The sequence below is a fragment of the Castanea sativa genome, chromosome 3 (genome assembly GCF_040712315.1).
Source record: "Castanea sativa cultivar Marrone di Chiusa Pesio chromosome 3, ASM4071231v1".
Taxonomy (NCBI): Eukaryota; Viridiplantae; Streptophyta; class Magnoliopsida; order Fagales; family Fagaceae; genus Castanea; species Castanea sativa.
In genome coordinates this window covers 55,448,502-55,520,435 of record NC_134015.1, presented here as the reverse complement: position 1 = coordinate 55,520,435, position 71,934 = coordinate 55,448,502, and the positions used below count along the sequence as shown (strand labels likewise).

Below are 71,934 nucleotides of genomic sequence, written 5' to 3'. Positions count from 1 at the left end.
GGTTAAGATTAAAATAAAAAGAACATAAAAGGCATAAGAAGGAAGAAACGTAAGGTCTGTACAGATAAAGAAGAAGAAGAAGTAGCAGCAGAAGCTGAAGAAAAGATCAACCAAATGGTAGCGACAATGGCAGTGTTAATGACGAAAGTGACCCAAGCAAGAGCAAGTCAGTAAGTTGTTCAGAAAGGAGAGAGATTAATAATATTAGATCTTTTTTTTTTTTCCTGCTGTTTCGGTCCGGTATGAAGTTTTCAATCGAAATTTGATTTTTTGCCCGGTATGGCAGGAATGATCCGGTATTCAAACCAGTACGAAACAAACACATTTTTGTACCGTTTCAGGCGCCGGTACAAAATATTCCAGGCATATCGGCCGGTACGATACGAGATTGACTCCACTGGTCTGTACCATTTGTCACCTCTGGTATTCATCATCAAATACCCAGGATGCATAAGCTAATTAGTTATTTGATGATTTGTTTGTACTACCATGCGTATTACATATTAAGTAAACTTAATTAATTTACTCGGCTAATTAATTGGTTAATTTACCTAAGGGGTCAATACATTCTTAGCCTGTCAATCTTAAATGAAGAGGAGCACAATTTTCACTCGAAAAAGGAGCAAGGTTTTTGAACTTGGATAAAGTTGGGCCATTGCAAACTAAATTCACCACTGCCTAAGACTATTTGCAACCCCATAACTTTAACTATGAACCAAAATCACAATCAATAACTAACACCCAAACCCCTTAAGGCTAGGCGTGGAGGCACATATAGTCTTTTGAAACCCTCTTATAGTACAGTATAAAAATAAATTCAGCCCCTATCAAAAAAATTTAGAGAGCCTTCATGCTGTCAATGGAAAAGATAGGTCTAGCATAATTGCATAGGCCGCCTAATACATGTGGCAAGATTACCGTTAACTTAGTTTAAATCATATCATACTAAAAGAGATGATAACGAAGCGGCTCACCAACTTGCATGACATGCCAAAAACTTGGAGTTTCCAAACTATTGGATAGAAGATAGTCTCAGGTTTTAAAGTTCTAATTAGCTATGGACGTTCATCATCTTCACAGTTCATGCTAATTTTTTTACTATTGTTTTGCTCTGTTTTTGTTGTACTCTGTTTTTGGATAATGAAATCTTATGAGCTTCCTTAAAAAATGAATACCATAGAGATCAGTCCACTGTTAGTTTTTATGTTTTTTCCCTTTAAAATCTAACAATGATTGCATTTAGCTATTTACAATTTCAATATTTAATTAGTTTCTCAAGTGGACTCCATCCAAACAAAACACACACTTTTACCAAAACCTGATAAATCCCTAGTCTCCAAGTGCCTTTCTTTTTATTTCTTCTGAGAATACAAATTGCTTTCAATTGTAAAATGCAATGTGCATTGCTCGAATTTCTGTGTGTTTCTTTTTAATTCTTAGTCTTCAAATTTCATTTATTTATTTCTCTCATCATCATTTTTTTCAAAAAAATTGTATATTTTTCTCATATCATGAATTTGTTTTCCTGGTAGCATTATTTTTTTTCCCTCATTATCATCATAGTTATAGATATTTCAATAATAAAATATAATTATTAGTTATGAATTATGACTAACGTATAAATAGATATGATTCGGCCCCCCAAGTGAAAAATCCTAGCTACGCTCTAGATGTTGTTGGGAAAAATTCTATATAAGTGGGAATAAATTTCAGCAAGCACAGTGGAAGCACAACCACACAAGAACACAAAAATTTATGTGAAAATCCTTTCTCCTTGAAGGGAAAAACCACGGGACAAACTCCAAATAATTTCACTATATTAAATAAAGATTACAACACTTAGATTTACGACTTGAGCAAAGAAAAAACTCTCTTTTTCTTTTCACTCATTGCTTTCTTCCTCACCGTGTATCTCTCACAATTTTCTCTTGCTCTTTATATTTTTCTCTTCGCTTTTGCTTGCTCTCACTCACGCAATTCTCCAAGACTGCATTGTCCTCAGTCTCACTCACTGGGACTTCTCTTCTTGCTCACTGGCCATGGCCTCTCCTTTTATTTCTTCATCTTTTCCTTCTTTTCTTCCTTTCACACTCTTGACATCAAATCATAATAAATGCAATTCACTTGCCTTGACTTTGCTTCAGCCAATTTCTTTTTTCTTCAACTCTACCTTAGAGCATTCACATCTGTAATCTTCATGACTATTCTATTTTACAATCTCAAAAGTTACTTTATCAATTATACCATACCATTTTACAACACACACAACATCCCAATTTTTATTTTCTTATTCAACTCATTAAAATAATATATACTACCTAATAAAATAATATAATTCAATCTCTCTTTCAATAAAATAATATATACTACCCAATAAAAAAATGAAATTTAAGTTTACAATGGGTAAACAGTAACTTGTATATGTAGAAGTCCACTGTAACATTATTGTAAAACTTTTTATAGGTACAAGACCGGTAATTGGGCTATTTTGTGCTTTGACGCTAAAATTTCCCTACACATACCATTTACAATGCCCAATGTGAATGCTCTTAGGCTGAATAGCCTTAGAGCATTCCCATCAAGGATTCTAAAAAATTTAACTTTTAACACTTCAAAAACCTACTTTATCTATTATACCACCACTCTTTAATATACATAAAAAATCAAAGCTTCTATATTTTTACCACTTCATTTAAATAATATAAACTACTCATTAAAATAATAATAAAACAACTACACAAAAAACTATAGCTACCACCTCCTCCACCACCCCTAGTACCACTCCACTTGCCATAACCACCATTGTAGCAACCACAACCCACCACAACCACCACCACCACAAGTCACAGGCACCACCGTGGCAACCACAACCCCCTGCAGGAAGAAAAGAAAAAGAAAAAAAAATCATTGCTTGGTCATGACTAAGGACTCATTTGGATTGGTCATGACTAAGTTTTCATAACTCAAAACTCATAACTTAAACTCAAAACTCATAACTCATAACTCAATTCTCCTTATAACTCAAAAACTTTTGTTTGGTTACAAAACCGAGTTACATATCTCAGCTTTTAACTCCACTTTTTGCCAAAGTGGTGGAGCCCACCCCACTAACAATAAACAAAACTGCTTGGTTCCTACCCGCGTTCTGAAGTCTGCTCTTCTTCCCCTTCATATTCTCCCATCAGAAAACCCAGAAATACGGAGTTGCCCATAAAATTGATCCCCTTCAAGGCGAGCAATGCTGCATAATCTGCCAAGGAATCATGTCTTCTCCCCTCTCCAACAACATCAACACTCCCAGCTGTATTTCGAAACTAACAAGTGAGGAGAGATGGGCCTACAAGTTTGGTTTTTTTTACAACTTTGGTTTTTTTTACAACTTTGGTTTTTTTTACAACTTTGCTACCATAACTCTATTCCTAAATCTGAAAACACAAAAAATATAGGTCCATTTGGTACATGTGTTTAAACAACAGTTTTCAAGTTTAAAAGATTTTTTTGAAAATACATGTGGGTGAAAAAGCGTGAAAATACATGTAATGTTATTTAAAAACTGAAAATTATTATTTGAAAACATGTACCAAACACTCCTATATTTTCAGTTTTCATCCCTCAAACTCAATTTTTTTTAGTTTTGAGCTATGAAAATAAATGTTAAAAACCAGTCAAACACATTTTTATTTATGGGACCTATGCGTTTTGGAAACTCAAAATGCTCTTCATACATCAGCCCCTTCTTCTCTTTTTCTCCTCAACTGTGTCCAACATGCCTAAGCCAACCAACCCCAATTACTCATGCTGACTGACCTTGTACATGAGGAACAAAAGTTAAGAAACATGAAAGACTTCTATCACTTCTGTCAAAAAAAAAAAAAAAAAAAAAACACGAGAGACAAACTTATTAAATGAGCATGTCTATTACAAGTGCGCTGAACCGATGGTGCAGTGCACCAATAAATATATCTATCTATTCTCTCACAAGAGATGGACTCCACATATATGAGATACACCGAGAGGTAGATACATGATAGATTTTTACCTCTTCATAACCTCATTTAATTTCCTCCAAAAACAAAAGTCACCTGGCTGATGGCTTGACTGCGAGTGAATAAAAAAACCATATCCAATCTCTTTATAAACAGAACTGATCAAACAGGTAGAGGCATATAGAGCTCTGAATTTGCCATCCTCTTCCTGATACATCTTTCCATCTCTAAAATATGGCTGCTCCACAGCTTCCACCCAGGGGAAAGTGGACCACCAGAATATGTGGTTGCTTTGAAGACGGCCCCAATAATAAAGGAATCCTCAGTTGTTTTATTTTATTTTATTTTTAAAAAAAATCCCAAACTTTATAATATGATCTTGTTTGAACTTATAATTGAGCAACATGCATAAATTGCAAATTTCAATATTGAAGTGTTTCATATAACTCAATTTTTAGTTGATGGTAAAATTAACTGTAATTTTTTGGTTAAAATACTAACAGATGGGTGAAAATCTTTGCTTGTATTTTGTTTAGAATACAATGGGTGGCCTTTGGGGTAGTGGAATCTATTCAGAGTGTTGTTTTACAAGTTCAAATGCTTTCTTCATCTTTTTAACAAACTCTATTGTTTTTTTTTTCTCTCTCTCTCTCTCTCCAAAGGCTGGGTTACCTGCGTGTGTCTCTGCCTCACCTTTGCCCGCAATGCTGAGATGGTGGACTATGGACGAACACGTAAGCAAATTCTACTCATTGTTTTATGATATATATACACACACACACACATGGGATTATGCCATTATGGGAAAACTCTATCACACACATAACTTACAGACAAAAAAAACAAGAGAAAACGTAACTTGAAGTCACGAATTCAAAATTCAAAATTCAAAATCATGACTTGTGAGTGTGTATTATGTGTGAGAAATAAATGGTGCTTTTATGTGTGTGTGTGCACACATGTATACGCAATCTCATCAACAAAGAACATTTGTGATTTAAGTTAAAAAGTTTCAGTCTCATGGAGTCATGGTCATGGCGGTAATTCTATATGCTTATAAATTTTGTTTATTGTCTGCTATTTTTTTCATGCAGCTGCTTATACCTTAGGCCGAAACTATTTGGTGCTTCTCAGTTTCGTGCCGGTTTTGGGCGCAACTTTATACGGATGCACGTACCGAACCAAGCTGAGACACCACTTTGACTTGCCAGAACAGCCGTGTGGGCCCAGCGGGGATTGCTGTGTCCATCACCTATGCTGTTTTTGCGCTCTTTGCCAAGAGCACCGCGAGCTCAAAAACCGTCATATGAATCCAGTAGGAGGTAAAATAGTTCTTTAACTTTTCCACTTTTGTACGTTATGTGATTTATTTGTGTTTAATTTAAATTTAAATAATTAATCTAAGTAATCACTTAGTTAATATAATAGGTTAAACAATTTAGTTTAAGGGTACTTGCCAATTAAAAATCAGATGAATAGTTAGCAATAAAGTTTCATTTTATTGCTTTGACCAATTAAATCTATTGTAAGTAGCAGATAGGTATTTTACTAACGTTAAACCTTTGAAAAAAAGGTTTGGCAAAGTAAAAGATTTAATAAGGAATCTATTCAATTAATTTTAAAGGCTCCAAAGTATGGAAAATTTTGCTAATCAATATGCATTGATTTAGCAAACTCATAATAGGAAAGACATCAAAGAAATAAATAAATAATTACTCACCACATCAACAGTTTGTAAAAAAAAAAATTGTATTTGTAACATTACTCAACAAAAATATTTTAATCTTTAATTATAAAAATATTCCAACACAAGCTTTTAATAATAATCAAACATGATCTATTATTCATTATTTTTAATCTCTATTTTATGTTTTTGTTCTTGTGATGGGTGTCATATATAAAGGTTGGAGAGCCGCCTATGCTAGGATAATGAACCCCACTGAAAACAGAGCAGCTCCAATTCCTGAATCGGGCATGGCTCGTAATTAGGGCTTTCATGCATGGCTATTTGTTATTCATTCATGATTCATCCCACTTGTGTTAAGTTTGTTATTCGCATGTTCCTTTGATTTTTCTCTTACGTTCCTCAACACTTAGTACATTCTCTCTCTCTCTCTCCACAATTTCCTTTGGTGCAAAACATCTTCTGTTTGGTGTTTGGGTTTGTGGTTTTGTACACTGTAAAATAAATGGAATGATTGGTGGTGTGTTAATGTAATTGAGTTTTCTTTCTTTATTTCTTTCTTTTCTGGTTTTGTCCAATCCGATTTTTTAAACCATATATGCTTCTAACTTGAAGACATTTCATCTTATATGTGAGAATAAGTTTGGGGGCTGAATATATTCAGCTTTAATTCATTTACTAAATAAACGAGTGAATTGCAAAATACACTCTTAAGGTTTGCGATCGATTGAATTTTGCACTTCAAAATATTAGCCTTCACGCTTGAAGTTTCCCTCTGTTTGCAAAAGCAGCACATCCCTTTAGAGGGCGTTTGGATGCAGCTTAAAGTTACTGCGTCCACGTTTTGCTTTTTTTTTTTTTTTTTTTTCCCGCTGTTGCTGGGACAAGCGCGCAGTGGGCGCACTGTGCACGTACTGTGCGTGCACTGTGCATATACTTTTTTAGCAATTTTTTATTAAAAGTAGGTCCCGCAACACTATTTACTTATTTAAAAATTATTTTACTACAGTGTTTTTAGTTTTCAGTTTTTAGCAATAAGTTATATCCAAACAGACCCTTAGTAGACTTGTCTACATGGCTGTTAAGTGACACACTGCTTCCTGCGTTAGCTCAAACCCAACCCCACGAACCTGCTTTAGCCCTCAGCTCCATCGTTGACAGCTCCAGCTTGACAGTGACCAGATCGCGAGGTTGAGAGAGAGACCTTACCCTTATAACAAATGATTACAAAGAACCATACTCCAAACTTCTGCCCCGCAAAAATTCAAGTCCCACGAAAAGTCAAAATTTATTAACACTAAAAATATTTCCAATAATTTATGTAATATTGCCGCAAAGCTTGATACTAAATATTGAGGAAACAAAAAGTACGTACTACAAGATTACTAACAATAATAGGAATAAAAATTTATCAACCCTACAAAAAAAATATAAAAACGACACTTTGAAAAAGACAAGGAGATTAAATGAATGCCAGAAATTGTAGAAAAAAGAATTGTGCAGTCTGTACCATTTGCCACCTCTGGTATTCATCATCAAATATCCAGGATGCATAAGCTGATCAGAGGAGCTCGACCCAGAACATAACTAATTGAAACAAAGTCTTCCTTGTTGATTTTTCTCTTAGTTGCTCACAATTTTAGACTTACTTTTTTTTGTGATCTAAGAAAACCATCAGTGTATTTGCAAAAGAAAGGAACAAAAAGTTGGGAATTTAGAGAGGAAGAGTTCCTCTCTGAACGCGGCTTTTCACTTCGTACTTAACCCCCCAAATCATTAGAACACTCTTTGGGGTTTGATATCTCTCTCTCACCCTTGTGATTTGGTCACTGTTGAGCTAGAGCGGTCAACGATGGAGCTTAGTGCTGAAACAGGGTTGTGGGGTTGGGTTTGAGCTGAAGGAAGTCTAGGTTTGTCATCTGGGGCTTGAGTTTTGAGTTCTACTGCAACGCATCGTTCTACCATTTGTTTTTGGGTTTTGATTTCCGCCAACCGGCATCGTTTAGTAGGTTGTTTTAGGGTGGCTAAGGTCGTAAAAAATTTACACATCAAATGACTGCGTGTCACTTAATGGACACATTGGCAAGTCCACTATTAGAGGGACTACTTTTGCTAATGGATTGAAACTTTAGAATGTGAAATTCAATTTTTCAAACTCTTGGGTGTAAAATTTAAATAACTTAAAATTTTAAGGGTGTACTTTACAATTTACCCTAAATAAATTGTTGTTTAAGTTTAATGATATTAGAATTTGAGTTGAAAGTTATCAAAAACAATTTTATTCACAATTTGTTAAAATTAAAAAAAAAAAAAAAAAAAGTGTCTGAAGCTCTTTGAGCTCTGAGCTATTCTCTTAGATATGTGTTGCCTTCTAGTCCCTTACACACCTATATAGAAGAACCTTTAGAGTGGTTTCAAGATACTTGTTAGGAGTTTTGAATTGAAAACTTCATGTATCTCATGAGGTCTTGTGAACAACTAAACAGCTAGATTAACCCTTTGGGGCTGTTAAGATGACAAGTTATAATTGGAGTAACATTATTTTCATATAGACCTTTGTCGGGGACGTTTTTGCGATAAGGGCCAAAAATACAAAATTATCCAAAATCTCTCCTTGGGTTCTTTAGAAATGTTTATTTGTTGAGATTCAAGCCCAAAATTTCAAATGTACAATGAACAAAAGGCTAATGGTACTTTAACAAGAAAGAAATCAAAATGCTATAATTGAAATACAAGAAAATGCTGGAAAAGTACACAAATCCAAAACTTCGACCCACAGTTAGTGAGAAGAAGAAATTGAGGTTGTGAGGAAGAGAGAGAAGGTTCTCCCGTACCCATATTTTCACCCCCTAAGTTTCAGAATTGTGAGAATGTTAATTAACTAAATGAGCTTTTACTCTAAAGTTTTAGCTCTTAGGATAGAACGTGAATTGGCTGGTGTTTGAGTTGAAGGGATAGTTTTATATTGAGTTTAGGGTGTTGCTGATGACTAGTTTTTTGGTAGTAGAAGAGGTTTTTATCCCCATGACACTAATTTGGTGTCTTAGCTTGGATTTCTTTTGTTTAGGGAAGAGTTTAACATGTTTTTACATAATTTAGGAAATAAAAGGGATTTGCTCTAATTAGCTGCCTTTGGTCAGTCATTTCAGATTATTGGAATACTCACCTAAGTGAGGACTAGCAGTTGGAGTTGGCCAATGAGAGACAACTATGTTTTAATGGCAAAAATTGTTTATGAAAGAAATTTTGAGTCACAGACAATCAGGGAGTAATAGCTCTTTTAGGGTGGAAATTTTAGGTACAATACATCTTCCAAGAGTTTGAGGTGCTACTAGTGTCCCTTGCTTACTTGGTAGCACGCATGAGCTGGCTCATGCAAAAAGTCTAAAAGAAACAGACCTACATCTTCCAAACTACACTTTCTCAATTTTTCCAATATGTTACATGAGCTTAGGTCATGCTTAAAAAAATAAAATAAAATATTATACAAAAATTAAGCCCACAAGAAAATTGATCTTGTAAAAATGTGTCGTGAAAATGATACCAACAACTTCAAATTACTCCACTTTTATTATATATTAATCGCAAATATGTCACTACCTCAAAAGATATTCCCCTGGGTTCAAAAATATTTCACAAAGATATTTCAAAAGTGGGGCATATTGAGTGATTGGAGACATTGGACTCTAGGCCCATATTAAGTGAAGGGAGCAACATTTTCCTTAGGTTTAGAGCTGAGACCCAAAGAGATTTCAATCAAATGCCATTTGGGTTCGGTTTTGACTAAGGACGGCCCAACTTAGGCCTAGTTTTGGTAATGACATGTTTTTTACTGACTTTTCTTAAAGCCCAACACTGCAACGTTGCCATAGTTTTGCTTTCCTCTTTTACTTTAGGACAATTAGACAATTTTATGGACTCAAATTTGTGTACATTTAACAAATCTTCCTGGTCATATATTAGAATGGGTATGGTTAATCGATGTTTTTAAGATATTTGTTAATGGACTATTTAAAATATATATATATATAATATTTTTATGAAAATTAAAAAAAAAACATGTCAAAAAAATTAGTTACTTTTTTCTTTTCCAATAAAAAGTTTTTAAAAATATTATATAAACCAATGGCTTTAAAAGAATTTTGGCTAAAATATAATTTACTTTCTTTAACTTTTGGGCTTGTTTGGTAAGAGTAAAAGTGTGTTTGGTACCATTTTATTAGGACAAGTTTTATAAGAACTAAAAACACAAAAGTTTCGTTTAGGACCATGTTTCAATTTTGAGGATAAAATTTTTTTATGACAAAAGTAAAAGTTATTAAAGGAAAAGTGAAATCTCTCTCTTTCTTCATACAAGAACCAACGGCAACATCTTTGTCTCTTCTTCCCATCTCCATGTTGCTAACCCCACCCGATTATCTACCAACCTAACAATCCACAATTTGCAAGTAACAATAAACATACCCACACAGTGTATAGATTACTTACTCCATGGAGATATGCATAACACTTATCTACAACAAAACCCATGATGAAATTAACCTCAAATTCGAAAATATTCAATTAACTATCACTTACCTGAAACCTCCAAAATCCCAAGACTAAATATCAAAGAAAAATACCCACAAACCTAACCTTCGACTAAGATTAAAATTTAAAAAATAGGAGAGAGAGAGAGAGAGAGAGAGAGAAATTATTTCCGTTAGGTGCAGTTATGATAGATTTGGGTGGAATCTATGTTTTTCAAAATACTTACCACAATGTCATCAAAAACTGTTTTCAAAATACATATTTTAATTTTTTTTAATACTGTATTTTGAAAATTGTATTTACAATTAGGTTACCTAACACATGATTTAAAACTGAGAACTACCATTTTTATGGTTTTAAAAATTGAAATGTTGTTTTTAAATTATGTTACCAACAACTAGGAGTGTGCATGGGTCGGGTTGAGGAGTTTTTTCAACCCAACCCACCATAGTGGGTTAAAAAAATCCAACCTAACCCATCACAGGAGTTCAACCCAATCCACGTGGATTGGGTTGGACCCATGGGTTGGACAATTTTTTTAATTACTATTATTATTATTATTAAATTAAGCATTAGAATAATCTTTTCACAAATAAAAGCAAATTTATGACTAAATAATCATGAGCATAACACCAAACCAATACAAAGTAAACAAAGAGAACTTAGGATTTGAATTTTACTTAGGAAGAAAGGCAAAAAAGTAAATAACAAAGTTGTATAATATATTTTTAAATATATATTAAATGTAGATGAGTTGGGTCAGGTTATGTGGATTTTTGAATCTTATAACCCGAACCCAACTTGAAAAAAAAAAAATATTCACAATCCAACTCAAACTAACCCACCAACCCCTAAAAACCAATTCAATCCAAAAGGCTAGATTAAATCGGATCAATTTTGACAAGTTAGCTGCGTACCCCTGAAATAGCAACCCCCTCGCTATTATTTTGGTTTTCAAAATTTCTAGGAAGACCCAATTTTTTAATCCATTCTTTACGGAGTTTGACTCAAGTAAACTCAGGCTAGTGTACCAAATAGGTTGAACTAGACCAGACTTAAGTGACTAGGTTTAGTGAGGCCTTGTGGTACTTTCATTGATGATGCCACAAATTTTAGTTGCTAATAACCTATAAATTAAAACAGGAAAGACAATGATAATGATGATTATCCTTAGCATGGGCACACCCATTAATTAGATTGTTTAAGCTTACAAATCAAACATAATCAAATTTGTTGGATAATGTGTAATCCAAAATTTTTGGAAACATTCAAGTTTTTTCGTGAATCTCAAAATCAATTATTTTTCTAAATTCAATCCAAATAAATGTGCATTATATAATCTCTTTTATAAGAAGAACTAGAGTTTAAATTATCCTCTCTCAAATTTCATTTTGCCTAACAATTGAAGTATAGAAATTAAATACTTTATTAAGGAAAGAAATCAACTAATAGAATATATTTCATTATACATAACATTCTAAAATGAGAGGTGCTACGTCCACAACATTTTTACAACATTTTCACAACAAATCATAGGTGGTTAGTTATTATTGGTTCAAATTTGAACTTAACACTAAGATTACTTTTTTGCCCCAACAATAACAACCAGTAACAACCTGCCACTTAAGATTTGTTGTAAAAATGTTGTGGACATATCATTTCTCTTCTAAAATACATCTCTTAATTTTGAAGTGTATCTCTTAATTTTGATAGATTTATTTGGGAAAAATTATGTATATTCAAAATGATGTATATTATTTTCATTTCAATTTTCATAATATTGTTCTCCAAATGAAATAACTCTTCTTATCTTTCTGTTGACATTTTTAATAAATGTCCAATTTATTATTTCGTTATTGCATCTTTTTGTGGGGAGTAAAAAGACCGTGATGGGTATATGGGCCTTTGGGCCATGCTAAGGAAGGCCGACCTGCTCCTGGGTTTAGAACTTGTTAGTACTATGGGTCGGCCCATACGCCGAGGATCCGAGGGTACAGCCGAGGATGATTTTTCCCCTCGGACGGACATCGGAGATTCCGGGACTTCATTGGAAAGGTTAGGGAATGACACGGTGAAGACCAATGGTAAAAGAGAGTGAACCCTTGAATGTCCTAGAAGCATCGATGCTAGAGAAATACCAAAGATAAAGGCTACCACCTCCACATTAAAGACCCTGCACCTACCACCCTGGCCGCATTAATGGGGAAGTGACACCTGAACAGTGGAAGGGAAACTTCTGGTTACTATTCAAAGGCACTGAGAAAAGAAATATCTAGGCTAAGGGGGAGTTGAGGCGACACGTGTACAAAGTATCAAAAAGAAGAGTATTTAAGGAGCAACCTAGAACTGAAAAGGGGGGAGACTTTTTTGTAATCCAAAAGGAAAAGAAAAAGAAAAAAAAAAGATAATATAAGAACAACCCTCGGCTTACATCCGAGGAGGCTGATTTACAATATTCCTTGTTGTTTCCAAGTGCTTGCAATCTTTTGGGCTTGTCATTTAATCCTCAAACACTTCTAACCTGGATTTCAAGCCCACACTCTACAAATTCATATTGATTAAGGCTCATTGGGCCTGAGCCCGTAACTGTTCTTGGGGCCAGGTGCAATTGTGCACTTACAATTGGCGCCGTCTGTGGGGATCTAGTCTAGAAGAGGTAGGGATATTATGGCAGGCTTAGGCTCTCACCATGCAGAGTCACAGGGATCACAACCGGAAGATCATTTCGAACGTCTTGAACGTCGAAGGGATCGTGAAGGGAGTGTCCATACAAAATACCCAGGCGCTAGCCATACTCATGGCGGGGGTAGCACCACCCACGAGGAGGGTTCTAAATCCATGCAGAAGGAAATCAATCGTTTGAAGAGAAAGTTGCGCCGTGCTAAACGTAAGTTTTCACCGTCCTTGTCTAATTCTTCCTCGGAGAAGGATAGGGGAGGTGGCTGGCGCCTCAAGGTCGCGCTCCCCCACTAGTGCAACGTCCTCCCGGCTGAGGAGGACGACCAAACCCGCAGACGTAAGAAGCTTCGTTCTAGGGGCTTAGGCAACGATACTATGAGTAGGCGTTGCACCAACTCTCTAAATCTCCGTTTTTTTGAGGATTGAGAGGGGAGGCTTCCCAGAGGTTCACCCAGCCCACCTTTACCATCTATAATGGCCGGACTGATCCGTGGAGCACGTGAGTCACTTCAACCGAGGATGGCAGTGCACTCTCACAATGAGACTCGATGTGTAAAGTTTTTCCCTCCAGTTGGGACCCTGTGGCTATGAGATGGTTTAACGGTCTCAAATCGGGGTCCGTAGGCTCATTCGGGGAGCTAACTAGGGCATTCGCTTCGCGGTTTATTACGTGTAGCAGAGTCCCTCGGCCATTGGACTCGCTGCTATCCATGGCCATGAAGGAAGGGGAGACACTGAAAGCATACTCCGACCGATACTGGGAGATGTTTAATGAAATAGATGGCGACTTTGATGAGGTGGCGCTTAATACCTTTAAGGTGGGTCTTCCTACTGACCACGACCTAAGAAAGTCTTTGACGAAAAAGCCCGTCCGCAGCGTACGCCGCCTTATGGATCGTATTGATGAGTACAAAAGGGTAGAGGAAGACCAGCAGCAGGGGAAGGGAAAGGAGAAGGCTATCCCGCAGGAGAGAAGGGATTTTAGGTCGGATAGATATCACAACAACAAGCCGAGGAGGGATTATCTTGACAATCCGCCTAGCACCTCAGCCGTAAATACCGTGTTCCGAGAACCGCGTGCATTACTAGAAAAAGTTCGTAAAGAGCCCTTCTTCGGATGGCCCGGCAAGATGGCAGGGGACCCCCGAAAAGAAATCAAAACCTCTTTTGTCCGCACCATCAGGATGGTGGGCCACACTACCGAGAATCCTGTGGAACTGTGGAACCATCCGGAGCAGCTCGTCGATGAGGGAAAGTTAAAGCAAGACTTGTGCGGCCCACCGCGCGGTGGGCACCAAGTTGGCTCAAACAACCAGGAGGAATAGTTCATCTCGGCCAAGATTGGGAATAATTAATGTTATCTTCGCTGCACTTGGTAGGACCGGCTCGAGGTCCCACTGGGTGATGGCGGTTTCCCATCCTCAGGCCGAGGACGTGGGTAGCAGGTCGAAGAGATCAAGGGGCACTTTACCCGTCTTAGGTTTCTCCGAGGGAGGATAAGGTAGGACTATTCAGCCTGATGACGATGCTCTGGTTACCCTCGGGATAGGGAACTATGATGTGAGGAGGGTGATGATAGATCGTACGGTGCCTAGTATCATGTACCCTGATCTATTTAAAGGGCTAAGGTTGGAGTTGGAAGATCTAACTCCTTACGACTCCCCACTTATAAGCTTTGAAGGGAGAGCCGTCGTGCCGAAGGGACGATCCGTTTACCCGTTCAATCTGCATAGAACGGCTGAGGTGGATTTCATTGTGGTTGACGCGTACTCTCCATATCACAGCCCATCCTCGCCAGGCCATGCGGCATGCTTTGGGAGCCGTCTCCTCTACCTTGCATGTTAAGGTTAAATTCCCTCGGGGAGCATGTTGGAGGAAATCCTCGGGAGCCAGGAGTGGCCAGGCAATGCATATCGGCCGCAGTACTTCGTTCAGGCGAAATTGAGTCATCAACTTTGCCCATCCAAGAGTCATAGCAATTAACTCGGGAGGCATCTGGAGCGATGACAGAGATTAGGCCGTTTTGTGAGGAGTTAGAGAAGTTTGTAATAGCAGATGATCCAGAGAGGTTCTTCCAGGTTGGCATATGTTTGCCACACCAAGAGAAGATGGAGTTGTTGGGATTTCTGAAGAATAATATTGATGTCTTTGCGTGGGACCCCTATGAGGCTCCAGGCGTAGACCCGAGCTTCATTTGTCATCGTTTAAACGTCAATCCTGCCATTGTTCCGAGGAGGCAGCCACCTCGGCGATCTTCCAGAGAACATTCTGAGGCTGTGAAGGAAGAGGTTCTTAAACTCAAAAGGGCGGGGGCTATCAAAGAAGTTTTCTACCCTGAGTGGTTGGCTCATACTGTTGTTGTTAAAAAGAAGAACGGCAAATGGAGAGTATGTGTGGACTTTACTGATCTGAACAAGGCCTGTCCTAAAGATTCGTTCCCAATGCCGCGTATTGATCAACTGGTAGATGCTACTGTCGGACATCCTCGGATGAGTTTCTTGGACACCTTCCAGGGTTACCACCAAATTCCCTTGGCGTTAGAGGATCAAGAGAAGACTGCTTTCATTACTCCAACTGGGAACTATCATTATAAGGTCATGCCATTTGGGTTAAAAAATGCTGGGGCTACTTACCAAAGAATGATGACCCGAATGTTTGAACAGCAACTGGGGAAAACCATTGAAGTATATGTGGATGATATGGTGGCGAAGAGTAAGATAGTACCTTCACACATGACAGATCTGGCCGACACCTTCCAGATGCTAAGAAAGTATAAGCTGCGCCTTAACGCCTCCAAGTGTTCTTTTGGCGTGGGGTCTGGAAAGTTCTTGGGATATATGATTACTCATAGGGGCATAGAGGTAAACCCAGTGCAGGTTAAGGCTATTCAGAATTTGCAGCCGCCTTCTGAACCCAAAAGAGATCCAAATTGACCGGAATGATTGCTGCGTTGAATAGATTTATCTCTCGGACCGGTGCCGTCCTTTCTTTCAGTTGTTGAACAAATGGAAAGGGTTTCAATGGACCGAGGACTGCGAGTTAGCTTTCCAACAGCTTAAGCAATATCTTTCTCGGCCACCCATTTTGTCTCGTCCCGAGGCGGACGAGGTTTTGTTCGCTTATTTGGCAGTGGCCGTACATGCGGTGAGCCTGGTCCTTATAAGGAATGAAAGTGGGGTGCAAAAACCGGTCTACTATATTAGTAAGTCTTTGAATGAGGCCGAGGTGCGCTATCTGCCCTTGGAAAAAGCGCTTCTAGCCGTAGTCCATGCCACGCGCAAACTTCCTCATTATTTCCAGTCTCATACTGTGGTTGTTCTCACTCAACTGCCTCTCAAGGCGGTGTTACGCAGTGCAGATTACTCTGGCAGGGTGGCAAAATGGGGAACCATTTTAGGAGCCTTTGATGTCAAGTACAAGCCTCGTACCTCGGTGAAGGGCCAGGTCCTCGCTGACTTGGTGGCGGAGTTTACTGAACCATTGTTAGAAGAAACTCCAAAAGAAGCACACATGGGTGAAAAATCAGTTGGTGTGATCACGGCCGCAGTGCCCTCGGCTTGGAGAGTGTATGTGGATGGGGCTGCTAATCAGAGAGGGTCTAGAGTTGGACTTGTTCTAATGTCCCTTGAAGGAATTGTCTTCGAAAAATCTTTGAGATTGGCATTCTCGGCTACTAACAATGAGGCCGAATATGAAGCAGTCTTGGTAGGCATGCAGATGGTACGTAAGATGGGTGGGAAGGAAATTCATGTCTTCTCAGACTCTCAACTGGTGGTCGGCCAGGTCACGGGGACTATGGAGGCTAGAGATCCAAGGATGCAGAAATATTTGGCCCAGATCAAGCGCCAGCAAATTGAATTTGACTCCTTCGCATTAACTCATATCACTCGGAGCGGAAACACCCATGCAGACTCCTTAGCTATGCTGGCAACGTCCTCGGCTCAAGGTTTACCTCGGGTTATCCTCGTTGAGGATTTACTAGAACCCTCTCTTGCCATTACCAACGCGCCTCGCATTCATCTGATAAGGCCTGGGCCTAGTTGGATTTACCCAGTTACAGCTTTCCTTAAAAATGATATTCTTCCTGAGGACAAATCTGAAGCAGAAAAGATACGTCGAAAGGCGCCACGTTTCTGGTTGTCCGAGGACCAAAAGCTGTATAAACGATCCTTTTCAGGACCGTACTTGTTGTGCGTGCATCCTGAATCAACAGAAGCATTACTGGAGGAATTGCATGAAGGAATTTGTGGGAGCCACACTGGGGGAAGGTCCTTAGCCCATAGAGCCCTGACTCAGGGTTATTGGTGGCCCAATATGCAGAGGGAGGCTCAGGACTATGCCAAAAAATGTGATCAATGCCAGAGGTTCGCCCCTAATATTCATCAACCTGTAGGGGTTCTCAACCCTCTCTCTAGTCCTTGGCCTTTCGCACAATAGGGATTGGACATAGTAAGGTCATTTCCGAGGGTTGCAGGAAACAAAAGATGGCTACTCGTAGGGACAGACTACTTCACTAAGTGGGTTGAAGCTGAGCCCTTAGCTAATATTCGAGATGTTGATTCCAAGAAATTTATCTGGAAAAATATTGTCACTAGATTTGGTATACCACATACACTTGTCTCAGACAATGGCGTTCAATTTGACAGCAAGGCCTTTAGGCAATATTGTGGTGACATGGGTATCATAAATAGATACTCTACCCCAGCTTATCCTCAGGGAAATGGGCAAGCCGAGGCCGTTAATAAGGTCATAGTCAACGGTCTCAAGAAGAGGTTGGACGACGCGAAAGGCAGATGGGTAGAAGAGCTCCCTCATGTTCTGTGGACGTATCGGACCACACCGAGCAGGTCCACTGGAGAAACGTCATTCTCTATGACTTATGGAGCCGAGGCGGTGATACCACTGGAATCTAGATTTCCTACTCTAAAGACAAGTTCTTTTAGCCCAAAGAATAACAAGGGACTCCTTGAGAAAGATCTTGATTTACTTGAGGAACGGCGTGAGGCAGCTATGGTCCAAATGGCTTATTATCAACAGAAGCTAAAACGAGGATATGATGCCCACGTGAAGCTAAGGCCACTTGCACCTGGTGATCTTGTATTAAGAAAGGTTGTGGGCACCTCTAAAAACCCAGCTTGGGGTAAGTTAGGACCCAACTGGGAGGGCCCCTATCGCATTGTTTCAGTGGCAGGCATAGGGTCATATCGGCTAGCTGATCTAGATGAAAAAATTGTACCACGCCCATGGAATGTAAGTAATCTTAGAAGGTATTATTATTAATAAAATTCGCTTTTGTAAGTTAACATTTCAAAGTTATGAGTATCCCTAACGCTTGAAGCTATTGTTCTAAAAGAATCAAACAGAAACTTGGTTAAGTGCAGTCCTCGGACCACAAACCTTGTGGAAATTGATGTCTTGTCATTTGTTAAACAGAACCTTAGTTATGCCTGTCCTCGACCTCCCCGCTTTGGGAAAATTAACATTTGAAGTTATCATTTTTAAGAATCAAACAGAAACTTGGTTAAGTGCAGTCCTCGGACCACAAACCTTGTGGAAATTGATGTCTTGTCATTTGTTAAACAGAACCTTAGTTATGCCGGGTCCTCGGACCTCCTGCTTTGGGAAAATTAACATTTGAAGTTATCATTTTTAAGAATCAAACAGAAACTTGGTTAAGTGCAGTCCTCGGACCACAAACCTTGTGGAAATTGATGTCTTGTCATTTGTTAAAAACAGTAACCTTAGTTATGCTGTCCTCGGACCTCCCGCACTTTGGGGAAATTTAACATTTGAAGTTACAATTTTTAAGAATCAAACGGAAAATTGGTTAAGTCTTATCTACGGACCACGACTTTGATCAAAGTTAACTCCTTATTATGTCTGGGTGTTAATGCGTTACTGTTTATTAACTCGAATCTTAAGTTTTATATCTTTAAGTGTTAAGCAAATTTGTGTGAGGAATGGTCCTCGGACCTTACATCCTACTAGAAACGGTGCTATACATTACAAGGGTTTAATTGTTATATGAGGTCTTTTCTTCTTTTTAATCAAGGCATTGTTTAAATATCTCAACCATGTCACCTTCTGTTAAATCTTTAATAACATGTGCATGATTATGTGGAAGTTATGATTGTGTAATCCTTGGAGTTAGATTTGTTTACTCTGAGAAACTTTTGCTATGTATTAATGGGAAACTTTTGCGATAAGTATAAAAAGAATAAAGTAAAAACAAATGCGACACAAGTAAAAATCAAATAAAGCTGTTCTCCATTAATCATTTGGACATGCATTACATATAAAGGCTGAACATGGAGAAAGAGAAGCCCTAAGCTAGGTCCTAAGCTTTTGGAGGAGGATCTTGCTGAGAAGTGCTGGTTCCCTCTGTCTCTTTCAGCTCCAACTCAAAGAGAGACAGAACCTTTTTTCCTTTGTCTGCTACTTTCGTTGGAGGGACATTGGATTCCATGGCTTGGCTAAGGCCCTTCTCGGCATCTCCGCCTCCTTCCTTGTCTTTATTGGAACCCGAAGGTTCTGTAGGATCTGGAATTGGCTTCGAGACCATGGGAGGAAGAGCAGGAAGAGTTGTCTCAGGGGTAGGAGTAGCAGCAGGAGCCTCTTCAATCTCCTGTATCTCCAGGGGAAGCCAAATGTTCTCGGACTTCCTCAGATGCGAGGATAAAGGAACTCCTGCTACGTTTAAAGCTTCCCCCCAGACTTTCTGACAGTACTCCCGGCACAAAGCCGCGAAGTCCTCTGTCAGCTGCTCCTCGGTGGTTGCTACCCCTTCCTCGAAACTCGCCTGCTTAGTAGCTTGTAAAGAGAGTTGGAATGAGCTGGCTTCTTCCTTCATCAGCGCAAGTTCTTTTTCCAAATCCGAGCGTTCCCGTTGGACTCGGGCGAGCTCATCATCTTTTTCGCGAAGGAGCTTGCGCTGCCCTTCTATCTGGGTCTTCATAGTCTTCAAGTTTGACTCGACCCCATTTTTCTCTCTCGCTAGCCCACCTCCGAGGTAAGCTTTTCATTCTCGAGGCCTGTGCGGACTTCTTAGTCTCCAAATCTCGGGCTACCCTGGCCTTCTTCCGAGTGTCTTCTATAAACTTCTCGCTACAAAGACCTCCTGAATGGCCCGTAACAAAGTGTGATGGAGTCGTGAATAGTAAACAACTTATGAATATTGTTAAAAGTGGAATCTTCCTAAAAAGTGGTAAACTTACCAACGCTAAATCCCTTTTTAGAGAGAGGAATAGTTTGTCGTGCTGGCTCATTTTTTCCAAGGTCTCCATGTCCTTGGGCACAGAAGCGCTCCAACATTTCGGCCAAGTGGTGGGCATGGCCTCTGTTGAACCGCCCTTATCCGGATTGGCAAGAGATGGGTGCGCCGTCCAGCCTTAAGTCGGGGACTGGTCGGCCTGCTCGCGCACTTCGCCTCGTCCTCGATTTCCCGCTTTCAACTGAGCGGGCCCTACCCTTGCCTTTGTCCAGCTTCTGCTGCTGAACCGGTGGGAGTTGTTGTCGTGGTTTCTTGGGGTCCTTACTGATCGTCCCCTCGATATCCCCCTTTCTCTTCTTCTTGGGATCCTCGGCTGGAAGTTTTGGCTTAGCTGGAGGAGGGGGAGGTGGCAAAGATGGGGGAACTTGGGACGTCCCCGTCTTTTTCTCCATAACCTTCGCAGCTCTATTGGTTAGGAGACCCTTCATCCTGCCCATATCTTCCTCGGATTCGTCCTCGAGTAGGGCAACTACAAACCCAGGAATTCCAGATGCCTCGGTGGCTTCTTCCTCCTCGTAGGAAAGCACGACGAACTGATTCCCTCGAGGTCTCTCGGTGTCTTCAAAATGGAATTGATCTATCTCTTCGTCTAGTGTATGCGAAGAAGACACCTGCTCTTCTGGAATAACAGTCGCCTGAGAGTGCACGGCGAGGGGAATTGCCGCTATGGGTTGGTTGTACAGAACGGTGTGAGGGGCGTCAGGGAGCTCGCGGTCGTCCAAAAAGTGGGGCCGGGCTACGTTTATTCTCCTTCGTCTTCGGTCACCCGCAATTATGGCGTTTTCTATCTCCTGGAAGTCCGAGGATATGGGAGTGTACCCCAGAATGAGATGAGCAGCCCTGAGTTGTAAGTCTTCGCTAACGAACACCTCGGAGCGAAGTACTCGGTTTAGGTCTGCGATGTTACAGTGACTCAAACGAGGGCGCACGTGTTGCTTATCTGCAAAAAAGACGTCAAAACAAACAAACCTTGTCAGATTCACACAGATATGTAATAAGTCTAAGTAAGTATGAATGCGCATTTTGTGTGTGATAGAGGAAATTGTGTTGTGGGGAGATTAATCCTATGGCATCGCACCTGGATCCCCCCACTCAACTGGGCAGTGGAGGCCGTCGTGCCAGTTCCCAGAGACGATCAGGTGGTCGTCCTTCATGCCTTTGTTGGATTTGGGCAGACAGGAGATTAACCTAACGACACTAGAACGGGACTTAATGTAGTAACCTACATTGGAGAGTTTATGGGACTTGTACAGAAAGACAACATCGTGCCAGGTAAGGTTTAAACCCATTTGCTCGTTTAGAGCATCGACGCTACCCAAAACTCTAAAAATGTTTGGGAGGCACTGGTCGGGACACAACCGGTGGTTGCGAAGGTACTCCCTAGTTACCTGCTTCATTGGGAGGGTCATCCCACCCTCTATAAAGGCTATCATTGGGATGATAACCTCTCCCTCTTTCCTAGAACCGGCTACGGCTTCCGCCGGACAATATTCTAGACCTACGTCGCTGGGAATACGATATTTGGCCCTAAAGCCTTCCATCCCGGCGACGGTATCAACTAGACACTTGAATCTTCCCATTACAGAGAAACGAAAGATTAAACTCTAAGAGGGAGAACGTTTATAGGGACAGCCGAGGACAAGGTCCGAGGAGAAAAGGTTAAGAATAGAAAGAGTAAGAACTTACAAAGTTGAAAGTGTGCGAATTTCCACGATTTTCTGAAGGTAAAATATGAGTACTGATGTTTTGATGGGATTAGTCCCTGGTGAATTAAATGAAGGCGCAGGTTCCCGAAGCGTCACGGCGTGCGGAAAAGCGGCCTCGAAATTATATTTGTCCCGCCCAAATTTTCGTGGAGTAACGAGGGCCGTTGGATGCCCATCTCGCCGTTGAACGTGGGGGACAAAGTGTAACTTGCAGTAATAAATGCGCGCGTTTTTGAAAATAATTTCGCCAAGTGGCATCTTCTGGGACGCGAAACGATTTCCACACGTGCCATCACTCACAAAGTGTGTGGAGTAGGTTTTCGTCAGATCAAAACCCTATTTTTCTCCTCGGACGTTGAAAATTAGAGTTTTGAGGGGCTATTGTGGGGAGTAAAAAGACCCTGATGGGTATATGGGCCTTTGGGCCATGCTAAGGAAGGCCGACCTGCTCCTGGGTTTAGAACTTGTTAGTACTATGGGTCGGCCCATACGCCGAGGATCCGAGGGTACAGCCGAGGATGATTTTTCCCCTCGGACGGACATCGGAGATTCCAGGACTTCATTGGAAAGGTTAGGAAATGACACGGTGAAGACCAATGGTAAAAGAGAGTGAACCCTTGAATGTCCTAGAAGCATCGATGCTAGAGAAATACCAAAGATAAAGGCTACCACCTCCACATTAAAGACCCTGCACCTACCACCCTGGCCGCATTAATGGGGAAGTGACACCTGAACAGTGGAAGGGAAACTTCTGGTTACTATTCAAAGACACTGAGAAAAGAAATATCTAGGCTAAGGGGGAGTTGAGGCGACACGTGTACAAAGTATCAAAAAGAAGAGTATTTAAGGAGCAACCTAGAACTGAAAAGGGGGGAGACTTTTTTGTAATCCAAAAGGAAAAGAAAAAGAAAAGAAAAAGATAATATAAGAACAACCCTCGGCTTACATCCGAGGAGGCTGATTTACAATATTCCTTGTTGTTTCCAAGTGCTTGCAATCTTTTGGGCTTGTCATTTAATCCTCAAACACTTCTAACCTGGGTTTCAAGCCCACACTCTACAAATTCATATTGATTAAGGCTCATTGGGCCTGAGCCCGTAACTGTTCTTGGGGCCAGGTGCAATTGTGCACTTACACTTTTGATTATAAATTTCCTAATAAGTCAAATTCAATATTTTTTTATGATTTATAATTTAGGTATTTATTTCAATATTGACTCAATTTATTAATATGTTGTAACTTAAAAGATTCAATCATTATAATTATAATTTTTTGTTAGCACTTAATTGACACCTCAAATGACACATTGACGAAACCACTTAAATCCAAATGATATGTAATTGTTAGGGGTATAGATCTACATTTTGAAACTTTAGGGGACAAATCAAAATTATTCAAAACTTTAAAGGAGTAAATTACAATTTAGGCTTTATCTTTGAGCATTGAACTATTCTCTTAGGTGTGTGTAATCTTCCAATCTCATACACACCTATACGAAGGAATCTCTAGAGTGATGTATGTTACATAATCTCTTTTATAAGGAGAACTAGGGTTTGAATTATCCTCTCTCAAGTCTTGTTATATCTAACAATTGAAGTATAGAAATTAAATACTTTATTAAGGAAAGAAATCAACTAATAGAATATATTTCATTAACATGAATGTTCTAAAATGTATCTCTTAATTTTGATTGATTTATTTGGGAAAAATTATGTACATTCAAAATGATGTAAATTATTTTCATTTCAATTTTTTTGAATTTTCATTATATTATTCTCTGAAATAACTCTTCTTTGTGTTAACATTTTTAAAATATGTCCAATTTTTTATTTCATTATTGCATCTTTTGATTATATATTTTCCTAATAAGTCAAATTCAATATTCTTTTATGATTTATAATTTAGGTATCTATTTGAATATTGACTCAATTTATTAATATACAGTAACTTAAAAGATTCAATCATTATAATTTTTTGTTGGTACTTAATTGACATCTCAAACAACACATTGACGAAATAACTTAAAATCCAAATTTTATGTAGTAATTATTAGGGGTACAGATTTACATTTTGAAAATTTATGGGCCAAATCAACATTATCCAAAACTTTAAAGCTGTAAATTGTAATTTAGGCTTTATCTTTGAGCACTGGACTATTCTCTTAGGTGTACGCTAGGGGCAGAGCTAGGAATTTTTATTTGGGGTGCCAAGTTGTAGCGCTAATATATTTATCAAGACAACCCCCCACAAACACATCTATACACACTTTTTTATTTGATAAATCATATATATACACAAACCCAAAAATTATAAAAGAGCTTAGTATTTTCAATCAAAATTATGTTTGATGGTGATCTTTCATAAATATTATTTATTTTTACCATTTTCATAGTGAAATTCTTAAAAAGTTTCATTTTAGATACAAATTATCAAATTTTATACTAAAGTAAGTAAAAAATATTTTAATTGAACTAATGAAATTTTCAAAAACATGAATGATCCAAAACTTAGAGGAATAAGTTAGGCTCCAAACATATTTGAAACTATATTGCTTTAACTCATTATGTGACAACTAAAGAAACATTTCATGTGTAGTTTTAGTGACATGATTTTTTTAACGAGTCAACGACTTGTTAATCATCACATAACGGGTTGAAAATGATAAATTTAAACATATTTGGTGCTAAACTTTATCAAATATTTAACAGTTATAAAAAGACATTTTAAATTAAAAATAGAATTGCAAAAAATAAAATTATGTCTCTATAACTATTAGAGCAATTATTTTTTTCAAGAGTATCATTGGACTAATTTAAGTATTTTGGGGGGCCAACTCTTATTTTTGTAGACTAAATTTTGAAAATATTAAAATAATTATATATATTGTAAAAAAAATCAAAATTTTGGGGGGACTATGGCCCACAACCCTTGTACATAGCTACATCCCTGGTGTGCGTAATCTTCCAGTCCCATACACACCTACATGGAGGAATCTTTAAGGTAATTCTAAGGTGGTGGTTAAGAGCTTTGAATTCAAAATCTCATGGATCTCATGAGACCTTGTGAACAACTAAACTAACTCTTTGGGTGTTGTTAGGATAACAAGTTGTGATTGAAGTAACGTGACTTTCACATAAATTTCCTACTAACACCACTTTTATTATATATATTAATCACAAATATATCACAACATCGCTTGCGAAAATATGTTCCACTTGAAACTTCAATTTCTAAAAGAGATTTAAAAAGGGGGGAATACTGAGTGATTGGACTCCTAGAGGTCCATATTAAGAGAAAGGAGAAACTACTTCTCTAGGTTGTAGAGCTGAGACCGAAAGAGATTTCAATCTAGTGCCATTTGGGTTCGGTTTTGACTAAGGACAGCCCAATTTCAGCTGGACTAGTTTAGGTAATGGCGTGCTTTTAAATGGCTTTTCTTAAAGCCCAATACTGCAACGTTTACGTTGCCATAGTTCTGCTTTCCCCTTTTACCTTCGGACAATCAGACAATTTTATGGACTCAAATTTGTGTACATTAGTGTTGGTCTGGGGAAGATTATTTTTGTCCGCTTATTTTTACTATTATTAATGAGTGTCATTATATTTTTTTATACTATTTATGAATTTCACTGTATTATTTCAGCTAACTTTTACGTTTATTTACCGTACTTTTTGCAAAAAAATTTCAATTTCAGTAAAATAAGTGGATCCTAAACAGACAGTTAAACCAGTTTCTTTCACTTTAAGGATTGTTTGGTAAGAGTAAAAATGTGTATTTAGTACCATTTTATTGTGTCAAATTTTTTAAGAACTAAAAACACAAAAGTTTTGTTTAGAGCAACGACATCAGCTCTTTTAAAAGATTCTGTCTATTTTACACAAAAACCTTCTTTTTCTATTTTACACCATTATTTTTACAAAACACTTACATCAGGCCATCTATTATACTCTATATTTTATATAAATAATATTTTTATATTCTTTTTTTATAAAACACCCATCATCATTTTTACAAAACACCCATATCAGTCCATCCGCCCATCTTTTTTTAATATTAAAATAGTGTATAGAAGAGCTATAGTAACCGCATATATGCACAATTACTGTAACATTTGTCTATTTATGCACAATTTTACACTTATTAATATAAATATTTTTTTTATCAAAATATATATATTGACTTACTTTTAATATTTTGCAAGACTTTGCTATCACCGGTGTGGTTGCCCTTTAGGACCACGTTTCAATTTTGAGGATAAAGTACTTTTTATGACAAAACACATAAAGTTTTAAAGCAAAAGTGAAAGTGAAACCTAGCTCGTCCTTTCCACAAGAACCAACGGCAACTTCTTTGTCTCTTCTTCCCATCTCCATGTTGCTAACCCCACCCGATTATCAGAGGAGATATACCCACACAGTGTATAGATTACTCAGAGGAGATATACCTAACACTTGTCTACAACAAAACCCATGTTGAAATTTAACCTCAAATTCGAAAAACTTCAATCAACCGTCAATTATCTAAAACCTCCAAAACCCCAAGACTTAACACCAAAGAAAAATACCCACAAACCCAACCTTCGGCTAAGATTAAAATTAAAAAGGAAAACTAAAAATAAAATAAAATAAGAGAAGTAAACATTGAGAGAGTAATGACTTTTCAGTCAAGAAATAGGGTCTGAGTGAGCTATTGGGTGAGAGATGAGCTAAAGAGAGAGAGGGAGAGCTCGTAAATGAAAATCTATTTCCATTAAGTGTTGTTATGTCTAATTTTTGTGGGATCCATGTTTTTTAAATTATTTATCGTGACGCCATTGAAATAGATTTTTAGAGGTATTGTCATCTCAAATTTTGGTGGAATCCACTTTTTTCAATAATTTCATTGTAACGTCATTGAAATATATTTTTAGAGGGTGTGATTATTTTTGGAATATATGTTTTTAACATCGGATTTTTTTTTTTAAACTGTATTCACAATGTAGTGACCAAATGCATGATTTTAAAAGTGAGAACCACCATTTTCCAAGTTTTAAAAACTGAAAATTGTTTTTAAATTATGTTACCAACAACCCCTCACTTGTAATTTGGTTTTCAAATTTCCAATAAGGCCTAACTTGTTAAACCTTTCTTTAAGGAGATTGACTTGAGTAAACTAAAGCTAGTATACCAAATAGGTTTAGTGGGGCCTGGTGGCACTTTTGTAATGATGGTGCCACAAATTTTAGTTACTAATGCAATATTATAACTTATGAAAACTGGAAAGACATTGATAATGATGATTATCCTTAGCATGGGCACACCCATTAACGTCATGGTTCGGTGACCGACAGTCCGACACTGTAACTAAACTTAGCACAACAAGCACGTATTATTGACCATTGTTTAAATTACTACTATCTACTAATAATAGTAAGCTCAGCCCTCTTCTCACTAATCAGCAATGACATCAACTACTTAATATTTAAAGACTTGGTACTATGCAAGTCGTGCAATACACTTAATAGTGCATTTGGATTAACCTTGATTGATTGAAAATGGATTAAAGAATGGTTGTACTTAAAAAAGTGAGAGACTTTTCAAAGTTATATATAAATAAGCAAGTTAAAAACAGAAGGGTTAACTAATTAATGCATGTTAAGAATTAGTTTAGATGAGCATATTTTTATTGAAATTTTAGACAATTATACCGAGTCAAATAAATAAAATAAATCCAAATTCAGACATACCCAAATAAACCATTGCCCATGAATCTCAGCTCCATCTATCATTGCATTTATATAAAAGTATTCTGAGGTTTCCCCACTATGAAGCATTTTCTTCATTCTCATCTTGTCCACCATGTGAACATATGTTCAAAGTCAGATCTTCCTCATTCCTCAACATGACTCTGTCAAGGTGGACCATAAACCACAACGAAAAAAAATTTGAAGTATACATATAAGGTTTTCAGAGAGCACAATTGTGAGCTTGCTATTAATAATGAATAATACTGGTGCCACATAAAATGACACAACTTATGTCACAACTCACGAACTGTGCTATTTTATGTGACACCAGCATTACTCATTGATGATTAATTAAAAAAATCTTTAAGGAACTTGAATACCATTTTGTTTGACTTTTCCTCCAAATAAGTAGAACTTCTAAATCAATTCTATAAAATCTTTCAACCAAAATTATTATATTGGCTTTATTAGATTGTGACAGAGACAGTATGTTATGAACATGAACACTTTTTTTTTGCTACATTATGCAATTTGACCTTGCACCAACCACCAAGAGCATAGTAAATTAATACAAGTCAATTGTGGATATAAACCTACCTAAGTAAACTAATGGTTATGGCATTGAAAAAGAAGGGGAGTAATGGAAGACTATAAGGGATGAGGTAAGACCATTCATCACTGCACCATATAACATTAGCTACTGTGTACTATTTAGGGTTCCTTGAATAACATATATATATATATATATATAGTACATTCAAATTTGTTCATTTCTTACGCATCATGATATTGTTTCAAATAAAATATGATCCACAATATTATTGCCTCACTCATATGTTGCCTCTTAAGCTTTACGTGTAAGGGAAGGTTTTTTTTTTTTTTTTTGTGAGAAAGAAATTGTACTCTAAATGGAGAAGTGAGTTTGACATTGTACAATATGCAAGTTACAAAATGAATAGGCAATCCTAATAATCTAGGTTCATATGATACCATGCATGTTAGGTAAATTGAGTCGGAAATAATTATTAGAAAAGATATCACGGCTTTTAGATTAAGAAGTGTGTTGAACACTACTTTTAAGGTAATTGTCTCTATTTAAAAGAGTTTGCCGTCAAGTTAAGAGCAATTCATCTTTACGATACAATAAAACCACCAACTATAAACAACAATCTTGAAATTTCTTTTTAAGAGAATTTCTTATAAAATTGAATATTTGACTTTGATCCGGGCTGTTAATTTATTTACAACTATCTTGTAACCTCATACATATGTATAAATACACTTAAAAATATACAATAAGATGCATAATATATATAATTCTTATATATATAATTTAATTACTATTGAGAATCATTTTTATATTTTGTTAACTTTTTAAAAAAAATTCGTAAAGATATTATTAGGTATACAATGTAAATTGTTTATATTTATTTATTTATTATAGCGAAACACCATTTTTTTATGATTTATTTATTCTAGACTATTTGATTTTTGTACTTAATGACTCATTTGAATGAATATTTACGATGTGGTCTCACATTTAATTCAAAAATTAAAAAATAAAACTCTTTAAAAATAAATAATTTAAAACACATAATGCAAAATTGAAACTCTAATTTAAAATTTTAATTTGAATTTCTTTCCGTTTAACCTCTCTCTCTCTCTCTCTCTCTCTCTCTCTCTCTCTCTCTCTCTCTCTCTCTCTCTCTTTACATACACACACGAAGAGAAATGTCTTTTCAAAGTAAAAATAGTTATCTTTTAAAACCTGTTTATGATTAATTTGCATCTGCAAGTGCCACGTGGACACATGCATGTGTTTTATATCCATCAATAAATGTCTATAAATTCTTTCAATTTTTTTATTTGTTGGTATTTGTGTTACTTGTGTATCTATCAAAAGATTTTATTGACTTTTTTCAATGTAAGACAAGTCTTGATTTCGAATTTTGATTTCGTGTTATTAATTATCCATTTCGATTTCGAAGACAAGTCTTGAAACACAAACTCACTGCGTTCCTTTTATATCACAACGTACACGTTGCAAATATTTGAGTACATATGCACAAGAGAGGTGACTTTTTTAATAGCTTTGTTGGGACTAGCAGAAGAAAAGAAAAACAAGCAGGGAAACAATTTGATTGAGATTTCTTCCTCTAGAGTATAGGATGATAAATGAGGTTCATTCTAGGTGAGTTTCAAAGGATTTTAGTGGTGCAAGATGGTTTTAGCTTTTAAGACTAACGAGTGTGTAAGAACTAAGAATTACAAATTTACGTATTTTTTAAGTCATAAATTTCTAAAATATATACTAATTTCTCATTTTATATAATATATATAATATATATATATATATATATATATATGATTTAGAATCTAATTAGATCTTTAAACAAAAATTTAATTAGATCTAGACTTATCAGTTTTTGCACTTAATAATTCATTTGCCACAAAAATTAAAAAATTAGATAAGACATATGACGTAAAATTGAACTTTAATTAAATTTTAATTAGATAAGGCACATGACACAAAATTTGACTCCAAATTAGAATTTAATTGAAAAAAAAGAAAGAGGCAGTATGTTGCATCTAGGGACAGAGTTATGTATTGACCAAGGGGGGCTCTAACCCCCCGGCCTCATGAGATTTTCCTTAGTATTAGTAGAATCAATGAATGTCTTTGCAACAACTGACTTGAGTTTCTGGTTGTGTTCAACAACTGACTTGATTCACAATATAAAATTAATAGATAAAAGTGGTGCTTAGAGTCTTAGACCCAAAGAGTGATTGAGTGGCTTTGCAACAATGGACTTGATTAGTAATAGAAATTTTTTTTTTTTTTTTTGCTTCGCCACCCTTCGATTGAACTTCTGACTCCGTCCCTAGTTGCATCTCTAGTTTAGTTTGTGTTGTATATATTAGGTATATAGATATAAGATAAGTTGTAATATGTATGATAAAAAGTGCCTATTAGCCGAAATTGTGTCTATTGAATGAAAATGTGCCTATTAGCAAAAAATGTGCCTACCAAAATGTGTCTATTAAAATGTCATGATCCTCCATATTGAATATATCAAAAGGAGTCTATTAACCAAAAAGGTACCTATTGAATGAAAAGATATCTATTGGCCGAAAAGGTAATTGTTGGCCGAAAAAGGTGCTTATTGAATGAAAAAGGTGCTTACCAAAATGTGTCTATTGAAAAATCATAACTCTTCATATTGGATATACCAAAATGTGCCTATTGACCGAAAAGATGCCTAGTGAATGAAAATAAGTATCTATTGACCAAAAATGTGCCTATTGAATGAAAAAGTGTCTATCGAAAAATGAAAAATCACAATTGTTTGGTGTTTTTAAATGTATACTTGGCATTAATTTATGTAGTAGCCACATGGCAGGTATATATAATATAGGTTGTAACATATATGCCAAAAAGTGTCTATTAGCTGAAAATATGTCTATTGAATAAAAATGTACATATTGGCTGAAAATGTGTTTATTGAATAAAAATGTGTCTACCAAATGGTGTCTATTAAAATGTCATAATATTTCATATTGGATATACTAAAAGTTGTCTATTGACCAAAACGGTGCTTATTGGCCAAAAAAAGTACCTATTCAATGAAAATATATTTATTGACTGAAAATGTGCTTATTGGCCAAAAATGTGCCCATTGAATGAAAATATGTCTATTAAATGAAAATGTACTTATTGAAATGTCATAACCTTTCATATTAGCTATACTAAAAAGTGCCTATTAATACTAAAAAGTGCCTATTAATTGAAAAGATGCTTATTAAATAAAAATATGTCTATTGACCGAAAATGTACTTATTGAATGTAAAAGTATCTATTGAAAAATAAAAAGTCACAACTGTTCAGTATTTTTTAATATATACGTGGCATTAATTTATATAGTCACGTGGTGTAATAAGAAGTAGTTAACAAAAAGTCAAATATTTCGGTTTAATATATATATATATATAAAAAGTACTTGTGGTAGAAGTAAATGTAATAGTTGAAGACATGTTGCATTGAAATTTCTCTCATACATGAAATTCATTGGATTTGGGTGATTAGTCATGTAAGGACCGAAAATCCAACTAGGTATTAAAACCCACTCAAAACTGGAAGTAGACCCATTCACCCAAGGCCCAAAACAAAGAATTTGTAGAGAGGGAATAAAACAACAATGAACAGATATGTCCCGAGGATACCATTCAATACAAAAGGAATAAGAAAACACGCTCCCACAGGCTTGCTTGAGGAGGAATCTATTACATTCAACTATCAGCGTTCCTTTAATTCTCAGAGTTATTTCTCTCTCTTTTATTCTTCCTCCCCTTCCATAAGCCTCTTTCATCCCTATCTATACTTCTTCCTCCTTGCATCTTCAACGTCAATCTTCCACCTAACCCCTTTCTCATGTTGACACTTGTCCAATTGCTTGTGGAAGGTGGTGGAAAGAAACTGACTAGCTGTGATTTGCACTGTTCAGGTCTCATCTACATCAATGTAGCTGATAAAACTGTTGTTCCTCATTTAATGCGGCCAAGAAACCAGGTATAGAGCATTCAATACGGAGTCCACAGGCTATTTACCCCCAAACCAGATATTTTCTCTCTTTGCCATATATCATCAGTCTACCCTTTGTATTTTTCCATGCAACCTTGTCCTCGGGTCCTCGACTCTCATCCTAACTAAGATTTCTTTCATCCCTTGATTTTCATCCTCGGTCCTCGGCCCCTCACAAATCAACCGTGTGAGCTTTTTGGATCAAATTTTCAATTTGGGCGATTAATCAATATGTTTAGATTTAATTGATTAATAAGATGATAATACATTCACATGTGTGGTGCCCAAAAGATTTGCAAAAATATCATTTAAAGGGAAAATATTAATGATTCATAAAAGAATTATAAGCAACGATCAAAAGAAACTACAATGGATGAATGAGGAAACTCCATGGATGAATAAAGAGCAATGTAATATGAAATTATTCACCTAAAATTAAACCCCAAATTAAAGAAATGAGAAACAAGTGTTGATTTTTCAAGTCAACCAATGTACAATTAAGAAAGATAATGAAAAAAATGTACTTATTAATTTTAAAAATATTTTAGAATATCTCAAAATAAAATCTCTATTGATTTTTATTTATTTTTTATTCTTAATTATTCTTGGTCTTAAAACTTTCAATACCTTAATTAAAATGCCATCATCATTTTATCCGTACATTAACTTAAGTGATGTAATAATTACACTGGCATTTGCAGCACTTATCATAACAAAAAAGAAGGGGGGGGGGGGGGGGAACCTGTGGTCTGAAAATTACAACTCATAAATTATTTGTACGGGCAAAAGTATTACGCAGACAACATGAAGAAACAGAATGTCCCTGTCCATGGACCATAGCCCATAGTAGGCTAATCCAAATAAAATCTTTTCAAAAAAATCCCAAAAAGTAAAAAAGAAAACAAAAAAAATGAAGGTAAATTATATTTTAAATACCTAAAATTAGGTGTAATTTGAAATTAAACTTATGCTTTAAACAAATGCTTAGATTCAAAGTATAGACATATATTCATATTGGTGTAGCCGTGTAAATACAATGAAAGATGAAAGATTTTAATCTGGATATCTTTATCGGAAACATAAAAAAGTGATAGTTAAGTTACAAAGTTTTTAACAAAATATACTAAGTTATTTAGACATTTTTGTTAATGATATTATTGAAGCATTCTCTATAAATGAAATAGTTCATTTAATACAAAAGCGTGAATTTGAAACTATAATAATAATAATAATAATAATAGGAAAAGTTGAGAAAAACTCAAATTATAATTCTAAATTAGAGTTCCAATTTTGCGCTATATATCTTAAATTATTTATTTTTAAAGAGTTTTATTTTTTAATTTTAGAATCAAATGGAAGACCACATCATAAATATTCATCCAAATGAATTATTAAGTACAAAAACTAAAGAGTCTAGAATAAATGAATCATAAAAAAAGAGTGTTTCACAATAATTTTTAAAAAATAGACAATTTACATTTTATACCTAATAATATCCTTACAAATTTTTTTAAAGAGTTAACAAAATATAAAAATGACTATCAATAGTATTTAAATTATATTATACATCTAATTATATATCTTTAAGTATATCTATGCACATACATAATGTTACAAATTAGCATTTATAACATTTGCTATGAGATTTAAGAGATTTTCAGAGTGATCTAAGGACCTCTTGTGACACCTTTGAATTGACCAATACTTCCTCCTATCTACGTAGAAAAGACAAAAAAAAAAGTTTGATTTTATATGCGTAGCTCTAATTACATGTCGTATTTAAATAATACATATAAATAACTTTATAATTAACTCTAAATAGGTTTCCAGCCAATGTGTTTCTTTTAAAATTATGATTTTTTATATTCTTTGTGGAACACAAGAATTGGAAATGTAAGTTAAATAATTAAAATCATAATAAATAAATATAAAAATAAAATAATATTTAACAGGTATATTTCCATATGCAGAAATAGCTTTAAAAAAAAAATAAAAAAAAAGTCGTTGGGATCAATCGCAGCCGTCAGAACCGGAAGAGAGAGATCTCCTTCATATTCCCCCCTTGCCTTCCACCTATATATATACACACACATGTCTCTCTCTCTCTCATTAACAATAGCATTAGCCACAGATAGTGAGAGAGAGAGAGAGAGACACAGTGAAAAAATAATAAAGTAAAAAGAAAATTATATTTATTTATTTACTTTTTTAATATTCTAGCATCTGAAAGAAAGTTTCAGAGAGAAAAAAAAAAAAAATTCTCTTAACGGTTTTTGCTGTGGTTGTTGAAAGCTAACGAGAATTTTCAATTTTTGTAGCTAAGCTTAGGGTTTTACAATGTGTGTGGAATTCAATCATTAAATTGAGAAATTGACTGTGGTGGTGGTGGTGGTGGAGGTTGTGGTGGAGGAGGTTAGGGTTTTTTTTTTTTGGATTGATCGATGAAGCTACGGCGATGAGGTTTTTTGGAGGAAAGAAGGAATGGAGGTTAGATCATCGGACGTGGTGCGTAGTATCGGCGATAAGATAGCGAGTGGTGGTGGTGGTGGTGGTTCTCCTCCCTTGCCTGCTGCGATCGCGAGGAAGCGATTGCAGGTCTGGTTCATCCGCGTTTGCTCCAGCATTGTGCTCTGGACTTGTCTGGTTCAGCTCGTCGCGGTTTGCGAGCTTTGGCACCCGCATTTGCTCGCCGGAATCACCAGCCGGATTTCGAGCTCCGCCGAGCTTAACGTCGACGAAGAGGCGCGTTTACATTCTTCTTCTTCTTCTTCGCCTTCGCCTTCGCCGCCGCCTCCGCCGCCTCCTCTTGCTCCTCCAAGTGAGTTTTGCTTTGTAATCTACGTAATTGTTAAACTGCTCGATTTTCGATTAGACCTTGTGTGCATTGTTAGGATTATAGTTATAGTTAAAACTGCTCAATTCGGCTCGGTTTAGTTACTGTATGTGTGAGATTTCTGGCTGTTGGAGATGAAATTTTGTATGAAGAATTTTGTGTTGGACTTTGATGTTGTAAGCGTGAAAGTTTCGATGCATTTTTTTTTTTGATTTGATTAGAATTAAGAAAAACAGCAATTAGTGAAAATGATATCTAATTTGGCTTTAATAGGGTTCAAAAAGATGTGGTCTTGAATAAAAAGAGCGAGCTCGTTTTGAGCTGAGCACTTAACGGATGCCTCATCACAACGCATTTACAGAAGGGCTTAAATCCAAATGATATGTAAAATTTTAGGGTAAATTGCAAATTACACCCCTAACGATTGGGGTGATTGGATTGGATTTTATTCTTTGAAGTTTCAAAATTTAGATTTTACCCGTGGTGTTTAGAGGTGTTTGGATTTTACGCCCAGACGTTTCAGAATTTGGATTTTAGCTCCTATATTTTAGGAGAGTTCGGATTTTACTCCTTAAAGTTTGAGGGTGTTTGAATTTTACACCCTAAAAATCATAATTTTGGGGTGTAAAATCTAGGCACTCACAAATTTTAGAGGGTAAAATTCAAATTTTGAAATGGTAGGTTATAAAATCTAAACACTAAGCTTTAGGGGGTAAAATTCAACTGCTGAAATTTCAAGATGTAAAATCCAATCACTCCCAAACTTTAGGGGTGCAATTTACAATTTACCCAAAATTTTAAGCTTTAGGAGGTAAAATCAAAATGACCCAAAACTTTAAAGGGTGCAAATTGCAATTTAGTCTAATAGTAATTTACGATGATTATTGTTGCAATCAGGATTATTGTTATAGTCACTGCACAGTTTGTCTTGGTTTAGTACTGAAATTGTAAATGAACAATCTTGTATTGCAATATGATATCTAAGCGTGAAAGATTGGACGCATTGTTTGATTTGATTATTTTATTTAAAAAAAAGAAAAAAGAAAAAAGCAGAGCAATAAGATTGTTATTATAGTAATTACTGTAATTATTGTTACAGTCACCGCAACATGCAAGATTGCTGGTTGCTGTAGATGAAGAATCTTGTATTGCGCTATGATATGTAAGTGTGAAAGTTTGGATGTCAAGTTTGATTTGATTAGGGAAGCTTACAGCAATAAGTAGTTGTAGAATGAATAATGAGAGCAGCATAAGCTATATTCTAAGCAAACACCAGATGACAGTCAGATTTTGTGAAAATTGAATTATTAATATGACAATACGACTTCTGCATTCTTGGAATTAGAGTTTAGGTGATTGAATTTCTTAAGTAACTTCTAAGCATGTACTGGTGCACCTGTCTTTTAGTTTCCTGAAACACTAGTGGCGTTACGTGCATTCACATCTGTTCTCTACTCTGATGTCTACATCAAGACCATAATCAGCTTGTGAATTGTGTGGTTACTTTAGAGGTTGGAATATCTTTCTCATGCGGTTAAAATATTATTGTATGTTAGGATATGAAGCCCATGTTTTTTAATTGATGAAAGTTTATATGATATTTGCCTTTAAGTTGCAAATAAGAACTTAACTTCTGAAATGTTGCAGGAAAGTATACAAGTAATGGTTTTCTTAGAGTGTCCTGCAATGGAGGCTTGAATCAAATGCGTGCAGCGGTTTGTACCTTTTGCCCTTTTCTTAGCCTGTTTTTGTTATCATATGTCAAATTGTTGATTCAGCTAGTTTGGCATTTCAGATATGTGACATGGTGACTGTTGCTCGGCTTTTGAATCTCACATTGGTTGTTCCAGAGCTTGATAAGACATCTTTCTGGGCTGACCCTAGGTGTATTCATTGTTCTGAAAAAACTGGCTTAAATACCTTCTTTTATGGTTATTTTAATACCTTTTGCTGTTAGCGTTCCTGCAGCTGCAAATGTGACTTAATTACCTGCTTTAATGTCCTTTCTAAAAGATTTTAACCATCTACATTCTTGCTGCAGCAATTTTAATGACATCTTTGATGTGAGACATTTTATTGATTCATTGAGAGATGAAGTTCGAATCATAAAAAGGATTCCAAAGAGGTTTAACAGGCAACATGGATTCATTCCGCTTGAGATGCCTCCTGTTAGCTGGTCAAATGAAAAATATTACTTACAACAGGTTTGTGTAGTTTTTACTAGTTTGTGTATTTAAGCGATGAACATCTATGTTGCTAATTAACTTCAAGGCCTGTATGTAGATTTATTGCTACTGTAATATTTCTGCCCCTTGATTTGTTCTGGTGGACTGTGTCTGAATGTATGTACACATAAGCTCATAAATTGACGGTGAAGGTAGCTGTATAGGTCAATGTGTACCTACATCCATACATGTGTTGACTTATAGAATTTTTAATATTTATGTATATATATATGTTGACATACCAATTGGGGCAAGAGAAAAAAATCGCCGTCTGACTTTTGACTTGCTTAACCAGTCTCTTAGCAGGAAGGGAGAGATGAAAATGAAGACAGTTCTCAATCTTAGTAGTGTGAAACTTATATAACTGTAGAGGGAGGATTTCAAATAAGAAAAAACTAAGTACTGTTTGAGGACATTCTTGGCATCATAACTATAAATTGAGTGGATTTGTTCCAAAACTAAATGCTTTATCCATCTATAGATTAAAGAGTAATTTAGTATGGAGGCTGAAAAGCCTGTTTTTATTTACTCTTTTTGAAGTTGCATAATTTTCTGCTGAATTTATTGGAGGTGCAAAAGATGGTTGTGAGGAATTCCTTTTAACAGTGGGAGAGATCAATTGGCATGCTTCCTTTCTCTAGTGAACCTATCTTTAGTGGTGGGGCTTGCATTATCAAATTATAATGTGAACTCCTTTTAAGGTTACGATCAGTATTAAAGGTGTTAATTCTAAAAATTAAAAAATGGGATATCAATTTAACCTACCCACCCCCCTCTCCCAACCAAAAAAAGAATAAAAGTAAACTTTTTAAGTCTTTTGGTGAATGAGGGAATTGGTATGTTTCATACATTTTGTTTTAGTGATTCATCCTGATCCTATGCCTTCAATCCCATTGTGCAGATTCTTCCACTTTTTGGCAAGCATAAAGTATTACACTTCAACAAAACAGATGCACGTTTGGCAAACAATGGGATCCCATTGGATCTTCAAAAACTCAGGTGTCGCGTTAATTTCCAGGCACTGAAATTCACTCCTCAGATTGAGACTTTGGGGTACAAATTGGTTCGCATGCTTCGAGAAAAGGGACCTTTTGTGGCTTTGCATCTAAGATACGAGATGGACATGTTGGCTTTCTCAGGTTGTACTCAAGGCTGCACTAAGGAAGAAGCTGAGGTGCTCAAGCAGATGAGGTTTGTTGTGGAATGCTCATTTCAATAACCTGACAAATGTTTTATATAAGTATAGTATGCTTTACTAGGTGATTTATAGAACAAAGGAGAAAGAAACCTAGTTCAGTCATAGATTGTAGTCAAATTATCAAAAAATTTCGCCATATTTTAATGCCTAATGCATATTGAAGGGATGCCACGTGTGATAATTTTCCAATGGGATAATCAGAAATGACCAAATGGGACAGCTTCCTGGCCAATGTGATAAGGATGGTTCCTGTCTTTTTATTTCTTAACTTAACAAACTCAGTTATTAGTGCTTGGAACTTTTTTTTTTTAACTCAAATCTATGGAAGTATCTTATGATCAAAGTAGTTTGCATTCATCCATTTACTATAATGTGCACTCATATACAACATTCATTGTATTGTATCTTTTATTCAGGTATCAATACCCATGGTGGAGAGAGAAAGAGATAGTGTCTGAAGAGAGGAGATCTCAAGGCTTGTGTCCTCTTACACCAGAGGAGGCAGCACTAATTTTGCAGGCATTGGGTTTCGGTAAGGATACGCAGATTTATATTGCAGCTGGTGAGATTTATGGAAGTGAACGTCGACTCGCAGTGTTAAGAGCTGCATTTCCAAATATTGTAAGTGTATTAATAATTTGCATTTTGCCTTATTTTGTCCTGTGATTTTGCAACTTGTGATATTATCATCTTTTAATGGTAGTTGGCTTTTGCCCAGTGTCCAGCTGTTATTCTGATTAGGTCCCCAGTTGTAATATATTGAAAACCGTCCAACTGTTTGGTGCTTGTGGGACATGCTGATGATCAAGGATTCATTTTTTCTTTCAGCACTTACAAGTTATCACTTAATAGTTGATACTCATATAGGGTGATTTACCCATATATTTGACAAACAATTTAGATCATTTTCCCAGAACTTAATTTTGATAGAGATCTCATTGAGGCTAATATGTGTTTTAACAAATAGCATCTTCTTCCTTATTAAGAGCAAGGTGGGGCATGAGGTTGTTGGTTTAAAAGTTAAAACCCATTGGATGCGTGTATATTTGCCGATAAAAAAAGAGAAGAATATGCATGTTTTTCCTTATTTGATACATGTATCTTCTCAATTTTCCCTTCAATGATAAGCTTCTCTGAGAGTAAGTTCATTGGCTTGTTGCGTGTTTCTTTGCATATGACTTTTCTAAAATTTGAGATCCCATAAAAATTTCAGGTGAAAAAGGAAATGCTGCTGGCCCCAGCGGAGTTGCAACAATTCCAGAATCATTCATCTCAAATGGCGGCTTTAGATTTTATGGTTTCCGTTGCCAGTAACACTTTCATTCCCACCTACGATGGAAACATGGCAAAAGTTGTGGAAGGTCATCGCAGGTTTGTATACCCACCATGACGAGGTGGGCTTTAATTTTATTCAATGGCAAAACAGCTAAACTATTGCATTTCTGAAAGATCTTGAAGATTTTTCTGATTTGCAGGTATCTTGGGTTTAAAAAAACCATCCTGCTAGATCGGAAAAGTCTTGTACCGTTACTGGATATGCATCACAATAGAACACTTTCATGGAATGAGTTTGTAGCTGCTGTTGCATCGGTTCATGAGAAAAGAATGGGACAGCCAACTCATCGTAGGGTTATTGTAGATAAGCCAAAGGAGGAAGATTATTTCTATGCAAACCCACAGGAGTGCCTTTGTGAGGGAACAAATTGTGACTTGCTAGGGCATGGGAACTCAAGTAAAACAAATTGACTGCAAGCGAACAACTCTACATCATCGTTGATAGCGTTCCACTGAATTTTTCTGTGGTAATTTGGTGGACAGGATTTATGTCTTCTTTCGGAAGAGTAGGCATAATGACCATGAATATACACACTTGAAACAGAGTTTTGCACGAAAAGGCAGAAAAGAACACTTCAATGCCCCATTTGGGTGTCAAAAGATTTGGTCTCTATTGTTATTAATTTTTTTGTTTATATATTTATTGGTTCTTCTTCTAGTTGATGTTTTTAGTGGTTTTGATATAACTCCACATAGAAACATATCAAATGTTGTAGATCCTTGTTAGAAAAGTTGCCCACTACGAATTGTTTAGAGATACCAAATGTCGGACAGAGTTGCTCTTCCTGGCAATAAATTTACTCCATTTTTCCTGGATGATGAAAAGCAAACTCTCAAACTTCAACAAGCATAGAAGGGATTAGAAAAAAAAAAAGAAAAAAAAAAGAAAAGAAAAAAGCTAATAAATCGGAGGGACGGCTCAATTTTTTGGACATTTATTACACTTTTTGGGAAGTCCATATTTAGACCAGACATTTTTCCTTATGCACTGTCTAGCCAAGTTTTGGCCATGCATTTAGAAGTTTATGTTGTGATGAAAGTATTGAAGACCTATATTTACTTCAAAGAACACCTAATGCAGCTATATGCATGTGAACTTTACTCAGAAGATCATGATGTTTTAACTTTTTTTCCTGGTCAGGAAAGAGTGATTCAAGCATTAAGTTTATAGTGCATAAAAATGCCAAAATTAATCACTATAATACACAAGAATGAGCACTAGCTATGTTATGTTAACCATCAAGACAAATTGTAGCTCAACCAGGTACATCTTGCTGCTCTTAATTACAAGTAGAAATTGTTTTGCGGAACTAAACCTTAGTGGAACACTCAATCTCACATCTACTTGAGACAATTGAAGAGAGTTTTACTCTAGTAGGTTGTCTGTTGGGTGTTTCCTTTTCTCTCCTCTCAGAGAACTCCAAAATGTGTGTTTCACTAAGGCAACAACAAGCTTAGTATAGCAGTAGCATTTGAAGACTTGGCCTTACTTGGGCTCCCAGAAGATGATCTCACCTTGCTCCCCACACAAACCAAGATCCTTGAGCCTCCTTTCTTGATAATATTCTAACTCATTTAATTCTGATTCCCTATCCTTGAAGATCTCATCAATTTGCTGGAGCACCTTCTTCTCCCCTTGTCTTATTCCAACTGCGATTTCTAGCCTTGGATCAAGCTTTTCTCCTTTTAACTTTTCATCCTGCAATCCACATTTATGTTTAGTTATTACAAGTTTATATATATTGGGTATTGGAAGAAACAATGAATCTGAGTAGCTGACTGTAGCTGGGGCTTGCTGAGCTAAGTTTTTCTTTGGGTTCTTTGAAGGGAGAAAGTATCTCTTTGTAATAGTTTACCAAGTCATTCATGTAGGAACATGATGAGTGAACATCATGCGTCTCAAGTTATACTCTTTTGTTAGAGAGTTGATTCCACCAAATTCCCATGTAATATTCATCCATTGGATTAAAAAATATCACCCATTGGTTTGTTACATGGATGACTAGGTATGACTGTTACAAAAGATACTTTCTCCTCAAGAAAGGTATAGTTAAATTGTAAACTATGGAAATTCAAGTTAAAGAGAACTAAGAAGAAAGGGAAAATAAAGGGAGAGAGTGACAGAGAAGAAAATAAGGTTTTGGCATTAATTTGTCAGCCTCCACCTTAGCATATATTTATATTAGGGTTTATAACATAATTACACAAATAACCTTATTAATATGCTAATAGAACAAGTAACGAGAAAATAAAACTAACAGGTATAGCCCCAAAACTACATATTACATAGTTTTGGGGCCATAACCTGAATAACATCATTGAAAAGAAATTGTCAGAGACCAGATGGAGAGCTGTTGTACACAGACATTTAGACAATCTGTTCACTAACCAATCTGCAGCATAATTACCTTCTCTGGATGGCTAAAAGGTGAATAGCTAAGTTGCCACACATGATGACCTACTAAACAGAAACCTATATGTTCTAAAGTATTTGAGTTCAGGAGATTCAAATGAATTAACTTGTCATGATCGCCACACAATTATTCAGATGAATTTTAACATCCTTATGATGTAAAGTCCTAATATGTTGAACCTATTTAATAAGGGGTTTTCTACATATACCCCACATGCATAGCACATATAACAAGAACTGATAACATCACAAGAGAAGTAATTAGTAGTGCAAACTTACATGGAGGATAAGGGTTTACCTCTTCAATGGTTGTGTGATAGCCAGAAAGAGCAGATTTGCAGGCATCTCTGACCACCTGGCATATGAGCTCTTCATTGGCACGGCTTATAGGCAAGTCAAGGTGGCCCCAGATAGAGTTTCTGAAAATAGACTCCAACAGGAAAGCATCAGTTCCCCGAAGTGCTACCAGCCGCAGATATTGAAGCATTGCTGGTGGAACTTGACGGTCCAAAACAATGTCAAAGTATGCAGTCTCACCCAAACCGTTCGACTCAGCAATGTCCAGCTTGTCCCCAAAAAATGGGTCTGACTCTGATATTTCAAGTGTTAGAGTAAAGGCATTGCGGTCTGCTTTGGATTCTATGAACCCATAGTCCAGAGCCAAGTCAGCATTGCTCTTATTGATATCATATTGAATCATAACCTGTTGAAAAAAATTCCAATAAGAACTCATTCAAAAGGAGATTAAGGGGCTAACAATGTAAACTTAAAAGGAGAAGTCATGGATTTCGGGGAAAAAGCAGTGCTTCTTTGTTCACTTAATATTAGCAGTGATTAATGTTGCCACTTCATTTGGCACATCTCACCTCATATTGACACAAAATAGCTCTCAATTTTGTATTTGGCAGCCCACTGAATCATACACATACACATATGCACACAAAAGGGAATAGATTTGTGGGCTCAATAACTTGTAATAGAACATATCCTGGATATGATAGTATTGTATGGAGTCAACAAATGAGGTGAGTTCATAGAACATTCAAAATAAGTTTTGTCCAACTTGTGGATGATTTAAAAACCTATCATTTATGTCAAATGGTAAGCAATATATGTGTGTGTGTTTAGATTTGTGGGATACAAAATGGAACCAAGTACAATAGGAAATCTCAGAAGCTGGACTAGTTCACCTGCTCACCAGCCTTGACAGAAACAGGGGTCCGTAAAGAAAATAAGGTATCCCAAGAGAAGAGACCTGCCGCTCCTTTAATTTCATATGCATGATCTTCTGTGGTTATGCTGGAGCTGTGGTTCATCTGATTCATAAATTTGGTCTTAGTAAAGTCAAATTTAATAGAAAATTTATAGGACAGTTCCTTGACACCAAATTTTAATTGCAAGCACTAAGATGCATGAATTAAATACAGTAAAACCCAGTAAGTTTAAATTCTATATGCCATTAGAGGCGTTCCATAGCATGCATTATGGGATGCCCAAGCGGCTTTCCAAATCAATTTTGATAAGCTTCACCCTCATGGAGATGAACAATTAGTCTTTTATTATTAAAGAACTAATTCCAGGATATCCTGAAGAATCTTTTCTTAAATATCAGGGTGAAAAAATAAATGTAATCACAATACTAAGGGTCCATATCATATTGTAGGGTAAGACCTTCACTTTTTCCAACAGATTAGTGTAATTAACAATTCATAAATCAGAGTAAGTGCCACTGAAAACTTATATGAAGAGGGGAAAAATACTTCACCAAGTCTGCAAGGGGAATCAAAACAAGGTTTTGACCACGTAAGCGTGAGAATGCCCTTGATCTGAGTATACCAAATGCCCAAAAGAAGTCATCCAGTGTTATAGGAGAAGGAAAAAGCTGCTTGTTAGGGGCTATGATTTCTTCTTCCACTTTTAGAAATTCATTTTGCACATAATCTTTCACACTCAATGTTGTGCTCAAAAGTTGGGTTCCTGAAAATGTTGGTTCAACCAAATTCCAATGAAAAAGGGAAAGAAACAAGGCAGTTTGCAGACTAGATTATGACATCTGCCATTATCAAAGCTACATTATGGTCTTATACATTGCCTAAGGAAGCATAGATGAACTTAATCCATTGGACAGCTAAAAAAATGTGGCTGTGACCATGGTAAGAACATTAAAATTTTTCCAGTGAATATAATATAGTCTCTACAACTTAGAAGACACCATTAATTTGGCAACAATGGCCTGGATCACTCCTGCAAAAGATTCAAGTTCCCCAAGGAGCTTAAAAAACTGTTTTAACCATCCACCTCCCTCTGCCAATTACCAATCAAAATTCATAAATTAGAAGGAAAAAAAATAAACCCTCACAGCATAAATTTTATCTAGAGTGTCATAATCCGTAAGAGGCAAATATTACCATTTTGAATGTGATTTTATAATTGTCATCATCATCATCATCATATATGTGTATACACACTATAAAGCCAATTCATAAGCTCAAGCTGAGTAAGCAATTTGCACTAGCATTATTTTTCTAGCTTAAGGCCACCATCAAATTGTGCACACCAACAAAATTAGTTCGAGTCAAACTAGCCCACTAACCAAAGTTGGAAATACCAAAAATTAAATATTGAGATTTGGGAACCACTCCATTGTTAGATCCAAACCTTGGTGCTCATTTGCATAGATTATTTTCATTGATCTATTGGGCTTAATAAATATTACTTTGGTACAGTTTTTAAGATGTTGTAACTTGTACTGTAGGTTCCACAATTAAATTCAACCATGTGGTTAGATTGACTAATGTACCATATAGTTGAATTTAATTCCTAGGAAAACATATCACAGTTTTTTCTGCATTGGTCATTACAACCATACGGTATATTTCAATCGGAGAACCTAAGGTATCAACCTAAGTTTTGTCCTAAAAAATTGTAGCTGGAAAAATTAATGCTTTAAAAATTTGTACGTAAGCTAAGCTGAAAATAACATAAAAATAAGAATTTACAAAGATCAATGTATAAAACAGCAGCAACTACATACACTAACCTTGAAGTTCAGCCAGCTCCTCTTCTGACCTGCACCGGAATTCTGGAACCATTAAACCACATCCATCAATCCCACAATTTCAAAACCAAAAAAAGAAACAGCTGCTAAAGTTGTTACTAATTTTACAATAAAAGTTCTACAATTGCAATAACTGTGATTGGTGCCACTTCACATGTCAAATCGTAAAGTTTGCTCAGTAAATTTGTAGTATACTTAGAATCAACAATAATAAATAAAAACTAAAAAAACAAAAGCAAAAACCAAAGAAGCAATCAAAACTAAGCCAAACTGACCAGAATATAGTAGAATTGGTGTACTCAGGAAGAACATCAAGGTAATACCGCCAAGACGACGTGTCGTTTTTCTTCTTCTCTCTGATCAAATACAGAGCCACAGACAACCAAGGCTTCAACCCACTACACACGCTTCCAATCTCCGACGCAGCCACAGCATCTGGGTTTATCCAAAGCCTCTTGGGGACCTCCAGAACGACGTCGTTTCTACCCAAGTCTTTCTGAGCAACGAGTCCCAGACCTTCAGGAACTACAGCAGGCTTCACTGGAGTCTTTGAAGACACTACTCCTTCGTCTTTTAGCCATTTCCAGAAGGTCTGGACTGAGTCAGAGACTGGTTTTTGAAGAGAGGAGGTGGTGGTTGTGCTTGTGGGGGTGCTGAGAGTGGCAGAGAGTGTGAGAGTAGTGCTTCTTTTGAAGTGTGGAAGTGTTTTTGTTGGGTTTTTTAAGGTTTTGATGAAGGGGGAGATCAGGGAAGTAGAGGATGGAGATAGAGTGAAGGTAGTCATCATTGTTGTCTTCTCACTTCTGTCTCTCTCTCTCTCTCTCTGAGTATGTCGAGATGAGATGTGGGTTGGTTTTACTTGGATTTTATAGATTGTGGTTGTGGATAGGCTTTTGCTTTTTTTGGCTAACATATAATCTTATCACATCTGGATACACAGGCGCTTTAGCAATTGAATCCTACCATTTCTTTCTCATTTTATTACATGGTTAATGTTTTTTATTTATTCAAAGAATCAGTAATAGTTATTAATATGCATAAACACAAAATTAATATATTAAAATTTTTAAATAGATTTAAACAGGCTTATAATAAATTACATAACTAAAAATATAAGATTTAATATCTGCAAATACCAAAAATCAATCAATCAGTTGATATACTCTACTCTATAATAATATTTATTTCGTGGTTGTACATAACCATACACACCATTTTATACTGCATTAAAATCAGTCAAATCACATAACCAGAAACAATTTTTTATTTTGCATTAAAATCATAACTATATGTGCGACTAGACTAATATAACCTCTCCTGCGATGCGCAGTGCACTTTAAGTTTATTTTAAAGGGTTCAGGTAATGTGGCTTCCATTTTTGAAAATATTTCATAAAAAAACAAAAGAATTGTAAAATTTTTTCAATTGTTAATAATTTTTTTTTAAAAAAATAGTATATTATTATGTGTCCTTAGAGTACACATTAGTAAAATTTTATTGTAAAATATTTTATAAGAAATTATCTTTATAATCAAGCATAATATTATATAATTTAACATTTGAGAAATCATTTTTAATTTTACTACGGGAATTGGTTTTCATTATTATTATTATTGTTATTATTATTATTTAATATTAGGTTGGTTAGGATTTTTTTTTTTTGAAGTTAGAGCATTCATAGTAGTGGTGTTAAAAAATTTAGCTTTTAGGACTTCAAAAAGCTAATTTATCTATTTTACCACTTCACTTTACAATACACCTACATCAAATGTTATGTTTTTTACCACTTCATTTAAAATAATTTAAACAATTCATTAAAATAATAAAGGAAGAGAGAATTTGAGTTTTTTTAATTGGGTAGAGAGATAATTTTAGGGAGTGTTTGGATACTGCTTATTTTGCTGAAACTGAAAAATTATTGCTAAAGGTACCATAGATAAAGATAAAAGTTAGTTGAAACAGTACATTGAGATCTATAAATAGTGCCAAAAAGTGCAATAGGGTCCATAAATAGTAGCAAAAATAAACTAAATAGTGAAATAATTTTCATTTTTCATCCCTACCCAAACGCACACTTAATAACTTGCTACAGTCAACTAGTATTTCTACAAGTTTACAATAGTTGAAAAAAAAATTTTAGTTTTAGCTTCTCAAATAACACATGGTTTTTTTTTTTTTTGTGGTAAAATATTTTTCTGCTAAAACACAATCACCATTGTGAATGTTTTATTGTTTTTGTTAAATTTTTGGATTGGATAGTTGCTTGTTGGAGAGGCCTAAAGTTTTGGAAGGAGAGCAACTACAAAAATTATATATATATATATATAATAAGTATAAAAAATAAAATTAAATAAAACAATTGGATTGTAGGCCTGAGCTCCCATCTAGGGAGAAAATACACTATGCATTAGATGCATGATTCCTCTCTCTCACATGGAGGTAGACCTCACATATATGGGGTCCACTTTCATTTGAGAGGGAGGAAACATGTGTTTGATGCATGGTATACCACCTCCCCAACTGGGTCCATCCCTGCACTGCACAAAATACAAACTTACCTATTCTTTTAACAAGCCCTACCCCTACCTGTTGATGCACATATTAAACCTACCATGATAACACATAAAATATGCACACACACTTATGTCTTGTTGCACACATGTAACTTCAATACCCTTATGTTTTTTTCTTCTTTCTTTTTGAAGATCATATTATGTCCACTACGATTCATTTTGGTCTACTTCGGTCTATTTGGTTTTTTTGGTCCAATTCAATCTATTTCATTCCATTTGGTTTATTTTTAGTCCACTCAGGTCCATTTGGCCAATTCGGTCCATTTAAGTCCACTTCGATCCATTTTGGTCTACTTCAGTCCATTTTGGTCCACTTTAGTTTATAAGGTCCACTTCTGTTCATTTGGCCCATTCAGTCTATTTCGGTCAACTTTGGCTCATTTTCAGTCCAATTCGGTCCAATTTAATCTATTTCAGTCCACTTCAGTCGTCTTCAGGTCCATTTCGGTCTACGTCAATCCATATCGGTCCACTACGGTTCCTTTGATCTATTTTGGTCCAATGAGGTCCACTTCGGTCCAATTCAGTCCCTTCAGCCTATTTTGATTCACTTTGGTCCATTTCAGTCCCTTCAATCCATTTCTGCCATCCTCAACTTCTATTGCCCCACACTCAACTCAAAGAAACTCGTTTGGTAATGTTATTTTAATAACGTTGTTTGAATTTTTTGAAAATATTTGTGGCTAAAAAAGTGTGAACATATGTGTAATGTTATTTAAAATCTTAAGACTATTGTTTAAGTTGTGGTACCAAGCTGGCCCAAAGCTTCCAAACTCCAAATGAAAGAGATATGCTCCAAAGGGTTCGAAATCTACACAATGTTTTTTTTTTTTTTTTTTGAATTTGAGATTCTAGTGCTATGACCTATGAGTTTTTTATTAGCGGTTAAACTTCTTGTGATTACTCTCTGTTTGTTTTGGATTTTGAACCTTTGAGCTCTCTCCCTCATATCTATTCTTTCTTTCTTTCTATCATGGTTGTGGTTGTGGGTTTTTTTTATTTTTTTGCGCGCTTACTGAGGATTTAATTGAAAGAACAAAAAACCCACAAGACTTTGCTTGTGGGTTTTTTGTTCTTTTTCTTACTTGTCGAAAGCCAACTACCGCACCGACAACATTGTCAGCCGATGGGGTTGAAATTTCAACCCTGCGGTGCAACAATGGTTGGGACTTTAAGAATGCTGATCCCCACAATGTTGCCCAAAATTTTTCTAGAAATCAGCTACACTGAACCGTGTTCACTTCTAGCTTGAACTCTTTCAGCTAATATACATTCCTGATTAAGCGAAAATAAAGATAACTGAAAGCAAAAACAACAAAATTATATCTCCGAATAGCATATTAATTGTTAGTCTAAACTTTACTAATATATATATGAAGGCACTATCAAGTACAAGTTGGGTCAAGCCCACATAGAAACAAGTCCATGTTCTTGACCCTTTCCCACAATCTAAAACCACCCTTCTTACCAACACTAGCACTGCCTCTTTTCCTAAACTTCTGATTGACCACCGCCAGCTCCATTTTAGAGCAACCATCCAAGCTCAAATCATGAACATTTTTCTCATCAATGCTAGTTTTCTCTTGCTTAACATTTTGGTCTGTTTTCACAAGTTGCTCATAGTACTCCTTGTTCCTCTTCTCCAACCCATAAATCTGCCCCTGAAGATCCTCAATCTTGCGATTCAGCATGTATACCCTATGATCCTCCCTCATCTTTAGCACACACCTAGCTAGCTCACAAGCCTTCCTCTTCATGAATATAGACTCTGACACCAACCCTTTGTTCTCTTCCACCAATGCTGTCACTCTATACCCCAACCTTGCATTCTCATTCAACAGAATGAGTCTCTCAGACTCCAAAACCTCAAGCAAGTTCTTCTGTAACTCCATTTTTCTTGATGACTCACTGGTTCTCCTCTCCATTATGCTCATCTCATGCACTAACACATCGTACTCAACATTCTTGATCACTAAGTCAGCAACAATTACATTAACAGCATCAGCATCAAACTCCAACGAACCCTTGTTTGGAAGCATTGACTGAGGTTGTTGGTAAGAGAGGGAACTCTCTGCATCGTCTTCTTGATCATAGCAATCATAATCAGTGGTTGAGATTTGAGAAGATTGTCTCCGATGATGATGATGCTGATGCTGATGCTGTTGCTGATGCTGATGATGTTTAGCCAATGTTTGGATGTAGCGGTCAGACAATGTGATATAACCATTGTAGAGGTCTTGCAAGAGAGCCAGTAGCTGAGGTCGCTTTTCGTAGTACGATTCAGCACGTTCTGCAAATGTGTCACCATTCTCAGCACTGTTCAATACCAGCATCTTCATCCTCTCCTCCAAATCTGCCACAACACACACACAAAAACACACACCCGAGTTTTTGAATGTTAAAAATTGAGCTCCCATTATAACTATCACTTATTCCTTAACATAAACAGTTCCAAGTTTCAAGTTTGTCGGTTTAATACAAAACTAAATAAGGTACATAAACTCATTTAAGTATCTAACATTGACCCAGAATCATAATTGATACTCTTGAGTTAAAAAGCATAATGATTATCATTATTGTACATTCATCGTACGCACACATCTAACACGATTTCAAGTACACAATTTTAACTGAAATTGTGTTTTCAAACTTCAAACCACCAAAAGAGAGTGTGTATAACAAGATTTTCTTAAAATAAAAATGTATAACCACCACATTTTCTCAGCTAACAAACAAAATACATATAAAAAAAAATTCATGACCATGGTAACAAAAACCATACCAGAAGGTGGCCTGAAAAGATCTCCGATATCCGCCGTCACTCTGCTCCAAGAATCACCGAGAGGCTCCAATCTACCGCCCATCATTGCCGGATCACAGCCCCGAAGTTCTGTCGTGAGAGTGAGAGAGAGAGAGAGAGAGAGAGAGTGAAGAAGAGATTAAAGAGTGAGTACATAAAAGTGTTGAATCCAAATAAAATATGACATGCACGCATATCGAAGAGAATTGTTAATAGGATGAGGAGTAACAAAGAAGCAAATGAGAGCAAATAGGCAGTAGACAGTGACACAGCTAGAATAGAAAGGTCGTTGTCTCGAATGCCGACATACATGTCAATAATATACTGCTACAAGGCATCGTATTGATTAGTCTCACTCATCGAACAAAAAGTCCCATTTTCACACGCATATAATAGTACATACGTTGGGATTATTCATTCAAATTTTAAAAGTTTAAACACAATGGGCAATTCAAATATGCAATGGACTTTGGATTATTTTTTTGTACACCTTAAAAAAGAAAAATCACTAAAAAAAAAAATGTAATTAATTTTTTAAAGTTATTCGTCTATTTTTATATGAATTTTACTAATATATAAAGTGTATACATTAGAAAATTATTTTTATAAAAAAAATAAAAATGTAACTAATTTTTTGATAATTTTATTTAATTTCTTGTAAAAAAATCCATAATATAGATGATTAATATATATATATATATATCCTAAAATAAAGTTCAAAATGAAAATTTAATGTGGTAAAAAGGAAAAAATAAAATAGGAAAAATAAAATCTTATTCTAAAATAAGAAAACAAGTTTGGTAAATTGATATCAATGCTGCTAATTTTGCAACTCAAATCCTTTTTTCATTTAAACTTTCAAGCACTTTGTGTCCGTTTAACATGTTTAATTTTGCCAACTTATTTTATTATTTACCATATTTTTGCTACTATTCATGGCACCATTGCACTTTTTGGTACTTTTCATGAGTCCATTGTACTATTTTAATTAATTTTTACCTTTATCTATAGTACTTTCAGAAAAAAAAAATTCAATTTCAATAAAATAAACGGATTTCAAACAGACACTTTATGTATAGCGAGGTGTCAATTAACTTATAAGACTTTTAGCATAAAATTTCAACTTATAACGTTTATTTCATGGTGATTTTTCTTTATTGACATAAGACACTAATCAGCTTTTTTTTATAATGAAAATGGGTTTCAAATCCAAATTTTTAATTCACCAAAAAAAATTAGCTAACTGGAATTTTGAAATTCACAAATATATAATAATTAAAGTATTGTACACGCTGTGTTTCAAAAAAAGTACAGTACACGCTGTGTCTCGTATTGTAACATATCTTTTCAAATTCAAATAACAAAGGCATGAAATGGCGGAAAGGGTGCCTATCTATCTATCTATCGATTTGTAAGTCGAGATGTAGACATTTTTCTAGTGGCCGGATGGTCCTGGACTTGGCAGTATTATTTTCTATACAAATAATACAATAACAAATACTCAATTGCTTCAACCTTTTGTCTTAGTCAATTTAAACGTAAAAAAAAAAAAAAAGATTCTATCTGACACCTTTTATATGGACTTTTTTTTTTTATCCGGACAAACATATGGACCATTATTTTAAAGGAGATAAGCAACTTTCTAGTTTTAACTTACAGACTTTTTTTTTTTGGAACCTCAAAAAAAAAAAAACTTACAGATTTTTTATTTGTAAAAATAATAATTTATACTACTAATATATTTTGGTTTCATTATTTTGTATTCGGAAATACCATTGAATTTATATGTTTAGAAAGTTTAAATAATAAGGTTAAAAGTCTGTTTAGATACCTCTTATTTTGTTGAAATTGAAAACTTATTGCTGAAAGTACTGTAAATAAAAATAAAAGTTAGTTGAAATAATACCGTAGGGCATATAAATAATACCAAAAAGTGCAATAAAACTCATAAATAATAGCAAAAATAAGTTAAATAGTAAAATAATTTTAATTTTACATCTCTATTCAACGGAGGCTAAGGCTTGATTTGGATAGCGTTGAATGCATTTGCGTTCAGCGCTTTCCATCTTTTCTTTTCTTTTTTTCTTTGCTGCAGGGGACAACGCGCACTGTGCGCATACTGTACGCGCATTTTTTACCTACTTTTCAACAATTTTTTATTAAAAATGGACCCCGCAATACTATTCACACATTTAAAAATTATTTTGTTATAGTATTTTCAGTTTCCAGTTGTATCCAAACGGACTCTAAATATCTAAAATTATTAATTTAAATACTCTTAAATCTTAAATAAATTTAAAAATTAGTTTTTTCATTCTCTCTTATATAAGTTTTTTTTAAACTAACTTATTTTAATTCAATCATAACCCCTTATCCACATCCCTTAAAATTGGCCACTTTCATATTTTTTTCATTCCTTTTGAACAGTAAGCAAGTTATTAAAGATAAATGATATACGCACAACATTTTCAAAATATTTTTACAACAAATCTTAATTGGTAGGTTGTTACTGGTTGTTATCGTTGGGTAAAAAAGTAATCTTAGTGTTAGGTTCAAATTTGAACCAATAACAACGAATCACTTATAATTTGTTGTGAAAATGTTGTAAAAATGTTGTAAAAATGTTATGGATGTAACATTACTCATTATTAAAATCAAGAAAGATGCTTCCACAATATTTTCACAACATTTTATCAACAAATCACAATTGATTAGTTGTTATTGGTTCTAATTTAAATCTACCACTAAAATTACTTTTCTATCATACCAATGACAACCTGTAACAACTTGTCACATAAAATTTATTGTGAAAATGTTATGACAATATCATTTAAATAAATGTAGGTTGTTATTGGTTATTATGGGTGGACAAAAAGGTAATTTAAGCTGTAAATTCAAATTAGAATCAATAACAACTTACTACATATAATTTGTTGTTAAAATATTGTAAACACAACGCTTCTCTTTATTTAATCATTAAAAAAATAAAAAAACTCTTTCTCTGTCTCTCTTAAGGAGTGATCATTTCTTACCAAAGTAATTCTTTTAGTGCTATTTTTTTTTAATCATTTTATTGCTTATAAGATTTTTCTTCTTTATAGAAATTTCTCATATGATTTTAATTATTGTATATGATTTTTGGGATTTATTAACGTGTGCTTTTAGGGCATATATTAGTAATCCATTTCAGAAAACTTTTTATAAAAAAATGAAAAAGCAATTCACTATTTTGATAATTTTTTCAATTTTACATAAAAATTTTCTTAAAATAAATGATTAATATGTGTCCTAAGAGGGCATACATTAACCGAACCCATAATTTTTAGTTGGTTCTTTGTTTTCTATTTTTTTGAAAAATTTTGATATTAAAAAAAAAAAAAAAACTCACATCACACGCACAAAAGAATTACCTAATAATTCAAAGCGCGTGGGGTAACGTTAGTAATAAAAAAAACTCATCCATTCATAATCTAATACTCCATTTTAAAAGTGTGGTGTGGAGGGGGTTCGTACCAGCAACGATGGACAAAAAAGACAGGGAGGCATTAAGAGATGGTACTAGCTTTGCTGTTGATTAGGGAATGAAGCTTCTTTTTGGAGTCGTAGTTTGACTGGTTTTTATTATCATTTTTTTTATTATTATCATATTTATGTGAAGAAACTGCTGCTTTCTCCATTGTCAACTCAACCTCCGACACCCCCTCCCCCAATTAATTTCAGCCACGAATATTAATGTCTAAAATAAATAAAAAAAGTAAAAAATTATTAAGTATTTTTAAAATATTATAAATACATATTCTTTCCTCTTATATAAATGGTAGGTTCTACTATGAATTTAATTAGTAAGACCTATTATTCATGTGAGAAGAGAAAGTACGCATTTATAATACTCCGAAAGTACACAATAATTTTTCAATAAAAGTAAAAACCAAACTTTATTCAATTATTTTAGTTAAAAAATGCTCATTATATTAATTACATAACAATAGAAAATATAAAAAAAATTTAGAAAAATTAATTATTTTCTCATAAAATGTTTTTTAATGAAAAATGTTCTTTAAACAAATCCTTTTAATATTTCTCTTAAAAAAAAGTAAGTACTAATTATAAATTAAATTACAGCAACTTCTGTAAAAATGCACACGTGTCAATATTTCGAATAAACATCTATCCAGGTTTATATTTTTCATGTCAAGATTGAATTTTTTTTACCAATTGGGATCTATTTAAGACATCAATATGTATGCATTTTGTAAGAGTTACATAATCGGTTAAAATGGGTTTTATTGATTCAATATAAGGTTTATAGGCAACATAATTGAAAGCAAATACACAATCACACCTGCATTTATATCTACAAAAATGTTGTCAACTTTTGCATTTTCTAATTAACACACTTAGTTTTCTTTTTATGAAAAAAAGTAGGTTGTTGTAAGGTTACATCATAAATATTTAATTATGAGTTGTAATATGTATCTTTTGAAAAATAGATTATATTTTTTTAATACTTTATTGAGATATACGCATAAATTTGATATAATTGTGTTTTTTTTTTTAGAAATTTTTACAAAGTTAGATTTTTTTATAAAAGTATATAAAAATATTATTTTCATTAACAAAAGTAAAATAAAAAATAAAAAATAAAAATTAATATACTTATTTTAAAAACGAAAACTATGCACAAACAGTCAAACGTACGAAGATGTTTTAAAAGCGCAGATCTCGATGAACAATAAATAACCAAATCAACAAGGACCCCACATCAAATCCCACGGAATAAATGCATATCATATGTTGTAATTATCAAATGTATAAATAAGTAATTTTTTTTAGATAATAAAATTGAATTATCTCTAGTTTCCAAAAGGATAAATTTTAAGCACAGTATTTTAGGTGACTGTTTGGATTCGGGTGAAATTTTGCTGCGTTTTGTATTTTTGCGTTTTTTTTTAATTTTTTTTTTTTCGTGCATGAACAGTAATGTGTATTGTTCAACACTGTACGGGAGACAAAATTACTATTTATGCACTATTCATGAGACCTACAAGTATTTTATTCATAAAAAGTTATTAAAATGGGTCCTACGGAACTATTCACACATTTAAAAATTATTTTACTACAGTATTTTCAGTTTTCAGTAATAAGTTCTATCCAAACAGACCCTAGATACTATTTTTTAGGTTTTCTTCTTAAAATTTAGCCATGTGTCTACTTAAATAAAAAATACACTTTCATCTCATGTGCAAAAAATTCACATGATAGGTTTTAAAAGGAGAACTTAAGAACAGTATCTAAGGACATACCTAAGTCTTGCCCTTCCACAAAGATACACATTTTGTCATTCTTAAGAATTTATGGGCCTGACGGTTAATTATTGCAAATAACAGTTTCCAATATTTAAATACTGAAAATTGTAAGTTCAAATTTTTTTTTTTGCATTATAATAAATATTTTAAATACGTGTTTTTACGGTACTTTTTAAATTACACTTTTCATATCATGATATTAGAAATCTCCGACCAAACAGATATATATAAATGCACATGATTGGCCTCATATGTAATTTTGTTATTGTTTATTGGGTTTGGGCAGAGGGAAGGGAAATAACAGATTATCTTTTATAAGGTATATGTTATTGATGCTCACTTTTAAAAATCATTTTGTAACAGTGTTTTCAGTTTTCAGCAATAAGTTCTATCCAAACAGAACATAGGTACTGTTTCTTAGGTTTTCCTCTTAAAATTTAGTCATGTGACTACTTAACTAAAAAATACATTTTTATCTCATGTGTAAAAAATTCACATGGCAGGTCTTAAAAGGAGAACTTAGGAACAGTATCTAAGGACGTACCTAAGTCTTGCCCTTCCATAAAGATACACATTTTGTCATTCTTAAGAACTTATGGGCTTGATGGTTAGTTATTCCAAATAACAGTTTCCAATATTTAAATACTGAAAATTGTAAGTTCAAATTTTTTTTTTTGCATTATAATAAATATTTTAAATACGTGTTTTTACAGTACTTTTTAAATTACAATTTTCATATCATGATATTAGAAATCTCCGACCAAACAGATAAATATAACTGCACATGATTGGCCTCATATATAATTTTGTTATTGTTTATTGGGTTTGGGCAGAGGGAAGGGAAATAACAGATTCATTTTAATAACTTATATCTTTTATAAGATATATGTTATTGATGCTCAATAGTACCACCAACTCTTGGGGATTCAATTGCTGGATAAAATGAGTAAATTATGGGTATAGTTCGTAAGGTGTACACTATGTATCAATTTGGTTTATAACGTTTTAAATATGTCAATTTAGTCTCTAACTTTTTGATACTGCATAAAAATAGTCCTTACCATTAACTGATGGATGGAAAATACTAACATGGCTAATAATGGTTAAAATAAAAAATTATTTTTATGTCATGTAGAATGCCATATACACCACCAAGTGGACTAAACTTGCCAAGTCAATTAAAAGTTTAGCCGTGCTCCACCTCACCTAAATGCAAATGGAACCCAAAATTTTTTGTAACTCGCTTAACTCTTTCTCTTCACCAGGAAACATACCCAAAAAAAAAAAAATTGGTTTGTCATTTAACAATAGAGACTATTTTGACAGTAATGAAAAGTTAGGAATTAAGTTGACACAATTGGAACGTCAGAGACCAAAATGAAACATGGTGTAAACGTTAGGGACTAAACTTGTAATTTACCCCAAAAAATTAATATTTATAAAAAGTCTTGCATGTGTAAAGAATTTCTGAAGTATTCCTGATTTGCTTTCAACACAAATTCATTAAATAACCGTAAGGTTTGTGGTGAGTGGCTTATCTCATACATTTTCGATATGATTTCAGGATTGTTTCTTTGTTAGCTTTGCTCTTGGTTGGCTTAGCACAATGATGCTAGCATTGCCTCCCCAATTGATACACTCTAAAGAAGAATGATGATGATCTAGTGAAGTTGTCTCGTTTAAGAGCTCCACTAATGGCTTAATGCGTTCTCTCAAATCCTTAACAATGAGTGTCCCAAATCTCTCTTCGAGAGAGTTGGTGCACCCTGCAAATATCCTCTATGGAGCCATTCTTTACTCACTTGAATAACTGACTTTTGGGCCTAAAAATTGTTGTCTTCTTGAAATTGGTTGCCTATAGTTTGGTTGTGGTATTTAACCGTTGAAACAAATATCTGACTTAAACCTCACAATTTATATACTCATTTTTATTAAAGAATGGAAGTTATAGGCTTTTACAACAACGTCCTTTGTCCTGGAATACGGATAACAATTAAACCATTATGTGATGGGTTAATGTTGGGTGTACACAATTGAATACTCAAAACCTAGAAGTAGAGCATTTTTTTTTTTTTTTTTGTTAAGCATTTTAGCACTAGCATCTGGGACGCATACCAGTCTCTATTTTACAACCTCAAAACTTACTTTATTTATTTTACCATTTCATTTTACAATTCACCTAATATCCCAGTTTCTATTTTTATTTACAACTCACTAAAATAATATAAACTACACAATCAAATAATATAAAAAATTATGTATTTCTCTCTTCTCTTCCATCTCTCTTTCCTTTCTTCATCTTTCTCTCTCTCTAGTAAACACACACAACCACCTTTCACCAAAACTTAGCCACAAACCCCAATTTGTCACCACCAAATTAAAGTACCCCAAAAAAAAAAAAAAAATTACCACCATTGTAAATCCAAACCACAACAATTAAAACCAAGTAAACCACCCATCCCAAAATCAAACCCAATAGCAAAAAACCAAAAAAAAAAAAAAAAAAAAAAAAAAAAAAAAAAAAAAAAAACACAAAACACAAAACAAAACCTAAATCCAAACCCAAACCCAAATTGGAACCGCTACCTACCCACCACCACCACCATCGTAACTCACCACCACAAAACCATAGTAAATTAACGGTTTTGATATAGGTGAGAAAAAAAATAACCTGGTGTAGCGGGTTACCTACTACTGGGTACTGTACCCCGCCTTTTTGGGGTATTGTAGAATTACTCATCGCATATATCTTTTAAAGAAAACGTGATATGAAAATATTTTAATGGTGTTTTAAATATATAATAAATTTTAAGCATGCACTTAATTATATAGTTTACATTAGAATAATAATGTGCAAAATTGAAAGTCAAGAAAAGTTTTTTGTTGTACAATATTATGAAATCAAGTAAAATTCAAAAAAAATATTAGCTCTCTTTAACTTTTTTGTTATTATTAAAAGAATGAAATTAAATTATTATAGTAGTTTCTAATAAGCATTTATTATGATTATATTTGTATTATTATATATTTTTTATTTTTTTCAAAGATTTTTTTTTTTAATGTGAGAGAGAATTATACTTTAGTATAATTTAAGTGTATGTGTGTAAAGCTCCATTCGGAAGATTTGAACCTCATCCTTTACCCCCATCACCTAACTGACAGTTATACTTGTGAAATGACTATTATACCTAGAGTGTGCAGTGGTGTCAAAGAATTAAATTTAACAATATATTAACATAGTTATTAATATAATAAAAGGTATTTCATATAATTATATTTGTTTATACAACACTATCTATTCCACCATTTAAAAGAAAAAGAAGATGCGACATGATTTTAAGAGGAAATTTGAATATAAAATAAATTTTAAGTGAATTAGAATATATATATATATATATATATATATATATATTAGAATAAAAGTTTTTTATGGAAAAATATTATGACATCAATAAAAATTCAAATATCTTTGGTATTATATATACCACTCGAATGAATCTTTTGATCAAATATTACTAAAATTTTATAACTATTGGTTTTTTGTTGTTGTTTATTTTTTCTTTTTTGGGATGGTTTCCTTTATAAAAATAAAAAGGAAACTTCTAAGTCCTTAACCTTCTTTCTTAAAATGAAAAGTTTTAGTTTAAGAAGATACCTCCCAAAGGCTTTAGAATTTGATACTTACAGTGGAAGCTAAATTATTTTTTCCCGAAATGAATAGATATTCCAACAAATAAGTTGTCTATATATATGTGTGTGCATGTGTTTATTTATTTATTTATAAAAAAAAATCGGTAGCTAAAACATTAGAGGATGGTGGATTCGACCTTGAATATATTCATTGAAAATATTAAGAAGAGTTAATTATATATCAATAATATAAAAAATTATGTATCAATTTGGTTTCTAATGTTTCTAATGTGTCAACTTAATCTCAAACATTTTATTATTGTATCAAAATAGTCTTTACTGTTAAGTATTTGATGAAAAATATTGATGTGGCTAATAATGGTTAAAATTAAAAAATTACTTTTATGTCACATAGAATGCCATTTGGCTTAAACTTGCCAAGTCAATTAAAAGTTTAGCTGATCTCCATGCAAATGGAACCCAAAAATTTGTGTAACTCTGTGTTAGCCCTTTCTCTTCTCCATTAATTGTCTAATTTCTCCTTTAGTCTTCTGGTAAATCTTTTGGTTGATGTCTGGGTCGGTCACCAAAATGTACCAAATTTTTTTTTTGGGTTCATCATTTGACAACATAGAGACTATTTTGACACACTAACAAAAGGTTATGGATTAAATTAACACATTTGAAATGTTAGAGACCAAAATAAAATATAATGTATACGTTAGGGACTAAACTCGTAGTTTACCCGAAAAAATTAACATTTATAAAAATTCTTGCATGTGTAAACAATTTCTAAACAGTTCCCGATATGCTTTCAACTGAAATTCATTAAATAGCTGTAAGGTTTGTGGTGAGCGGTTCATCTCATATATATTTTCGATATGATATTAGGACAGTTTCTTTAATTTGTTAGCTTTGCCCTTGGTTGGCTTATCACAAATGGTGCTAGCCTTGCCTTCCCTATTGATACTCTCCAAAGAAGAATGGTATTGATTTAGTGAACGCTCCATTGATGCATTCTCTCAAATCCTTAAAAAATTGAGTGTCCCAAATCTCTCTTCGTGAGAGTTGGTGCAAGTATCTTCTATGGAGCCGTTCTTTACTCACTTGAATAACTGACTTTTACTCCTAAAAAATTGTTGCCTTCTTGAAATTGGTTACTTGCCTATAGTTTGGTTATGGTATTTAACCAGTAAAACAAATTTCTGACCCTACACCTCACAATTTATATACTCATTTTTATTAAAGAATTGAAGTTATAGGCTTACAGCAACATCCTCTGTTGGAATAGAAGTATCTGTAAAATCTGGAATATGGAAAACAATTAAACCATTATATTATGATGGGTTAATGTTGGGTGTATAGAATTGAATATTCAAAACTTAGAAGTAGATCTTGACACTAGTGTAATAGTCTCTTTCATGCATGCACAGTAAAGCAATGGTTAGTGGTGATTTTGTTGTCCTCAATGATTATTTCAGGGTGTTGATGGGCCAAATATTCCTCAAATCAGGGTAAAGAAGCCAATTGCTAGGAGGTGAGCTTTGATTTTGAAACTTTTGATCATCCTCCATCTTTTGTAGTCTGTGCTATGACTGCATATATTTAATATCGATACTTTTATTTGTTAACATTTGAATGAATTTCAGTTTACTAAAAATAAAATAAATTAAATCATTAGTTAGAACAACTAAAATCATATGTCTGGAAGAGTATTTTATATTTTTTTAATTATTTTGAAAAGAGAAAAGAAAAGAAGAAGCTGTTTTTGGATTTTTATTGTATTAATTAATTATTATCAAACAGACCCATTCAAGTCTTTATATTCTACTCCTGTGGGCTTCTATGGACATCTAAAAGCTGATGGCCTTTTGGGCTATTTTGCCTATACCACTTACCAGGGTCTCCTTTCTGGCTTGCTGCCTTATGTTCGCCAAATTTCTAGGTGGATTTATTTTGGTTCAAAAGCCCAACTTGCTATGCACAATATTTACGTCTTGTCTGGCACTGTTGTGAGTGCCAGAGTGAGGGTTGAATCACAACCTTTAAGAAAAAGTAAAGAAATTGAGTAGTTGATATTTCAAAGTCCATCAATCTAATTCACAATAGAAGTTAGCATTTGAACTTTTTGAAAGAAGAAATAAAATACAAGAGAATTGAAGAACAATTATTAAATAAAACTCCTCAACAGGAAGTATGCTATATATTAATGTATGGATAGTGTTAATTGGCAACATAAGGTATCTGTTAACAAATTACTTTATGTTAAATCTGCCAACATTTTCTTATATTAATTGTTTCAAATTTTTGTCGAGGAATTTTACTTAATAATTGTTCTTCATTTCTCTTGTACTTTATTTCTTCTTTCAAAAAGCTCGAATGCTGACTTTTATTGTGATTTAGATTTATTGACTTTGAAAAATTCTTTTAGGAGTTTGGACACTTATTTCTCTATGTTTTGGGTTTAATAGAAACTTAAATTTGACCTGTTAGAGTGGTGATCAAGATTCAAGACGTAAAGACTTTATCTATATATCAATAGATATCCCTTCATCCTCTCTCTTTTTTTTTTTTTAGAGCAATCCCCTCATCCTCTAGTACTTCTCCTTCCTAAGTAATTATAAATTGGCATTAAAGTCAATTTGTTCAACGTGTGTTCCTTTTTTTTTTTTTTTTGATAAGTTCAACATGTGTTCCTAGATAACATATATATAGGACATTTCATTTCTACCTTCTAACTTTTTCCATTCTTGCACAATTGCAAAAACTAGAAGCTCTTATGTCTTGATCACTATGAAAAGAAAGACTTATGTTCATTTCAAAATTAATGGAATCCAGTTTTTATTATGTATTTGTTTAACCCATGCATCAAATCAACACCAAGGGTGTAGCCAGGATATTTTGCTTAGGGGCCGAATTATATAATTCTATGTTAAATTTATAAATATATGGTATACAAAATGATCAAATTTAAAATATAATAATATTATTTCTAAACTCAAATCAATGCATCTAAAACTAAAATTAAAAGATAAAATTAGCCAAGGAAAATATGAGATGATGATGATGAAAAGATCAAATTTGCGAAAAAAAACACTCATAAGTTTGTGTTGCCAATGCACAAAATATACAAAGGAACACAAATGCACTTTTTTTTTTTTTTGTTAATATACAAAATCCCTTTATAAAATTTTTATGGGGGCCAATCATTATAATTTTAAGAATCCAGCCTATTTTAATATATTATTATAAAGGGATTTCAAAGTTGTTGGGGTGGGGTGGGGGGATGGCTCCCAAGGTTATATGTGCCTCTGCCCTGATCAACACACTATTCATATAGTGTTAGTTTCAAACGTTATCATTTCTTGTTCAATAATGATCGTAATCGCTACTGGTCTAACTATAATAAAGTCAATGTCCATCTTATAAATGGATTGAGATTCAAATCCTCATTCTGTATATATTCAATCCATCATAGCTAGGAATTTGTTCTTAGGAATTAGGAAAGGTTGAATAAAAGTTCGAGCTCTAACTTAAAAAATTTTAGATGGGTTGAATAAAGACATGCCACATTTAGTTTATAACCTCTAATAACTTCTAAAACCTCTTAGTCATACTTGTTTGTTTTTTTGTTTTATTTGTTTTTTAACCATATATATAATAAAGGAACTACTTGTGGACCTAGGGGTCCATGGCCAACCCTAGTCCACAAGTAGCTCCGCCTCTTGATAGGTTGGCTCTGGAGCTAAACAGAAAACTTGCTAGAAATGGAAAAATATCTCTGTCAATCATTTTCGTTTTCTCCAAATGTATACATTTTCAATGGTGACTGTTATATCTATTTTTAGCAAATTTGCCAGAAAAACGGATAGGTGGGCTCTACAACTAAAATTTGCTAGAAATGGAAACATATCTCTGCCAATCATTCTTCATTTTCTCCAAATGTATATAGTTCAAATCTTCTTTTCTAGTTCTTGAATCACTTTTTATTCTACAAATAAAAACTTGTCACATTTAAACTTATTGAATTAAATTATAAATTTTTGCAATTTTTTGATTCAGTTGCTGAAAATAAATATTAAAAAAAAAGCACAACACATTCTTTCACCACCACCAATCCTTGCCGGCGACACTAGTAAGAGATCTCTGGCGTCATCCTCTGCCAGCAGGTAGTCCACACTACTGCCTTCTTCCTTGTCTTCTTCAAATCCCATGCAAGGTTTAGCAAGTCAAAAGACCAAAATGTTTACGTAAGATCACCAGAAAAAGGACCAAACCAACATTATGGCCCATCCAACCAACCGTAAAGAGCTAAAGTTCCAATTTGAAACAAAGTATGCATAGGCCAGAGAGACCCATTTCACTTTGTGGCTTGAATTTGCAGACCCAGATCAGAATATAGGAGCCGAGAGCTTAATAGGCTTGGAGATCAGACAAGAGAATAGGAATCCAAACGAAGGTTGCTGGGGGTGGCGGATTTGGAGTATAGCAACTAGCAAAACTAGCAACTAGCTCACTCTATATTGCTTCATTTTGTGCTGCCATAAAAGGCTAAAAGAAACCATGAAATTTGGGAAGGAATTCACAGCACAAATGGTGCCTGAATGGCAAGAAGCATACATGGATTACATTCAACTTAAATCCCTTTTGAAAGAAATCCAACGCTTCAAGCAAATAACCAAGCCACCAGTAACCCCAGACGGCCTTAAACGAAAGCACACACTTTATAGAGCTTTTAGTGGCTTAACACAAAGAAACAACAACCCCACTGGCCCATCATCACTTTCTAATGACATTGAAAGCCACCCCATTTTTGTAAATTCTGTGAACAATGGTGGCTCACAAAGTTATCAAACTACATTTCTCATGTCCTCTGATGAAGGTGGTGAATATGAGTTGGATTACTTTAGGAGGCTTGATGAGGAATTAAATAAAGTGAACAAGTTTTACAAGGCTAAAGTGGATGAGGTGATGAAGGAAGCAGCTATGCTGAACAAGCAAATGGATGCTTTGATTGCTTTTAGGATCAAAGTGGAGAAACCTGAAGGAGGTTTTGATAGGTCTGGGGAGATGACTCGTCTTGCTACTGATGTTGCTGCTTCAACTGCTGCATTGGCTGCTTCTACACCAAAAAGGGCCAGATCAAGTATTAGTAAGTTTTTGAAGCTTTTTCATATGGTTGTTGTGTACTTGGGAAAAAGTAATTGGTTTTTTGTTTTTGTTTTTATTTATTTAATTTTTTTTTCTGTCTCTGGCTTAATTTAAAAAACCATTTTTTTTTTGAAAATAAACTAACTTTTATCTTTGTTATTTCTTGTTTAATAAATAAGTTATTGAAAATTATGGCATACTAAATACTATTGATTATGTTACACAGGTTGAAAAATTGCTAAAATTACTATTATTTTTGCTATAAAAAATTGTAAAAGTTAAACTGACGATGAACTTAATTGATATCCATATGATAATAATTAAAATTTTGAATTATTACTTTTAAAAATTGATGCATTACTAAAATAGTGGCAAATTATGACTATGCTTCACAAGTTTGATATTTATAACGAGGCTAAGTATATCAAAGTTTTTGTAAAAACTGATATCAATTAGTAGAACTTTTCAATATAACTATACTAAAATTTCCATGAGCAGGAAGAGTACCCATGCCCATGGATGTGATTGAAGAGGGTCCGAGCAGCCATGGACCATCATCAGATGAATCAGGTGATGATAAAGATGACAAAGAGAATGAAATTGTCAACCAAAAGGTTCGAGAACAGAAGCCAAAGAACCTGAAGGCCGCTAGACCAGCTCCTCTTGAAATACTTAGTCATGTGAAAATGAACAACACTCTAGAGACTCCTCGTTCAACCATTAAGGGCTTACTCAAGCACCCCGTGCATGCAGAGCTGAATTACACTAGGGAAAATTTGAGGAAAGTTGAAGATCAACTTAAGCCTGCTTTTGTTGAATTTTACCAGAAGCTTAGGCTCCTAAAGAACTACAGGTACTAGATGGAAGTTTATTGTTAGATTTGCTTGGGTTTGCTTGTCTTTCTTTCAAATGAATGCAGTTAATCATATTGCTTTGAATGGTACAGCTTCTTGAATACATTGGCATTTTCAAAGATCATGAAGAAATATGATAAGGTACTTTCCCCTCCCAAAAAAATGTATGTAGTGTTAATTTGAATGAGAATGAGAACTTTGCTGATTTGCTTATTTGTTGAAAGTTGGTGTAAGTATGGTTGTACTTAAAAAATAGTGAGATTTTAAAAAACTGTATAGTGATATCTACAATTAAAACTAAAAGAAAAAAAAAAATGTTAGCAAACAGACAATGCTCTTATTCCCAGGGCTTGGACATGGATTTTGGTTCTTACATTTTGAGTTTAACATTTTAGATCACTTCAAGGAAAGCATCAAAATCTTACATGAAAATGGTGGATAACTCCTACTTTGGCAGCTCTGAAGAGGTAAAATTCTCTATTCATTTGCAAACTACAATAAAGGGGAAACCAGATTATTCATTCTCAAAACCACTCAAACTTTTGGTTTTGCTTACAGAAGGGTTGCTATGTCAAGTGCTTTCCTTCTAATATGATATTTGCCATTACAGATTACCAAACTTATGGAAAGGGTTGAAGCTACATTCATCAAACATTTCTCCAATTCTAACCGCACTGATGGCATGAAAATCTTAAGACCCCAGGCAATCAGAGAAAGACATAGGATAACATTTTCCACTGGTAAGGAATTTTTTTAGTATGAATCAAACTTCATAACAGTGAATTGGGACCAATTTTGATATTAATTTCTTTCCCTTGAATTTGGTCTTTGTAAAAACTTCAGGTTTTTTGGCTGGCTGCTCTGTAGCTCTGATATTAGCCCTTATCTTAATTGTCCGTGCGCGCAATCTCATGGGTAAGAAAGAGGCAATACTGTACATGGACAACGTGTTTCCCCTTTACAGGTATATTTCTTCTTAAACTAAATTTGTAGGACCATCTATTCTGATACCATAATAAAATGTCATGTTTTCTAAAATCTTAAACTAATTAAGTAATAGAAAAAGGTGAATCTAATCATTATTTTAACATAACATAGCAAGACATTCTAGTATTAAGTCGTTTTAGCTGATCAATATATAACTCTTTTGTTCACATGTTGAACTCCCTGCAGCTTGTTTGGCTTTATAGTTTTGCACATGATTACGTTTGCTGCCAATATATACTTCTGGCGGCGATACCGGGTCAATTATTCCTTCATATTTGGATTCAAGCAAGGATCCGAGTTGGGGTATCTAGAAGTTCTCCTCCTCAGTTTTGGTCTTGCAGTGCTAGCATTAACCTGTGTGCTCTTAAACCTTGACATGGAGGTAGATTCAACAACAAAAGATTATGGAACATACACCGAACTTCTGCCTCTGATCTTGGTTTTAGTAAGCTTATTAAACTTAATTAAACGATTTCCACATTTAACTTCTGAATATATAGACAGAACCTAATCCTGTATTTCTGTGCAGCTTGTACTTTTCATATTATTCTGCCCATTTAACATCATGTACCGCACAAGTCGTTTCTCCTTCCTTAGATGTGTCTTTCATTGTATTTGTGCTCCTTTGTACAAGGTAAATATTGGTCAAGAACTCTTAATGCATAAGATTAGTAAGTTGAACTGGGGTGGTTGAGCATGAAGTATGAACGTTTGAGAATTTCTTTCTACTGCAGGTGACACTCCTAGATTTCTTCTTGGCAGATCAGTTCACTAGCCAGGTCGGTAAATTGCTGCATGTTGTTTATCAATTAGCCAAGAATAACACTACAACTACCACGCATTTTATTTACTATATAATTCTTAGAGCATTTGTATCCGCAACTTTCATTTTATTATCTTAAAAAAATACTTTATTAATTATACTATATTATTTTATAACATAACTAATATTTTAACTTTTATTTTCTTATTCTACTCATTAAAATAATATATATTACTCATTAAAATAATACAATATATAATTTTTGTGCTACTGTTACAGTGTTATAGTGATCTTTTGAAATTAAAATATATTATAATTTTTACAATTGTGCTACAGTGTCATCCTACATTTAGGATGACACTATAGCACAATTGCAAAAAAAATTTGCAATTCTCAGATTTTACAAGTCTGGTTACTGAGCTCTTTTTGTGTCTTGATGCTAAATTTCTCCTACATTTCCCATTTACAATTGCCAATGGAAATGCTCTTATAACTTGATGTGTCAACTTTTAAAATACAAAAAAAGGTATAATAAATTTATAATGATAATAATAATAACTAAGAAATCAATTTACAATGTTATTAACATAGCACCAATCCCATTCATTATCAGTAAGTTCGTAAACCTTTTGTAGTAAAATTGTGAGTAGCTTTACTAATCTCGTCTATCAAGAATTTGATGATAATGATAATTTTATTCCTACTTTTGTTGCAGGTGCAAGCCTTGAGAAGTTTGGAGTTTTACATTTGCTACTTTGGTTGGGGAGACTTCAAGCAGAGACTTCACAACTGTGAAGCAAGCAATGTATACAATACTTTCCTTTTCATTGTTGCTCTAATTCCATACTGGTCTCGACTCCTTCAGGTACCTAGACATTTCTTTGGATGCAATAATTTTAGGGATAAAAAAAAAAAATCAAAACCATTATGGTATCATTTGTAATTGGTGCATGCTAAAAAATGGTGTTAATGGTAAAGTAATGTAATGTAGTAAAAGTGACCTTACACAAATTATAACTTGACATTTAAGAGAGTAGTGAAAAGTTTTATGAAAGCCTTTTGTGCCGTCTCTAATATTGCTCTTCTTCTGCTGCTACAAATTGAATGATAATTGCTTGATGGACATACTTAATTCCCTTTTCTTTTTCAGTGCCTCAGGCGCCTGTTTGAAGAGAAAGATCCTATGCAAGGATATAACGGCATTAAATATTTTCTGACTATTGTGGCTGTTAGCTTGAGGACTGCTTATAGTCTTGACAAGGGAATGGGTTGGAAAAGTTTAGCTTGGATTTCCTCAGTCATTGCAGCAATGGTTTCTACATACTGGGACCTTGTTATAGATTGGGGGCTTCTTCAACGTCAATCTAAGAACCGCTGGCTGAGAGACAAGCTCTTAATCCATAACAAAAGTATATATTTTGGAGCCATGGTGAGTGACAAAATAACTTTTGACATCTAAATAGGTTTTGATTGATTTTATTTATTTTAAAACTTAAAATAAACATAAAATGTGCATAAAGATATATATTAACTATTAACTATCTCATTCCCTTTGTCTCATGTCCTAAGTTTTCAAAAATTAGTGTTACAGTATCCTGTGTTAGTGTCCATATCTATGTACGCGTGCATTCTTCTTAGCTTTTATCAACATCTAACACAGTAACACTACTAATTTTAACTTCATGACCATGCAGGTGTTAAATGTGTTGCTGAGATTTGCATGGATGCAGACTGTATTGGGTTTGAAAGTGTCTTTCTTACACACAAAGTCCTTAGTAGCCATCGTAGCTAGCCTAGAGATCATTCGTCGTGGCATGTGGAATTTCTTCAGGTAACAATAAATTTAAAAAGTCGTTTTGGTACAAAAACGTCTTTATTTTTTGTGATAAACCTAAATTTCTATGCATCATTGATCAGATTGGAGAATGAACATTTGAACAATGTTGGCAAGTTCCGAGCTTTCAAGTCTGTGCCGCTACCCTTCAATTATGATGAAGATGAAGATAAAGATGAATAGGATGTTTCAACTTTCTACATTTTTCCCAGAGAAGAGAAGAGAAAGAGAAATATATATATTAGACTAAAGAGAAATAAGAAAGTTAAAATTTTTCTAGAAACTATAGCAGAATTTATTTATTTATTTATTTTTTCATTTTCTTAGGAGATGCTGAGAAATGTGATGTGGACTACATTATGTAGTCACAATAATTTTTTTTGTGAAGGCAGTCCATGATCGTGACAGATCGATTACACAATGTATTTATGTTGATAAATTGAATTTTTATGTTTTTTTTTTCCTGAATAATAGTAGATTTTAATCTTATTTTAATTTTTATTACAAGAACCATAATTATTGGAATTTACCTGCTGACCTCATAAAACAAGTTGTAACAAAAATTTTGCTTTTGTTAATTAAAGGTTGTTCTACACTACTATCAATGCATGCCTCCCCCGACGTACAGTATGACATTAGCATACTTCTTGTCCTATTTTTCTTAAAATCTTTCAACTTTTTTGTTAAAGAATTTTACTTATTATTTGTTGTTGAGTTTTCTTTTATTTTATTTCTTCTTTCAAAAAGTTCAAATGCTAACTTTAACATATTGTGAATTAGATTGATGAATTTTAGAAAATGCAAACACTTCATTTAGAGTGTTGTACCTATACTTGTATTAGTGTTATATTTATGTTGTATTTGTATTGTATCGGTGTTATATTTGTTATGTCGTGTTATAATTTTTTTTTTTAAATTGCTCATATCGCCGCATCATATCCGTACTCATAACATTGTTTGTGCTTCCTAGATAGACTTTGAAATGGAAATTTTTTTTAAGACACTTATTTCTCTATGTTCTGGGTTTCTTAGAAATATAAATTTTACCTCTTAGAGTGGTGATCAAGCCGTAAAAGACTTTCTCTATATATAAATGGACTCTTGATGGATCCCCTGTTACTTCTCCTTCCTAAGTCCTAATAAATTGGTATTAAAGCCGTAGAAGATCCGCCGGTGCTTAATACAAACCACAAATTTATGCAACCAGTGTTCCAATTCTATTTGTTCAACATGTGTAATGCGTACCTAGACAACATATATAGGACATTCGTTACCTTGGTTTTTATTTTTGTCCGTTCTTGTAGAATTTCCATGCAACAACTAACAAGGAAGTCTTTACCACTCTAAAAAGAACAAACCTACCTCCATCGTTATTCTGCATTTATTCAAACCACGCTCCAAAGCAACGTACACAGACCGTTCATACGGTGTCAGTTTCAATCATTGTCATTTCTTGTACAATGACAATGATAGTGAAACTTTTTGAACTTAATTTTATTTTTGTCATGGGGCACTATAAAGTCCTTGTCCATCTTAATAAATGGATTGAGAGTCAAATCCTAATTCTGTATATATTTTAGTTAGGATTTTGTTTTTGGGGAAGGTTGAATAAAAAATTTGATGACTAATTTTTTGTTTTTATTTTATTTTTTTCCCTTTGTAGTATATATTATGTATAGTAGTATATATAAAGCAGTATTGTAAATACAAAATAAGTACTTCATAACTCACATGTGTACTACAAATTACAAAATATATACTTATTAAATTTCAACAAACTTGAGAAAAGATTAAAAAAAAGACGTAAAGTAACTTGAACTTATCTTTCTTTTAAAATTTTTTTTAATAATGAACTTATCTTTAATCAATAAACATTTTATGCGGAGGGAGTTTAAAAAAATCCTTACTGATATCTTTAATTTTTGAGATAATGTTAGAACAACAATGTCTGCGTGTTCATTATAATCTTATGAATGTTCAATTTTGTTTTTTTTTGTTTTGTTTTTTTTAAAGAATTATAAATGTCCAATTGATTTAAGTATTATTACATGCAAGTTGTAACTGATCTCATCTTTAATGGAATTGTAACTCTTAAATATACATTTTTAAAAAAGATTTTTAGAAAAAAAGTATACATTTAAAATATAATTTTATATAATAAATTTAATTGGGATAAGGGAATATATATACAAGTTTCTAAATACGCGCTAGGGAGGCTCTTCTATTTTTTTGGATAAAGCTTACTAATTTGCATATATTATCATTTAAAAAAATATATTTTTAATTTTTTAAACAAATAAAAAGGATAAACTTTAGAGATAAGCAGTAATTATAATTTATTTTTTAAATGTAAAGGGAAAAAAATCATAAATTTAAAGAATTCTCTTCTTGAATTTAAAATGAAATTTGTGTGAGTGCGTGTTCAAATGTTTTGGGTAAATGTTAATAATTTGCGTCTATTATAATTTAGAAATATATATATATATATTATTTTTCAAACAAATAAAAAAGATAAACTTTAGAGATAAACAATAATCATAATTTTTTTTTGGGTATGAAGGGAAAAAATCCTAAATTTTATAAATTCTCTTTTTGAATTCAAAATGAAATTTGTTATTTGATATTTATGACCCTATTTTTAAATGAAATTACCCTTTATTAATGAGGATATTTTTGAATCACATAAAAATCCAGTTGAAAGATATGAATCTTCTTATATATAGAGGTTTGGCTTACCTCCAATACTTTTTCGACTAGATATGTTCTTTTTTTTTAAATATACAATAGAGAGTTGTAATGGGTTTTAATTCATAC

The 71,934-nt window shown here is 34.2% G+C and overlaps 5 protein-coding genes across 11 annotated transcripts; 3 read left to right on the top strand and 2 right to left on the bottom strand.

The window, feature by feature from the left end:
* The first annotated feature begins 4,220 nt into the window (after positions 1-4,220).
* LOC142627555 (protein PLANT CADMIUM RESISTANCE 7-like) lies at positions 4,221-6,214 on the top strand. The gene is made up of 4 exons (XM_075801434.1): positions 4,221-4,314; positions 4,649-4,720; positions 5,081-5,308; positions 5,890-6,214. Exons 1-4 carry the CDS (start codon positions 4,221-4,223, stop codon positions 5,973-5,975), a joined length of 480 nt encoding a protein of 159 aa, XP_075657549.1. The 3' UTR covers positions 5,976-6,214.
* Positions 6,215-34,268: 28,054 nt separating this feature from the next.
* On the top strand, positions 34,269-40,576 carry LOC142627883 (rhamnogalacturonan I rhamnosyltransferase 1). Its single transcript, XM_075801767.1, has 8 exons — positions 34,269-34,978; positions 36,641-36,708; positions 36,789-36,877; positions 37,035-37,197; positions 38,120-38,409; positions 38,833-39,037; positions 39,630-39,787; positions 39,892-40,576. The coding sequence occupies exons 1-8, from the start codon at positions 34,642-34,644 to the stop codon at positions 40,160-40,162; spliced, it is 1,581 nt and encodes a 526-aa protein (XP_075657882.1). The 5' UTR covers positions 34,269-34,641; the 3' UTR covers positions 40,163-40,576.
* Positions 40,577-40,899: 323 nt separating this feature from the next.
* LOC142627884 (ribulose-1,5 bisphosphate carboxylase/oxygenase large subunit N-methyltransferase, chloroplastic) lies at positions 40,900-46,082 on the bottom strand. Its single transcript, XM_075801768.1, has 6 exons — positions 45,498-46,082; positions 45,205-45,233; positions 43,930-44,141; positions 43,355-43,480; positions 42,463-42,867; positions 40,900-41,450 (listed from the first exon to the last, which is right to left on the bottom strand). Exons 1-6 carry the CDS (start codon positions 46,007-46,009, stop codon positions 41,238-41,240), a joined length of 1,497 nt encoding a protein of 498 aa, XP_075657883.1. The 5' UTR covers positions 46,010-46,082; the 3' UTR covers positions 40,900-41,237.
* Positions 46,083-49,118: 3,036 nt separating this feature from the next.
* LOC142627278 (kinase-interacting family protein-like) lies at positions 49,119-50,872 on the bottom strand. The gene is made up of 2 exons (XM_075801103.1): positions 50,578-50,872; positions 49,119-50,148 (listed from the first exon to the last, which is right to left on the bottom strand). Exons 1-2 carry the CDS (start codon positions 50,660-50,662, stop codon positions 49,181-49,183), a joined length of 1,053 nt encoding a protein of 350 aa, XP_075657218.1. The 5' UTR covers positions 50,663-50,872; the 3' UTR covers positions 49,119-49,180.
* Positions 50,873-64,094: 13,222 nt separating this feature from the next.
* LOC142629579 (phosphate transporter PHO1 homolog 3-like) lies at positions 64,095-69,303 on the top strand. Of its 7 annotated transcripts, none has more exons than XM_075803588.1 (13): positions 64,095-64,591; positions 65,224-65,535; positions 65,629-65,677; positions 65,932-66,003; positions 66,147-66,276; positions 66,380-66,500; positions 66,710-66,968; positions 67,053-67,157; positions 67,258-67,302; positions 68,002-68,151; positions 68,437-68,715; positions 68,981-69,117; positions 69,204-69,303. In XM_075803588.1, the coding sequence occupies exons 1-13, from the start codon at positions 64,095-64,097 to the stop codon at positions 69,301-69,303; spliced, it is 2,256 nt and encodes a 751-aa protein (XP_075659703.1). The 7 variants fall into 7 exon arrangements, with proteins under 7 accessions (XP_075659703.1, XP_075659702.1, XP_075659701.1 ...); XM_075803587.1 differs by having other exon boundaries at positions 64,095-64,608; positions 65,178-65,535; XM_075803586.1 differs by having other exon boundaries at positions 64,095-64,653; positions 65,196-65,535.
* Positions 69,304-71,934: the final 2,631 nt, after the last annotated feature.

Excerpts from the sequence above, each read along its gene's own strand:
- LOC142627555 (XM_075801434.1), top strand. The coding sequence starts at position 4,221 with ATGGCTGCTCCACAGCTTCCACCCAGGGGAAAGTGGACCACCAGAATA. Across the intron at positions 4,721-5,080 it reads GGTGGACTATGGACGAACAC|CTGCTTATACCTTAGGCCGA; the intron begins GTAAGCAAATTC and ends TTTTTCATGCAG. Across the intron at positions 5,309-5,889 it reads TCATATGAATCCAGTAGGAG|GTTGGAGAGCCGCCTATGCT; the intron begins GTAAAATAGTTC and ends TCATATATAAAG.
- LOC142627883 (XM_075801767.1), top strand. The coding sequence starts at position 34,642 with ATGGAGGTTAGATCATCGGACGTGGTGCGTAGTATCGGCGATAAGATA. Across the intron at positions 36,878-37,034 it reads TCTTTCTGGGCTGACCCTAG|CAATTTTAATGACATCTTTG; the intron begins GTGTATTCATTG and ends TTCTTGCTGCAG. Across the intron at positions 37,198-38,119 it reads AAAAATATTACTTACAACAG|ATTCTTCCACTTTTTGGCAA; the intron begins GTTTGTGTAGTT and ends CCCATTGTGCAG.
- LOC142627884 (XM_075801768.1), bottom strand. The coding sequence starts at position 46,009 with ATGATGACTACCTTCACTCTATCTCCATCCTCTACTTCCCTGATCTCC. Across the intron at positions 43,481-43,929 it reads TGATTCCCCTTGCAGACTTG|ATGAACCACAGCTCCAGCAT; the intron begins GTGAAGTATTTT and ends TTTATGAATCAG. Across the intron at positions 41,451-42,462 it reads ATCACACAACCATTGAAGAG|GATGAAAAGTTAAAAGGAGA; the intron begins GTAAACCCTTAT and ends TGTGGATTGCAG.
- LOC142627278 (XM_075801103.1), bottom strand. The coding sequence starts at position 50,662 with ATGATGGGCGGTAGATTGGAGCCTCTCGGTGATTCTTGGAGCAGAGTG. Across the intron at positions 50,149-50,577 it reads TCTTTTCAGGCCACCTTCTG|ATTTGGAGGAGAGGATGAAG; the intron begins GTATGGTTTTTG and ends GTGTTGTGGCAG.
- LOC142629579 (XM_075803582.1), top strand. The coding sequence starts at position 64,095 with ATGAAATTTGGGAAGGAATTCACAGCACAAATGGTGCCTGAATGGCAA. Across the intron at positions 67,158-67,257 it reads TTTGTGCTCCTTTGTACAAG|GTGACACTCCTAGATTTCTT; the intron begins GTAAATATTGGT and ends TTTCTACTGCAG. Across the intron at positions 69,118-69,203 it reads GGCATGTGGAATTTCTTCAG|ATTGGAGAATGAACATTTGA; the intron begins GTAACAATAAAT and ends ATCATTGATCAG.